This window comes from Zootoca vivipara, chromosome 14, assembly GCF_963506605.1.
Source record: "Zootoca vivipara chromosome 14, rZooViv1.1, whole genome shotgun sequence".
Classification (NCBI taxonomy): Eukaryota; Metazoa; Chordata; class Lepidosauria; order Squamata; family Lacertidae; genus Zootoca; species Zootoca vivipara.
In genome coordinates, this window is record NC_083289.1 from 9,736,780 (window position 1) to 9,808,657 (window position 71,878).

At 46.2% G+C, this 71,878-nt stretch overlaps 1 protein-coding gene and 1 long non-coding RNA gene across 2 annotated transcripts; both read left to right on the forward strand.

The window, feature by feature from the left end:
* The first annotated feature begins 16,218 nt into the window (after window positions 1-16,218).
* On the forward strand, window positions 16,219-45,332 carry TBC1D21 (TBC1 domain family member 21). The gene is made up of 11 exons (XM_035130485.1): window positions 16,219-16,266; window positions 16,351-16,458; window positions 22,238-22,341; window positions 23,843-23,937; window positions 29,053-29,163; window positions 29,774-29,874; window positions 32,664-32,760; window positions 34,133-34,230; window positions 41,847-41,963; window positions 43,311-43,400; window positions 45,165-45,332. The coding sequence occupies exons 1-11, from the start codon at window positions 16,219-16,221 to the stop codon at window positions 45,330-45,332; spliced, it is 1,137 nt and encodes a 378-aa protein (XP_034986376.1).
* A 13,857-nt stretch (window positions 45,333-59,189) lies between these two features.
* LOC132593164 (uncharacterized) lies at window positions 59,190-71,850 on the forward strand. The gene is made up of 3 exons (XR_009558533.1): window positions 59,190-59,312; window positions 65,575-65,627; window positions 71,027-71,850. It is a non-coding gene; the product is annotated as an uncharacterized LOC132593164 (long non-coding RNA).
* The last annotated feature ends 28 nt before the right edge of the window (window positions 71,851-71,878 follow it).

Here is a 71,878-nt window from a genome sequence, read left to right on the forward strand (position 1 = left end):
ATAAGATGCACCTGCCCATAAGTCGCACCTAGTTTTTAGAGGAGGAAAGCCCGGTTTGGGGGGGATCAGCTCACAGTTGTGCAGCTTCTTTTGCAAAGGGGGAAAGCCCTGTTTTTTTGAGGATCAGCTCCAAGTTGTGCAGCTTCTTTTACAAAGGGGGAAAGCCCCATTTTTTGAGGATCAGCTCAAAGTTGTTGACCTTACTTTGCAAAGGGAAAAAATCCTGTTTTTATGGGGTTCGACTCACAGTTCTGTAGCTTCTTTAGGAAAGGAAAGGGAGCCGTTTCTACAGTTTCCAGACAGATAATCTAATCAGCCAGTCACATGTCGCTGGGGAAACAAACAACCTCCATCTGCAGAACATTCAACAATGGAGGCCTGGGCAGGGGGGCAGGGCCGGAAAGGGAGCCAGCGATTGACCACACATTCGCTCCACAAGATGCACAGACATTTCCCCTTGCTTTTTAGGAGGAAAAAGTGCATCTTATGGAGCGAAAAATATGGTAGTTTTTCTTCGACGCACAGCAAAATGTAAATTTTCCCTCCATAATTTTTCCCAAGATGAACATTGAATATTGTGCCCAATGCCTTGCACCCATTTTATCATTACTGATTTGACTTAATCGTCCCTAGTATGCACACCGTACATTTAAAGCACATGGCATCCCCACCCAAGAACCACTGGAACTGTTGTTTGTTAAAGGTGCTGAGAATTGGGTGACTGTGATGGGGCAAACTACAGTTCCCATAATTCTTTGGAGGGAGCCATGTGCGTTAAATGTGTTTCAAGTGGATGTGACTTCAATGGGAATAATATTAATGTGATGAGTTTCAGCGATTTTGCTAGAACTGAATAAGACAGTTTGCCATATCTCTGCATCAGCTGTCATTATTATTTTTAAGAAACCCCTCATGAAAATTTGTTGGGATTTTAGTGCACATTCTCTCACCCAGTGGTCTCAGGGTTGCCTGGAACAGTGTCCTTCAGCCACCAAACGCCCAGGTACACAGGGGTGTATTCAAATTCCTCCTGAAAGTCATTAATAATAGAGACACATACCTTACCAGGGAGGGCATGCCAACAAGCAAGGGACCATCACCGAAAAGATCCCTTCATGAGTCAACGCCAACCAGGTACATCCATTAATCTCCATGGGTTTAATCTGAGTAGGACTAACACCGGCTACAATCTGAATGTCAGTGTTCGGCTTCAAAATACACATTGAGGGGAACCTGGCACTCTATTTACAATGCTGAACCAAAATCAGAGCATCGCTTGGGAAGAACATTGGGATCAAAATGGTCAAAACAGAAAGAAATCAGATTTGTGCGAAATCCTTCTGCGGACTTTTCTTTAGGACACTTTTTGCAGGGAGGCAGCAAATGAATTGCTTATCAGTTTTGCAGCAGCAAAGCTGTGCATTGATAGCAGTGGTTAGCTGCTCGGCCCTCAGTGCCTGGATAGAAGCGCACAAGTCCCTCCCCATTCCACTCGCCTCTCGCGGGCACTAAATAACCAAACAATTCTCTCAAGCATTTAAAAGTGGAAGGAGAAGAATTACGAGAGAACATTAAATTTTGTTAACTGGGGAACATTAAACTTTGATGGCTCCGTGTTCGTTCTGTGCAAACCTGTGGGCAGAGACTTCTTTGGCAATTTCCCATTAATGCATCTTCCAGAGTGTTGCCGGGTATGTAAACTTTAAATAGATGGCTCAGCGGCTGAGAAATGAGCCTTTCATAGATCTCTTTGATAGAGCAGTTTTTTTTGTTTTGTTTTTTAAGGATAAAAGGTTTTTGAAAATACAGGCAGGGAAAGGAATACTCACCCCCCCCCCATCCGTTCAAGATGGAAGAGGCTGTCAGAGAAGCTAAAAGAGTTATTATGAATATGCTGGATCCATGCGCTTGCAATAAGAAACTCACCAGCACCACCTCCCCTTTTACCTGGTGGCAATATTCTACTTGGTCCATGGCTTCATTGTTTTCATGGCATCTGGGCAGCTAGTTCCTTTGCAAGCTGTTTTCTTTGGTCAGACATTGAATCCTGCAAGACTGGGAGCTGGGAACACTGGAAGCTGCCTTATATTGGCCCATTTTGCTCGGTATTGACTGGGACCGATAGCAGCTCTTCAGGAATTCAGGCAGGGGATATTCCATACCCTACCTGATGTCAGGGAAGCACAATTTGCACCATCATATGTGATGCATGGGGACCCAGGTGGCGCTGTGGTTAAACCACTGAGCCTAGGCTTGCTGATCAGAAGGTCGGCGGTTCGAATCCCTGTGACGGGGTGAGCTCCCGTTGCTTGGTCCCAGCTCCTGCCAACCTAGCAGTTCGAAAGCACGTCAAAATGCAAGTAGATAAATAGGAACCGCTACAGCGGGAAGGTAAACGGCGTTTCCATGTGCTGCTCTGGTTTGCCAGAAGCGGCTTTGTCATGCTGGCCACATGACCTGGAAGCTATACGCCGGCTCCCTCGGCCAATAATGCGAGATGAGCGTGCAACCCCAGAGTCGGTCACGACTGGACCTAATGGTCAGGGGTCCCTTTACCTTTATGTGATGCATGTCCCCATATCTATTTCACTGCACCTGCATGTGGCATAATCACATTAGGAATTCATAGTCAATCGCAAGCCCCCATAAGTTTTATTAATATAGTATCTATGTTTTTTTTTTCTTGTCCCAACAGGTCTCTCCAAAGATGATCTGGAAAGCCTTAAATGAAGTGTTTTGGATTTAGTTGACAGCTGTCTACTCTGATTTTGTCAGGTGCTATTTATGAAGTCTAGCATACACAGAGGAATTATACCAGAAAGATATGGAGGTCTCGTACACCCCAGATAGTGTGGTTGCTGACCTTGAGCCAGACATCTTGGAGAGTGAAGTCAAATGGGCCTTAGAAAGCACTGCTAATAACAAGGCCAGTGGAAGTGATGATATTCCAGCTGAACTATTTAAAATTTTAAAAGATGATGCTGTTAAGGTGCTACACCCAATATGCCAGCAAGTTTGGAAAACTCAGCAATGGCCAGAGGATTGGAGAAGATCAGTCTACATCCCAATTCCAAAGAAGGGCAGTGCCAAAGAATGCTCCAACTACCGCACAATTGCGCTCATTTCACACGCTAGCAAGGTTATGCTTAAAATTCTACAAGGCAGGCTTAAGCAGTATGTGGACCGAGAACTCCCAGAAGTGCAAGCTGGATTTCGAAAAGGCAGAGGAACCAGAGACCAAATAGCAAACATGCGCTGGATTATGGAGAAAGCTAGAGAGTTCCAGAAAAACGTCTACTTCTGCTTCATTGACTATGCAAAAGCCTTTGACTGTGTCGACCACAACAAACTATGGCAAGTTCTTAAAGAAATGGGAGTGCCTGATCACCTCATCTGTCTCCTGAGAAATCTCTATGTGGGACAAGAAGCTACAGTCAGAACTGGATATGGAACAACTGAGTGGTTCAAAATTGGGAAAGGAGTACGACAAGGTTGTATATTGTCTCCCTGCTTATTTAACTTATATGCAGAATTCATCATGCGAAAGGCTGGACTAGATGAATCCCAAGCCGGAATTAAGATTGCCGGAAGAAATATCAACAACCTCAGATATGCAGATGACACAACCTTGATGGCAGAAAGCGAGGAGGAATTAAAGAACCTTTTAATGAGGGTGAAAGAGGAGAGCGCAAAATATGGTCTGAAGCTCAACATCAAAAAAACCAAGATCATGGCCACTGGTCCCATCACCTCCTGGCAAATAGAAGGGGAAGAAATGGAGGCAGTGAGAGATTTCACCTTCTTGGGCTCCTTGATTACTGCAGATGGTGACAGCAGTCACGAAATTAAAAGACGCCTGCTTCTTGGGAGAAAAGCAATGACAAACCTAGACAGCATCTTAAAAAGCAGAGACATCACCTTGCCGACAAAGGTCCGTATAGTTAAAGCTATGGTTTTCCCAGTAGCAATGTATGGAAGTGAGAGCTGGACCATAAAGAAGGCTGATCGCCGAAGAATTGATGCTTTTGAATTATGGTGCTGGAGGAGACTCTTGAGAGTCCCGTGGACTGCAAGAAGATCAAACCTATCCATTCTTAAGGAAATCAGCCCTGAGTGCTCCCTGGAAGGACAGATCGTGAAGCTGAGGCTCCAATACTTTGGCCACCTCATGAGAAGAGAAGAATCCTTGGAAAAGACCCTGATGTTGGGAAAGATTGAGGGCACTAGGAGAAGGGGACGACAGAGGACGAGATGGTTGGACAGTGTTCTCGAAGCTACGAACATGAGTTTGACCAAACTGCGGGAGGCAGTGCAAGACAGGAGTGCCTGGCGTGCTATGGTCCATGGGGTCACGAAGAGTCGGACACGACTAAACGACTAAACAACAACAAAGCATGCCACCAACCATCAAATAGTATCCATACCAGGCATCCCCAAACTCGGTCCTCCAAATTTTTTGGGACTACAGTTCCCATCATCCCTGACCTCCGGTCCTGTTAGCTAGGGATGATGGGAGTTGTAATCCCAAAACATCTGGAGGGCCGAGTCTGGGGGTGCCTGATCCATACCATTGCATGGATCAAACCTGAGCATTAAATGCTATTTCATGTCTGGTATCAAAGACAGGGAGGTGCTAATTGCCCTTCAAGTCATATATCAACTTAAACTGAAAACTCATTGTACATCTGATATTGAGCATTTGGGATATATTCACGTCAAATATTCGAATATTCAGAGAATTCCCAGTGACTATATGACATCAGTGTTCCTGGTGGAAAATTGAAGGGAGACCTTTGGGAGCAAATTGGGTGTTTAGTTTTAGAAAGAAGACTGAAGCCCGATTGGAAAGGGTAGAGCAGGTGTTTGGGGTGAAGATGGTGCCATATTCAATTCCTGGCATCTCCAGGTAGGACTGAAAACTCTAGAGTGCTTCTGTTAGTCAAATGAATAGAGTACTGAGCTAGATGGACAAATGATCCAACTCAATTAAAGGACACCTTCCAAAGAGCTAACACAATGATCTCCTTGATGTTTCCCCTTGCCTAAATCAGCAAGCATATTGCTATTTTCTCTTTCTTCATCATCACCCCCCCCCCCCCAATATTGTTTGCAACCCAATGAGCGAAGCGCCGGTGAAGCCTGTGGAGGTCTGGTAGCCTCTCCCATTTTGCTTTCTTGAAATGAACATTACTAGCAAAGTGCATTATTTTTCCATTAAAAATTCATTTTCTAGTGTATCACTTTCAGGGCAGCTAATTAACCAACAAGCAACACTGCCTTCTCCATTAACTGTCTCCAGAGTTTAAAGAGGTCCTCTGCTTCTGCTGTTTTTCTCTTTTCCTCTTCATTTCATACTCTTCCAATCCATTTGCAATTTCTTTCAGCTTCTATGGCAAGGAAAGACTCCATATCCACTACAGCTCCATATACCCTACTGAAGCTTCACTGGTGATGGCATCATAATCTAATCTGATGGATTTGGGGCCCATCAGATGCATCCATAAGCAGCAACCTCCTTTTAGGACTCCCTCAAATGACCCACTTATTATTTATTTCATTTATGAGCATTTATTGAGCAATTATCCTAATTTGCTTCCACAAAGTTTATGAACAAGTTACATTATATCCTGCCTTTATTGAGCATTCATTCTGCTTCATTGTGCACTCATCCAGATTTGCTTGCGAGGTATTTATGCATCTACCTGTATAAATACCTATCATTCCTTCCGTACTCCTCAATGTATTTCCCCATGGCTTCCCTAACCACAGTGTCAGGTGGCAGAGGATCCAATCCCCACAACAGGTTGCCAGGAACAGATAAGACAAGGAAAATCTGCTTTCTATTCAATATTCACAGAGAGACGCTTGGGAATGCAGCCTATTGGAATAATGGCATTGTCCTGAGTGAGTCTCCACCCTCCTGTCTATCCCACTTCCACATGCGTCATCGATACAGGTGCTGAAAAGTGCCCTCTGCCTTTGAGCTCTTTGCTCTCCTACTTTCAATGCTTGCCAGGTTCTGGGAGATGGAGGGTCTGGGGTGCTTTCCAAAGACACTGTGTCCATCAGCTGTTGCCCTCCTGGTGCTTCCTCCTCTTCCTCCTCCTCTCCCATTATTTCCCTGTATTTCCCTTTATCTGCCTCTGAGCTGTTATCTCCCTCAAACCCCAGTTGTAATTCTGAACTGTCTTCTTCTTCCCTGGAAGGGTCAGGCTGGGGAGGCGGTCTCCACCATTCCTCCTCTGCAGAAAGTTAGTAGTGCTTGGATGAGACAAGACTTCAATTGCACAAACCTAAATTTCCTGCTATGCACTTGAATCCCTTTTGCAAAGTATTAACTTACTTACCTTTGTGTCAGTATCCTCAATAGACGTGGCAACCAAAGGGCACACAAATAGGGACGTGTGGACCACAACTTACACACAACCTGTACTTATCCATGTTGCCATTGTTACCAGTTTCCAAAGGAAGCGAGTCACTATAGACCAGGGGTGTCAAACTCAAATTCATCGGGGGCCGCATCAGCAGTTTGGTCACCCTCAAAGGGCCGGTTGTATCTGTAGGACTATGTGTCCACTCTTTATTATCATAAATTATTGTCACTGCATTCAATTATTACTGTTTTTTGTAATAATGTAAGTAATAACTAGCTCTGAAAGCAGAAACATAGTCAGAATAATGGCAAGTAGATATTCAAATGTACAATTATTGTACAATTTATTGAAAAATGATTTTTGGTAACTGTACTGGGTGGTGGAGGCTCGCTAGGGTTTCATGCAGGACCTTTGCAGAGCTACTAGTACCTGGAGATGCTGGGGTCCTTCTGCATGCAGGACAGATGTTCTGCCAGTGAGCCACCACCCTTCACCAAAGGGACTGGCTGAGGTTGACTCACTGGAGCTGCTATCCTGGTTCCAAGGTTTAAGGGACAGAAGTATAAAGCAGCATCCTATGTTTCTGAGGAGAGGGAGGGGGAGGGGAGGGAGGAAGGAAGGAAGGAAGGAAGGAAGAAAAGAGGGAGTGGAAGGGAGAAAGGAAGGAAGGAAAGAGGGGAGAGAAAGAAGAGTAGGAAATAAGGAAGGGAATAAAGAAGGAAAGAAAAAGAAAGAGGGAGAGAGAAGGAAGGAAGTAGAGGGAAAGGAAGAATAAAAATGAGGGAATGGAAGAAAGATGGGAAGGACAGAAGGAAGAAAGGAAGGTAGAAAGAAAGAAAGAAAGAAAGAAAGAAAGAAAGAAAGAAAGAAAGAAAGAAAGAAAGAAAAGAGGGAGCAGGAGGGAGAGAGGAAGGAAGGAGGTGAGAGAAAGAAGAGTAGGAAAGAAGGAATAAAGAAGGAAAGAAAAAGAAAGAGGGAGAGAAGACAGAGATAAAGAAGGAAGGAAGGAGAGGGAAAGAAAGAATAAGAACGAGAGAGAGGAAGAAAGAAAGGGAAGGGGGGGCCGCCGCCTTGATTCAGCGCCAGAAAAGAGCGCGAAGGGACCCAGGGGCAAAAAGCATTTCCTGTGCAGCGTGAGGCAGCGGGTGTCCGTTTTAGGAGAAGTGCGTAAAGCCTCAGAGTTGCACGTTCGTGAGGCTGAGCTGCTGCTGAGCTCACGTTCATGAGGTTGAGCCACGGCAGGAGGAGGAGGAGGTGAGGCAAGAGGAGGAGGAGGAGGCGGCTTGCTGGGTCGGCGCCCAGCAACGCTGTGCGGAGAGTCCCGAGCCTCTGGGACGCAGCAGTGCTCTGTAGCACTTTGAATCCTCCTCCTCCTCCACGGGGTGCTGCTGGGTGCTTTGTCTGTGCTTCAGCAGCAGCAGCCGTTTCCAGGCGCCGAGCCGTGGCAGGAGGAGGAGGAGGATTCAAAGTGCTACAGAGCACTTCTGCGTCGCAGAGGCTCGGGACTCTCCGTGCGGCGCTGCTCCGGCCGCCTTTCTACACACACACACCCCGGCCCCAGCTGTTTGTCGGCACTTTGTCGGCGCGACGCTTCAGCAGCAAGGTCCCGCTGCTGGGTCCCGCTGGCTGGGGCGCTCGGCAGCCACATGACGAGGTCTGGCGGGCCGGATTTGGCCCCTGGGCCTTGTGTTTGACACCCGTGCTATAGACTATTCTATGATCCATAAGGACATAAGATGACTCTGCTGGATTAAGCCAATGGCCCATCTAGTGGCCACCAGATGCTTGTGGGAGGCATGTGATCAGAACCTGAGTGCAGTTGGCTGCTATTCTCAGCAACTGATATTTAGCGGCATACTGTCTCTCACACGTGCATATCTGCTGGAATATCTATTGATATCTACATCCAGGAGACTCTCAAGGATCCAGCAGCAAGGATCTCAGAGCAAAGACAGGATTCTATAATATACTCAGGTGGAAAGTGGCAAGAGGATTGTGGGCAAAATTGACAAAAGGCTGTGTGATTGTAGGGTGTGGAACCTCAATGTTTGCAGAAGTATGGAAACAATTTAGGAGAGAAAACCTAAAGGGCACTCCATTAAAATAAAAGAAAGCAGATTCACGAAGACTGAGCATTCTTGGCTGCCGTGCTGTGTGTGTGTTTGGGGGGAATGCTGTGTGTGTGTTTGGGACAGGAACCTTCTAACATTTTGTTACAGGGCCCACTTGTACAACTCTAAATGCCCAAGATACATACTCTCTGCATGTGAAAGAGCATCAGTCACCACCAACCAGGTAAAGCAAGCCAAGAAGAAGATGAAGATGAAGAAGAAGAAGAAGAAGAGGAGGAGGAGGAGGAGGAGGAGGAGGAGGAGGAGGAGGAGGAGGAGTTTGGATTTGATATCCCGCTTTATCACTACCCGAAGGAGTCTCAAAGCGGCTAACAATCTCCTTTCCCCTCCTCCCCCACAACAGACACCCTGTGAGGTGGGTGGGGCTGAGAGACTTCAGAGAAGTGTGACTAGCCCAAGGTCACCCAGCAGCTGCATGTGGAGGAGCGGAGACACGAACCCGGTTCCCCAGATTACGAGTCTACCGCTCTTAATCACTACACCACACTGGAGAAGGCTTTGCCCCTGGTGAAGACGGTAGGGTTGATGTTACATCAGCTAGTTTGTCTTAAGGACAATGACCCACCTCATCCCACCAGTAAGCCAGTTCTGCCCATTTTCTAGAGCAAAGATGGATAACCTGTGGCCCTCCAGGTGTTATTGGACTCCATTTCCCATCAGCCCCAGCCAACATAGTTTGTGTCCAGGGATGGTGAGAGCTGAAGTCAAGCAATATCAGGAGGCCACAGGTTTCCCAACCCCATTCTAGAAATATAGAAACATCTCTCACACTAAGCATCTCCAAATGCCCTTGCCCCTTGAGAGAACATCCATTCTGAAAATCCTTTCTTCATCCAGTGACCTCATGCCTCTGTGACCTCATGCTACTATGGTAACCATTTTCAGTTCTGCAGCGGAAAACAGTTGACTTCATCTCCATGAGTCTTCATTTGTTTGATGGAAAGACAAAGGAGAAGATCAAGGGAGCCTTTGGCTTCTCTAAGAAGTGTAAAGGGAATTCAGATCTGTTTGGTTTGGAGCGATATAAGACTATTTTTGTGGGACAATGCAGAAAGGGATTTCTGCAGAAAAGGTTGAAGGCCCAACGTCCTCTGAAGAAAATATTGTAGGACTCAGTGCTTCTATCTCAACTCTACTGGTGAGTTCCCCTCCATTAGCATAATGAGGACCAATTGGAAGAGCTGGTGAAGGGGAAATCATGATAAGGCATGATAACTGTCTTCAAATATCTGAAGGGGTGTCATGCAAAAAGATGGATCAAGCTGTGTTCTGTCGTGCTGCAGATGGAACCAAGGGGTGGGAATGGCAGGGAAGCATATTTTGGGTAAACATCAAGAGAAACTTCCCTGACCATTGGTCAGACATGCCCAGCAAGATGTTGTCTACCCATGATGTAAACCATAGTAAGCCGAATGAACCAGCAGTCCAGCTCAGTGCAAGTATATGTAATGGTGATGGTGCCAGCAAGGCCTTCCTGTTTGGCATTGGGGGGGGGAACCATTCTTTTTGGGTGCTCACCTGTTGGATTTGCATTGTCATCATGGGAAGCCTTGCAAATACCCAAGGCTATCAAGTTATCAGTAGGTATAAATGTAGCATTCTCTCCTAGCAGACTTTGGCCAGCTCTCAATTTCCCCGTCAATGATTTTTCGACCCGAAGAGATTCATGTGCCTCGAAAAACCCATAATTTCTTTTTCAATTCCATAGGCCACGGACCTTCTGTGATTCTGATGAGATTTACTTAAATGGCCCCCTCTACCTGATGGCATTGATTTTATTTCCTCAGTTCCTCTCATCAGGTTGTTTGTAACTAATTACACATTCAGTTTTGAAGCTCCTTTGTAACTAAACCTATGTACAAATATCCCAGCTCAGGTTTCCCAATTGGAAAATGTACCATTTGAGAAGGAAGTGAGAAGAGATATATATGCACACAATGTTTATATACTACTTGATTGTAATAAAACCTCAGAGCAGTCATATAAACATTTTGTTTGTTTGTTTGTTTGATATACCACCCTTTATCCAAACATCCCAGCGGAGTGTACAAAATTAAGATAATAATTTACATGGCATAATAAAAACATAATGCAACATAAAATAATAATACCGATAACAACAACAACAACAACAACAACAACAACAACAACAAGCCCTCCACTCCACATTTAACAAGCCATAGATTAAACAAGCCCCTTCATGGATCAATGCCTTGTCGTGGCGAAGGGGCTTGAATAACTCAGAGAAGCTATGAGCTATGCCATGCAGGGCCACCCAAGATGGACAGGTCATAGTGGAGAGTTTTGACTAAACGTGATCCACCTGGAGAAGGAACTGGCAAGCCACTCCAGTATCCCTGCCAAGAAAACTCCATGGACAAAGACAACAGGCATATAAAAGTTATGACGCTGGAAGATGAGCCCCTCAGGTCGGAAGGCGTCCAACATGCTACTGAGGAAGAGCGGAGGACAAGTACAAGTAGATTCAGAGCTGATGAAGCGGCTGAGCCAAAGCCGAAAGGACGCTCAGTTGCGGATATGCCTGGAAGCGAAAGGAAAGTCCGATGCTGTAAAGAAAAATATTGCATAGGAACCTGGAATGTAAGAACCATGAATAGAGGTAAGCTGGATGTGGTCAAAAATGAGATGACAAGAATAAATATCGACATCCTGGGCATCAGTGAACTAAAATGGAAGGGAATGGGTGAATTCAGTTCGGGTGACTATCATATCTACTACTGTGGGCAAGAATCCTGTAGAAGAAATGGAGTGGCCCTCATAGTCAACAAAAGAGTGGCAAAAGCTGTGATGGGATGCAATCTCAAAAATGACAGAATGATCTCGATACGAATCCAAGGCAGACCTTTTAACATCACAGTAATCCAAGTTTATGCACCAACTACCGGTGCTGAAGAAAGTGAAATTGACCAATTCTATGAAGACCTACAACACCTTCTAGAAATGACACCAAAGAAGGATGTTCTTCTCATTACAGGGGATTGGAATGCTAAAGTAGGGAATCAAGAGATAAAAGGAACAACTGGCAAGTTTGGCCTTGGAGTTCAAAATGAAGCAGGGCAAAGGCTAATAGAGTTCTGTCAAGAGAACAAGCTGGTCATCACAAATACTCTCTTCCAACAACACAAGAGACGACTCTACACATGGATATCACCAAATGGGCAGCATCGAAATCAGATTGATTATATTCTCTGCAGCCAAAGATGGAGAAGCTCTATACAGTCAGCAAAAACAAGACCTGGAGCTGACTGTAACTCAGATCATCAGCTTCTTATAGCAAAATTCCAGCTTAAACTGAAGAAAGTAGGAAAAACCACTGGGCCAGTAAGATACAATCTGAATCAAATCCCTTATGAATACACAGTGGAAGTGAGGAACAGGTTTAAGGATTTAGATTTGGTGGACAGAGTGCCTGAAGAACTATGGATGGAGGCTCGTAACATTATACAGGAGGCAGCAACGAAAACCATCCCAAGGAAAAGGAAATGCAAGAAAGCAAAATGGCTGTCCAACGAGGCCTTACAAATAGTGGAGGAGAGGAGGCAAGCAAAATGCAAGGGAGATAGGGAAAGATACAGGAAACTGAATGCAGATTTCCAAAAAACAGCAAGGAGAGACAAGAGGGTCTTCTTAAATGAGCAATGCAAAGAAATAGAGGAAAACAATAGAATGGGGAAAACCAGAGATCTGTTCAAGAAAATTGGAGATATGAAAGGAACATTTCGTACAAAGATTACCATAATCAAGGACAAAAGTGGTAAGGACCTAACAGAAGCAGAAGACATCAAGAAGAGGTGGCAAGAATACACAGAGGAATTATACCAGAAAGATATGGAGGTCTCGTACACCCCAGGTAGTGTGGTTGCTGACCTTGAGCCAGACATCTTGGAGAGTGAAGTCAAATGGGCCTTAGAAAGCACTGCTAATAACAAGGCCAGTGGAAGTGATGATATTCCAGCTGAACTATTTAAAATTTTAAAAGATGATGCTGTTAAGGTGCTACACCCAATATGCCAGCAAGTTTGGAAAACTCAGCAATGGCCAGAGGATTGGAGAAGTTCAGTCTACATCCCAATTCCAAAGAAGGGCAGTGCCAAAGAATGCTCCAACTACCGCACAATTGCCCTCATTTCACACGCTAGCAAGGTTATGCTTAAAATTCTACAAGGCAGGCTTAGGCAGTATGTGGACCGAGAACTCCCAGAAGTGCAAGCTGGATTTCGAAAGGGCAGAGGAACCAGAGACCAAATAGCAAACATGCGCTGGATTATGGAGAAAGCTAGAGAGTTCCAGAAAAACGTCTACTTCTGCTTCATTGACTATGCAAAAGCCTTTGACTGTGTCGACCACAGCAAACTATGGCAAGTTCTTAAAGAAATGGGAGTGCCTGATCACCTCATCTGTCTCCTGAGAAATCTCTATGTGGGACAAGAAGCTACAGTTAGAACTGGATATGGAACAACTGATTGGTTCAAAATTGGGAAAGGAGTACGACAAGGTTGTATATTGTCTCCCTGCTTATTTAACCTATATGCAGAATTTGTCATGCGAAAGGCTGGACTAGATGAATCCCAAGCAGGAATTAAGATTGCCGGAAGAAATATCAACAACCTCAGATATGCAGATGACACAACCTTGATGGCAGAAAGTGAGGAGGAATTAAAGAACCTTTTAATGAGGGTGAAAGAGGAGAGCGCAAAATATGGTCTGAAGCTCAACATCAAAAAAACCAAGATCATGGCCACTGGTCCCATCACCTCCTGGCAAATAGAAGGGGAAGAAATGGAGGCAGTGAGAGATTTTACTTTCTTGGGCTCCTTGATCACTGCAGATGGTGACAGCAGTCACGAAATTAAAAGACGCCTGCTTCTTGGGAGAAAAGCAATGACAAACCTAGACAGCATCTTAAAAAGCAGAGACATCACCTTGCCGACAAAGGTCCGTATAGTTAAAGCTATGGTTTTCCCAGTAGTGATGTATGGAAGTGAGAGCTGGACCATAAAGAAGGCTGATCGCCGAAGAATTGATGCTTTTGAATTATGGTGCTGGAGGAGACTCTTGAGAGTCCCATGGACTGCTAGAAGATCAAACCTATCCATTCTTAAGGAAATCAGCCCTGAGTGCTCCCTGGAAGGACAGATCGTGAAGCTGAGGCTCCAATACTTTGGCCACCTCATGAGAAGAGAAGAATCCTTGGAAAAGACCCTGATGTTGGGAAAGATTGAGGGCACTAGGAGAAGGGGACGACAGAGGACAAGATGGTTGGACAGTGTTCTCGAAGCTACGAACATGAGTTTGACCAAACTACGGGAGGCAGTGGAAGACAGGAGTGCCTGGCGTGCTATGGTCCATGGGGTCACGAAGAGTCGGACACGACTAAACGACTAAACAACAACAACAACAACAACAAAGATTAAACAACATGGGGAATAAAATATATTTGAGGCTATAATATGACTCCACAGCAAACTTTTTCTTTGACAGTTTTGCAGTACACTGTAGAAAATGACATGGCCCATTTGGAACACTGAAAGCTTTTGCAATACCAATAGATCGGTCAATGAATGGTGAGGATCACCCTGTGGAAGGATTTAAAGCAATGCTCAAGGCAAGAATGGTTTGTGTGGCCATATATGAATTCCCACAAAAAGTGGACACAAATTGGCATACAATTTGTTTTTTTGTGATTTTTATATGCATCTACACAAGTTATAGCTGAAGAAGTACAATAAGTCCCCTGTCAGGTTTTACAGCACTGTAGATTTTAAACCTGTTTTTCACCTACCCTAATTTGATACGTTTTTAATTTAACAGAAGCCATATGCCACATACTCAACAGAAAACTTCTAAGCAGTTTACAAAGAACAATTCAAATATTCATTTTTAAAAAAACTGATAAAAGCAAACGCTAAAAACAAATGGGCATAAATTTGTTAATTTAACAGATTCCTTCTGAAAGGGATATAAATACCAGGTAATGTCTTTTAATTGTGTTTATCTCAGTCTGTTAGAAACCATTAATTTATCATTTATTTATTTATTTATTTATTTATTTATTTATTTATTTATATTTGTGTTTTGATGCACTGAATCAATAATTTTTTAAAAAAATGCAATACAACACCTGCAAAACAAATAGAGAACTCTTTCACACAGATAACCGTCCTCTGTTAAGTAGGACACATGGCCACCCATGCAGCAGACCTTCTGATGCTTCACACTCTCGTAACATCCGTCTTCTCATACTAAGAATTTTTGTCCAAACCCTTCTTTCCATGGCATATAATTTGCTGTCTTCAGTGCCAGCACCTCCCAGCAACACCCTCAAGCAGTTGCTGGGGTCCACGGCCATGATTGGCTACATGTGGGACCATGAATTAACCCTGGGTGGTGAAATGCCATTTTAATTCTGCAGTGTCCGCAATGTAGCATTGCTCCAAGGCACTGTGAGAAATTGAAATGCTAGGAACAATGGGAAGCTGCCATTTTAATTTCCCACAATGACCCCTATTCCCCACACAGAGCTACCTCTGGCATTGCTCACCCACTCTGGGAACTGTAGCTCTGTGAGAAGACTCTCAGCAAGCTTAAACTGCAGGTCTCGGAATTTTTTGTTAGAAGCCGTGACTTTTTAAAGTGGCATCATAGCACTATAAGGGGGAGGTGAGCCTTTTTTTATTATCTTTTGATATACTGTATATATACAGTATTTGCAGTTTTACTGAGTAAACCTCCCTCGAAAGGCAATGATTTGAAACACGCAAGTGGGTTTGGAAAGAACCACTGCTGCTGTTTCCTCGGTGGAAGGAAGGCAAAAAAAATTGGATTGGAGTTTATTTTGTTCTTGCAGAAATACCAGTGTGTTGGGAGATGGTGCAAGACTGTGGAGGGGTATTCTGGACGGCTGCCCGGAGCTAATGGTTTCTTTTTGTCAGGGATCTGGAGTATTATGGTTTCTGCTGGCAGAAACCAAAAATGGAATTGCTGGAAGTGGACAATATCAGGGGGAAATATTTCACCAGAACTATGAAGACGAAAGTTTGAACAGACCAGTGGTTACAAACATAAATGAAAACCAAGTGAAGGATTAACATCGGAATAGTTTATTGACTAATTAATACTAATAAAGAAGGGACCCAGGTGGCGCTGTGGTTAAACCACTGAGCCTAGGGCTTGCCGATCAGAAGGTCGGCGGTTCGAATCCCTGTGACGGGGTGAGCTCCCGTTGCTTGGTCCCAGCTCCTGCCAACCTAGCAGTTCGAAAGCACGTCAAAATGCAAGTAGATAAATAGGAACCACTACAGCGGGAAGGTAAACGGCGTTTCCATGTGCTGCTCTGTTTTGCCAGAAGCGGCTTTGTCATGCTGGCCACATGACTTGGAAGCTATACGCCGGCTCCCTCGGTCAATAATGCGAGATGAGCGCACAACCCCAGAGTCGGTCACGACTGGACCTAATGGCCAGGGGTCCCTTTACCTTGTACCTTTACTAATAAAGAAATGCAATGTGACATTAGATGATTAGCATTCCACGAAATTCAGAGCATGGGAAGTCACCTAAATATATATAATTTGGCAATATATTTGGCTTTGTCTCTTTTTTATTGTATTGTAATTTGGAATGTTATAATGTGGTTTTTATTGGGTTATTAAATTGGAAAACTCAATAAAATGTTATTTTTTAAAAAAGAAAGAATGTGGCTGTACACACCTTCTCCCAATATCCGCATCCCTACCTGTTTGGTATCCACACCATGGGGTGGGATATCCTGAAGTCCTTTTACATTGCATCCTGGTGAACGGCAATCCCTTGACTTTGTTTTCCAGGGTATCAAGAAGTTGCCCATTGACAGTTCAGAATGGCAAAGTTATTTTGATGAGAGCGGCCAGTTACTCAAGTCAAGAGAGTTCATTTCAGCTAAAATCCTGGAAAGGGTGAGTGGTAGCTGGGAACCTTTGCTTGTAATGTGTGTATATATATACAGTGTTTTTTAATTGCACTGTGTGCTTAGTTGTGTTTCATTTCTCATTTTATTTGCACACCACTTGGAGAGCTTTTTTTTTAATCAAGTAAGTAGTTTGTAAATCTTCTAAATAAATAAAGATACAAGAAGGCAGTTTTGTATGCAGAATGGATACAGATTGGAGGTGATGAGGCAGTTTCCATTCTCATGCTTGTTGCTATCATTTTCCAATTTTTTACATGCAATATTAGATCTACCCTTTAAATGTTACCTCGCAATGCCGATGGCATGTCCTTTCTCTTGGAAGCTGCTGTTTTTACTCCAGGCCAATATGGGGCATCGGTTAGCATCGGTTACAGCTGCGAAGGTCTGGGTTGAAATCCCCACTCAGCAATGAAGCTCTCATTGGGTGACCTTGGGCCCATCACATTTTCTCAGCCAAACCTACCTCACAGGGCTGTTAGGAGGATAAAGGGAGGAACTATGTACACAGCGTTGAGTTTCTTGAAGGAAAGGTAGGGTTAAAAAATGTCACACTCCCCACTGCATCCAGCCAAACATCACCAAAAGTTTTTAATCATAGAGAGAAAGGAATAAAATTAATTCAATTCAGGGGAGGGTTCTGGAAGAGACCCAAGGGGACAAAATCTAGAGTGGCCACTTGTGTATCACTCAAGATGGGTGGGGTATTAATTAATTAATGAATTTTGATGGTGATGATAATAACAATAACAATAACAATAACAATAACAATAATAATAATAATACAAAAACAAACAATGATACATCCAAATAGTGGTATAATATCATGTGCATATCCAGCACAGGTTCATTTTCTTACAAATATGAAATAACTCCAAACAGACCTAAAATCAAAGGTCTGTCTCTCCGCACAGCCTCCATTAGCCTGGAGCTGTTTTTCTTCAGGAGAGACTTCATTAGCACACCCAGGGCCGTCTCAAGCAGGTCGGGCGCCCTGGCACTGAGGCGTGGAGATCGCTTCGGCACCCCCGCCCTTGCAGCGCGCAGCATGGCTTCCGCACGGCTTTGCCGCGCAGCGCCCCCCCTGCCGGCCCTGCACCCTGGTGCCCCGCGCCACCGGGACTATACCTAGAGCCGGGCCTGAGCACAGCTTTGTCTTCAGTGGCTTTCAGAGAAAGAAACACTCTTCAAAATGACAATTTGCAACTGAAGAACCGTCTCACATGATCTAAAGCAGTGTTTCCCAACCTTGTGCCTCCAGCTGTTTTCGGACTACAATTCCCATCATTCCTGACCACTGGTCTTGCTAGCTAGGGATGATGGGAGTTGTAGTCCCAAAACATCTGGAGGCACAAGGTTGGGAAACACTGATCTAAAGTTCAACACCATGTGAGAGGAGGTAGAGCAAATACATAACAGTTTATTAGTAACCCGTAAGGTTCCAAGAGAGCTCTTCTTAGACTCAGTGGAATTTTCCGTGTTAAACTTTCAGCAATACACATTCAAACACATCAAGAGTTATTTCCCATTTCAATGTCAATTAAACAATTATTCTTAACATTTAAGACTGGGCAAACGTGGAACACAGAGAACTGAAACTCTCAGATTTCTCCATCTCTACTTGTCGGACTGCTCAGTCAGCTCTCCGGTTACTCACCGTTGATGGGCAACCTCAAGGCCTATTCTACCCTCTCTTCTTCAGGTTCTTGATCTTTAAACCAGACTTGGACCAACCAACCAAGTTGTGCTCAGTAGACTCCCAAAGCATATGCAAATACCCCCTTAGTGAGCTACAGCCCTGCATTTGTTTATTTATTTATTTTGCAAACATACAGAATAATACTCAGAACGAAGGTAAAAAAATATAATGAAGCTGACATGGGAGAGTGGAGTGGTTTCCTGGGAGTATTGTTACATGATTCATCGCTTCAGATTTTTTTCTATAAGGCGGGGAAATAAGCCTTTTAGAGGCATCACTGGGGCAAGGACATGATGGCCTTGTTTCCACATCCCTGAATGGCCGAGTGGGACTAAGCTGTCTATGAGCATCTAATACATGTGAAAGATTTGTGACTTTCCTTCCGCTAGCTCATTTAGCACATCTCCGGAGCCAAGGTGAGGTTGCCATGGTAATCGGAAGCCCTGGCAGCTTCAGAAAAGGATTCTTCTCCAGGGGAGTTTCTTTTCATGGCAATGGAAGCGGTCTTGCCCGGCAGATAGGTTTGGGGTCAGAAGGATTTTCCATGCACTGGCATTCCAGCAGAACCTAGAGAGAACTGGAGAAATCCACCTTGGGGGATGATTATCATCCGTGTTGCACAGCTGCCAACCAATTAAACTTGGATTGAACAGCTACATTTTAAACCAACTAAATAACATGTGGGAGCTGCAACAAAATGTTGCAGTGTGGAGTGCTCCTTTTTTGGATTCCTGCCATTCCCTCCCATTTCCCCCCCACCACATTTTCTTCCCCATCCCAACAGTCAGTCAACATTTCTTGCCCACTGAGTATGTTCATTCACCATTAGACTTGGGTTTTGGGGGGAAGGGTTCCCCTCCCCTTATGTTCCCCCTGGCCCAGTAATGTTTCTTTCTACTTCAAAAAAAACACCTTTGGTTTCCTGAAGCCTGTAGAGATTCCCCTCTTGTTCATGGGTGATAGTGTTTTGCCTACATAATCTTTAGCACCCATAGTCTAAACTTTCGAAATATGAGAAATCATCATACAGATGCTCCACAAATGTTTTAAACAGCATGAGTCTTGTCCACAGGCACGCTGTGTAAACCATGAATGGTTCTTTCACATGTGGTGGACTTGTAAAAGGGTAAAGGAGTATTGGGAAATAATCCATAATGAATTGAAAAAAATGTTTTGAAGTACATTCCCCCCCCCAAAAAAAATAAACCAGAGCCCTTTTTGTGGGGATAATCCAGACAGAAATTCACAGGTGTCAAAAAAGATTATTTATGTATACTGTGGCCCGTGTTTTGTTAGCCCAAACATGGAAAACGAGCGAGGTCCCAACTAAAGAAGAATGGCAACTTAAGCTGACAGAATATGTGCAACTTGCAGACTTAACATACAGAATAAGAGAACAAGAAGAACATACATTTAGAGAAGATTAGAAAATGTTTATTGAATACATGGGGGAAATTGTGTACACCTGAAAAGGTTGGCAGTATTAAGATAAATTCAACAGTGTAAATAAGTTTTGGTGGATGTTATAATGGAATACTGAATGGTTTAGTTCAGGGGTCCCCAGACTTACACGGCTGCGGGCCGGAGGGCGGGGGAGTGCGCACCCGTGCGCATGCACGCACACACACTTACTGGCGCGGTGGCGCGCTTCCAGGTCGGAAAAATCGCCGAAAATCGTTTGTGCGCATGCGTATGGGCCTCCCCCCGACCCGGAAGTGCACCAGAAATGACCTCTTCTGGGTCGGGAGAGGCCCATACGCATGCACACAAACGATTTTCGGCGCTTTTTTCGATCTAGAAGTGCGCCGCCGCACTGTGTGCCGTGAGAGCGGGCGGCGGCAGCGGGCGGCGGGGGTCGTCGCGGGCCGGATTGGGAGGCCAATTGGGCTGCATCTGGCCTGCGGGCCGTAGTTTGGGGACCCCTGGTTTAGTTTTTGTAAAATATGCAGGGATTTATGATATGCAAAATGAAACATGGAAAGAGAAGAAGGGAAGCCATTGATATTTTAAGGATGGGCTTGCTGATCAGAAGGTCGGCGGTTCGAATCCCTGCAACGGGGTGAGCTCCCGTTGCTCGGTCCCAGCTCCTGCCCACCTAGCAGTTTGAAAGCACATCAATTTGCAAGAAGATAAATAGGGACCGCTCCAGCGGGAAGGTAAACGGTATTTCCATGCACTGCTCTGGTTCGCCAGAAGCAGCTTTGTCATGCTGGCCACATGACCCGGAGGCTGTCTGCGGACAAACACCAGCTCCCTCGGCCTATAGAGCGAGATGAGCGCCGCAACCCCAGAGTTGGACACGACTGGACCTGATGGTCAGGGGCCCCTTTACTTTTAAATGAGTGTTTTAAATTATGAAACAGAATATATATATATATATATATATATATATATATATATATATATACACACACACACACACACACACACACACACACACACACACACATACATATATATGGTTGTTGAACTCCTTCAGCTCCAGTCATCTCTGCCCATGCCCCCCTGGTTGTGGCTCATGGGGCTGAATTCCAACAGCATCTGGAGAACCATAGGTGTGGTCGAAACCTTTGCAATCCAATCCTCCTACACATTGTCTTGAAATAATTCACATTAAAGACAGTGAGGCCTTCTAAGATGTTGTTGGACTTCAGCTCCCATAAAGCCCAGCCAGCATAAGCCAATGGCCAGGAATGATGGGAGATCCAACAGTGTAATCTCCAACCAATCCATCTGCCAATTAATCTGATGAAAAGGCTGGACATTTTGCATCTCCCTATTACATCTTTGGCAAATTAGTTTCACCATCACGCAAGGGGTTTTTCAAGCAGTCTACATATTCTAAAGTTGTTTCTTCAGTCGGTGAGAAGTGCTTTCCCACCTTCATTGGAGGGAAGGAGACAGCCACAAAAGCCCAAATGAACCCAGGGAAACCTAGCACTTCTGAAGAGAGCTGTGAAAATGTTCTCTCTCCCCCCTCAAGAGCTCCACAGTCTGTCATAAATGTTAGTCTTTGCCTTGATAAATTTAGCCAATGCCATGACCTTGGCAGATCCCATTTGTCTCTCGTGTAATTTTATCGAAATTGCCAAGTTATTCCACATCTGCATCCTTTCCCCTTCTCATCTAAGCCACAGCATCTGTCTTTGGGACTTGGAGAGTGCTTATTCTCAACCTCTGAACTTGTTGCTTTTCTACCTGGAAAAGCAGTTTGATTGCCACTGATTGCTTACTCAAGTTTAATTATTCTCTAGCGCTTTTAATTTGGCTTTGGGTGAAGGTATTCTATTGGTTAGTCTCTGCTGGCATCAACACACAGCTAAGCTGTTGAGGGTATGGATGCAAGAATGCATCATTTCCCATTCCACCCTTTATTCAGCACATGCATCACTGTTTCCATTCCACTGCAGTTCACGTTTCACCAGTAACGATGTTATTTTTTCACCGTCTGCTATGCTGCAATTTACATGACATATAATTTACATTGTTATTTTATTATTCCAACTCATTCATGCCAGTGCAAAGGAAACACAATGCAAAGAGTGGGCAGGATGTAATCATTTGCAGACTGAACGCAGCAACAGTGAATACCCAATGTATTGGCTGGGTTGATTTATATTCCAAATATAGGACAAATAAATGAACATTGACAATTTTTCTCCTGTTTCTGTTTGCGTTGGAATTCTCTGACATTTCATCCCAGTGAAATAGGGGGATCCAGCTGTAGTCTCAGGCTATGAAACTGTTTCATCAGGGGGAATGCAAGCCCCTCCCAGGATAGGTCATCCACCTAATTTTTGTACACAGGAACTACCTCAACCACAGCACCTCTGTCTTATCAGGATTCAGCCTCTTACATAGCCTCTCAATTCTTGCCCAGATCATAGCTGCCAAGTTTTCCCTTTTCTCGCGAGGAAGCCTATTCAGCATAAGGGAAAAATCCCTTTAAAAAAGGGATAACTTGGCAGCTATGGCCCAGATTATAGACCCTTGGGGGGGGGTAGGGAGATGGAGTAAGCTACCTGACACACCTTTTTTGGCCTCACCCCTCCTTTTGTTGTTGTTGCAGGGTTTGGATCCCTCTGTGAGATCAGAAGCATGGAAGTTTCTCACAGGCTATTACTCCTGGAGGAGTTCCTGTGATGAGAGACTGACAGTTGACAGCATGAGGCGGTGTGTGGATAATGTCATTATACAGTTTAGTCACTAGATGGCACTAGACTTAGTTGTGGCTGGGTGGAGGCAGGAGCTTCCTGTGGCTGTCTCCCTGGAAGGAAACTATAAAGTTCTTGTATAGAGTCCTGTCTTAGATGACAGTAAGCACATGAAACAGGTCTGTTCTCCCACACCACAACCACACCCACACACAAATGCACACATACACACACAAACATGTAGCACAGATTGGTCCATTAGGGAAAATGGAGCACTGTTCCACCCTTCCCTCAGCCACGCCCACCAGCCTGCCTTCTTACCCACAGCCAATCAGGGTGTGGCTCTGCCTGTCCTTGGATCTGGCTCCACTTACCATTGGTCTCCCTGCCTTCTGCCCCACCAACCAATGGGCACCAGCCACTGCTGCACGTATGAGCACAGCTGCCAAGTCTCCCGTTTTTCATGGAACCCCCCCCCCCAGTATTTTAAACCGTTTTCCGCTGGCAGCCCGGATTGGGAAAAAATCCCATACATCCCACGGATTTCCTACCTGCCAGGGAGGCTCCACTTTGGGTCCTGGCACTGCCCGATTTCCAGTGCCCAGGCATGGGTAGCACGGCACCGGAAGTCGCTTCTACGCATGTCCGGACATGCATAGAAGTGACTTCCGTTGCCGCTCCACCCATGCCTGGGCACCGGAAATCAGGCAGAGCGGCACTGGAAGTTGCTTCTACACATGTCCGGACATGCATAGAAGCGACTTCCGGTGCTGTGCTACCCATGTACGGACACCGGAAATCGGGCGACGCCGGCACCAGAAGTTGCTTCTACGCATGTCCAGACATGCGTAGAAGCGACTTCCGGTGCCACACCGCTGCTGATCCTGCATTTATCAGCGGGAGACTTGGCAGCTATGCATATGTGCTTAGGGCAGTCCTCAAAAGAACTTTACATCAATCCAAAATATCACGTGAGCAATAAAATCAGAGAGCATGCTCAGTTAGAATCATAGAATTGTAGAATTGGGGGGGGGGAGGTTGGAAGGGGCCCTGCGATACAACTGCCTGCAATGCAGCAATCTCAACTACAGCATCCAGCTTGACTCCTTTCCTAAGGAGTGTTGCATTCAGTTTGACAGACCTTTGTACAGGGGAGGAATGGGTCTGCTTTAAAAAGTTTTACGGCACTGGGGGAAAGGGATGCACCTATGATACTCATCCAGCCTCCTGTTTTGCCCCTGCTGCTGCCTCTGCTCACAGGAGGCCAAAGATGTAGGTCTTGGGAAAACAGATGAAGGAACAAGCAAACCCAGTGGCAGCACTTAATTCACCAAAGCAGTGGCAGAAGTTCTAGCTGCAGGTCTGGCTGATAGTGGCAGCCTTTTTAATATCCCCATAAAGCCCCCACAACATCACTTCAATCTGGGCACTGTAGGAAATTCAAACAGAGGAGGGGTCCACCAGAGGGCACTGGCTTATATTCTGTTCTGTGCAGTGACTATTTCTTCCCTTCCTTGCAGGAAAAGTTACGAATCTTTGTGCAACATGTGTGAAAAGATCCAACCTCTGCTAGAGACGGAGCACAGGGATTTCATGGAGGTGCGAAACATCATCAGTGAGTAGTCAGGAGTGCAGTGATCAAAATGAAGGGAGCTTTCACAATAAACGGGGTCTGGTGGCTTAAATGCAATCAATGGGCAAAGGAAACTGACTTGATCCTAGGTTAAACCATTGCTCCATCTAGGCTGGGGGTAATGAACATAATGCCCTCCAACCCAGATGTTGTTGAACGCCAAATCCCATCAGCCTCAGCCTCAGGGATGATGGGAGTTGTGGGTAGCAACAGATGGCAGGCATCCTTTGCCTACCCCAGATCTAGCCCACTAGAAGGCAGCCCTGTTTAGGAAAGTTTTTAGTGTTTGAATGTTTCATCGTGTTTTTAATATTCTGTTGGGAGCTGCCAAGAGTGGCTGGGGAAACCCAGTCAGATGGGCGGGGTATAGATAATAAATTATTATTATTATTATTATTATTATTATTATTATTATTATTAGACTGGCAGCAACTCTTTGGCAGAGGTCTTTCTCATGACCTGCTATCTGAACCTTTCTAACTGGAGCTGCTGGAGACTGGCCCTTCCCCAGCCACATCCCTTTAGGTCTAGCATAAACATGTTTTCATTTACCCTTGTCTTTGTTTTAAAAGCTTTCTAAGAAAGGTCTGTTAAATTCGAAAGTATCTCTGGTCACCTCCAACCACCTAATCCTGGGGCAGCTGCCATGGGGCCATCTCGATGTTTGGCAGTGCAACTCACATTCCTAACCATTGGTCATGGTGACTGAGACTGACGGGTTTGGAGTCTAACAACATCTGGAGGGCTACAGGCTCACCACCACCACCACGATTGGTTGTCTCTGGCTTGAAAAGAGACCTCGTTTCTACAGGATTGCAGCCCTATTAGTAATGAAGAATTGTGTTACTGAATGGCCTGGTTATCCTTTTCACCATCAGCACACCACCGCTAAACTATGGAAAGAAGACAACCCTCTCCGTGTTCATGGTGAAGTCATCTTCATTGCAGATTCAGTGGTTTCCATCACCACAGGAACACACTTTGCCTTAGTTTGCATGGCTTAGTGCAAATGTGTGGTCTCCCAGTCGTGGCCAAGTTGCTGTTTCTCAGAGGTGCATTTTAAATAAAAGAAAACATTCTATTCGTGTAAAAACACCAGGCAAGCCCCACAAATAACCCAGAGATGCTTTTTTTAAAAAAAGGACACATTCTACTCATGTAAAAACATGCTGATTCAAGGACTGTCCGTGGGCCGGATTGAGAAGGTGATTGGGCCACTTCCGGCCCCCGGGCCTTAGGTTGCCTACCCCTGCTTTAGGGTGCGGAGAATGATTAGGAGATTCCCCATAGTCTTCTCACAAAACTACAGTTCTCAGCAGAGCTGTCAAGCATATCGGGCATCCTGGCGCCGTGGTGCGAAGATTGCTTTGGCACCCACACACACACACACCGTTTCCCACCGCGGCTGTCTTGCGGGCGCAGCCATGCGGCGCCCCCCCCCCCCTGGCAGCCCTGCGCCACCCAGCCTTGCCTTAGAGCCGGCCCTGGTTCTCAGAGTGGTTTGACAGTCAATCCCCTCTTCCCAGGGAACTGTAGCTCTGTAAGGGAAATAGGGGTCTCCTAACAACTCTCAGCACCCTTAACGAACTACAGCTCCCAGGATTTTTTTTGGGGGGGGGGGTAAGCCATGACTGTTTAAATTGCTTTGGTACTGATTTAAATGCATAGTGCAGATGGGGTCAGAGTTAGAAAATGATGTTCCCAAAGTCCAAGGCCACAAAAGCACCAAAGAGTATATTTTCTCACAAATGACACGAAGGCAGCACGTAAGTGATTATTATGATTATATTCAGATTCCCATGCAAACGTCTCCCAGTTGTATAACAAAAAAGAATATTAAACGATACGGCAGAATTAATGTTACAAATCAATGTAATGGTCATAAATCTGGCCAAGTGAGCCTAGAGAAAGATTTACAGCTTAGGTGGGACCCAGGCGGGACCTTCAGAAGTAATAGATATTCCATCTCAGCAAAGGATTTCTTAAGCAGGTCACATACCCAGGGAAATGTTCCCCTTTATTCCTGCCCTTCGTTCTCCCAGGAATTGGTCTAAAATGAAATCATTTCCCACTTTTATAGAAAAAGATAACGTGTTAGATAGCAGTTCCTCAACGATGCGCACTTCAAGGACACTCGGGGTTTCAAGACATCTCACCTTCACCATTAGATTTTTGAAATTTCCTGTCTTGTTTTAAATCACCTCATTGCTTTTTATTTTAGATCTCCCTTTTTACAACCAGTATCTTCACTTGACTATGAACTCTTTAACCTCTAGATGTGTGGATGAATTAGCATACATAAATGAGCGGTTTTCACTTCTCTTGCTCTTCTGAGAAAGACAGCAACTCTGTTGGTTGCTAACACAGCCATGCAGTAATGTGTTTTTTTAACCTAACTAACTAACTGGGAATCATGGTGAGGAAGGAGTAGAGAGTTGCAACCCGGCTGGAATGGATCTGGAATGAATCTGCAGCTTTTGCCTGTGTCTGTCTCTGGAAGTGGCTGATCAGCTTCAGCCGTAGCAGTAAGGGGGAAGGACTTCTGGTTGCAGTAGCCACAGATCCATTCCAGCCTTTTTCTTCTCCCTGCATCTATCTCTGTCTCATGGCTCTGTTTCTATCAGAGCTCTACTCAACACCTTTCATGGAGAGCAGTCTGTGGGGATCATAGAATCATAGAGTTGGAAGAGACCACAAGGGCCATCCAGTCCAACCCCCTGCCAAGCAGGAAACACCATCAAAGCATTCTTGACATATGCCTGTCAAGCCTCTGCTTTAAGACCTCCAAAGAAGGAGACTCCACCACACTCCTTGGCAGCAAATTCCACTGCCGAACAGCTCTTACTGTCAGGAAGTTCTTCCTAATGTTTAGGTGGAATCTTCTTTCTCCCTCCTCTATATGACATCCTTTTATATATTTGAACATGGCTATCATATCACCCCTTAACCTTCTCTTCTCCAGGCTAAGCAGTGCTGATATGTATAAGCTAAACAAGCTACAGCTTAAGGCCCCACTCTCGGGGGGGGGGGGGCAAAAAAATAAAGGAAAAAAACACAAGGATGTACATTTCCAAAACATAAGATAAAAAAAGAAATAAAATAAAACCTACATACAGCAACAGTGTTTTGTGTTGTGTAGGCTCCTGTGATGTACTGTAAGTAATGGGCCCCACCTGCTAGTCTGCTCCCTAAAATATCACTGGTTTGCTCATTTCTGTATATAGGGTGCCTACCTTCTGCATGTGCAAATGGCTTTAGATACCTATTAGGTCCATAAACTACCATATAGCATATATTCAACACAAAAAAGCAGTGACAATTTGTTCTTGACAAAGGACAGCTGGGCATATAAAGGGCCCCATTACCTTTCAGTAGCTTAAGGCCTCATCAAACCTAAATCCGGCCCTGGGGATGAGGGGCTGCTTTTGTGCTGCACAAGAAAGGAGGAGGAGGAGGAGCTAGTTTGTATTTTTCAAAGTAAAGTTTATTTGTTCATTTCAAAAGTTTTCGTTTCAGCTGAACGTGAGTAGGCACGCCACTTGACTAAGATCTCTGCATAATCGTGTAGAACTCCTGTGATTCTGCCTTTGATATTGAGTGGGTGGACCCAGCATAGCTGCCAAGTTTTCCCTTTTCTCACGAGGAAGCCTATTCAGCATAAGGGAATTTCCCTTAAAAAAGGGAGAACTTGGAGCTATGGGACCCAGAGTGGCCCGTGTCAGCAGAGGGAGCGGCAGAAGTGATGGCACTGCCATCGCTTCTGCCGCTCCTTCTCAGTGAAATGGTCCAGAGATGGGGGACCTCAGGCCAGATTCTCCCTGCAGTCCCCCCTGGGCTGCTGACCATAGCTGCCAAGTACCCCGTTTTCCCCGGGAAACCCCCGTTTTTACTTACCTTTTCCTGGCGGTCCCCCGTATCACTTCGTCTCCCGTTTTTCTCCGTTATTTTCTCCTGCCAGCGGCCATTCCCCCCTCCCCCTGATTTGCCCTTCTACGGGCACAAAAAATGGCCGCCGCCGGCTTTCAAAAGTCGCGTCTACGCATGTCCGGAAGTGCATAGACGCAACTTCCGGTGTTGGCGGCGGCCATTTTTGGTGCCCATAGATGGGCAGAGCAACACCGGAAGTTGCGTCTACGGACTTCCGGACATGCGTAGACATGACTTTTGAAGCCAGCGGTGGCCATTTTTGGTGCCCATAGAAGGGCAAAGCGACACCGGAAGTTGCGTCGACGCAACTTCTGGTGTCACGCGGCTGCCGGTCCCGGATTCTGCAATCCGGGACTTGGAAGGTAAGCTGCTGACTGAGACACAGATTGTGCAGTGGGCTAGATGCAGCTTAGGGAGTACAGATCGCGCACTTCTGAAGAAGAAATAGAAAAGGCCACATTTCTTAGATACTATCCATACTGGCTGAAGTGTGCATAGTGCCCAGATAATGTACAAAATGCAGTTGAGATGTGTCATCCCCCAAAGCCTGTTGGAGGTTATGCGTAATGGCCAGCCGAAGAACAAAATTCAGTCAATATATGCATATTACCCCTGGTTGGGGATTGTGCATAATGACTGGAGAATGTACTAAAATCTAGCCAACATATGGACATTTGGAGTGGGAGGTGTATGGAACCTACCCAGACCCATACCTCACTTGGGTGCATTGTCAATCTGGGAGTCTCCTGAGCAATTGCAACACCAGGGAGGGCACTCAAAAAATTGGGGGCGCTGAGAGAAACTTGCCCTACCCCACAAACTAAAAACAAAATATCCTGGGGCCATTACTGAAAAGCAGAGTAGGTGACATTCATCAAAAGATCCAAAGATTAAAAGGAGACAGTTGGACTGAATTAGGAGGAGAAAGAGGAGATACTAATGTGCAAATGAGATGTTTTAATGCATGCTGTGAGACCAATCGGCAAGTGAATGTATTGCCTGGCTCACTGGCATCTACTACAGCATAAATTCTAATGGTTGAGATGGAATCCAAGTCTTGGCTTGCAGCAAGCTGGCAATATCACTCAGAAGGGTTGCAGCACCTTTCTCTCCTTGTACTCTGGCTTGGTTTGTGGCAATAGCTCCGCGTGGCCATTTCTTTTTCCACAGAATCTGATGTCCAGAGGCTTTACATCAAAGATGCACAGGGCAACACACTTGTAGACAAGAGCCAGCTGGAAAAGATCCTTCTGCTGAACTATGTGTGCAATGTGAAAGCTGGTAAGTAGATGAACAGAAAATCCCATCATATCTGGCCTATGTAGAGGTTAATTCTGATGCTATTGCCAAGCCACGCTATTTTAGGTGTTGTTGTTGTTTTCCTCCCATTTTCCCCAGACCACATTTCTGGCATATACAGTTGTTGTTTAAATACAATTGCATTTCCTGCTTGTCTCATGGTAGACAGGCAAAGTGCTGTTGACTTTTTTTTAAGGCTACTGTACCCTTAGTTTAAAACTTCCTGGTTGACCTGGGCTAAGTCTGGCAGGACAGCTTACTCTGGTCTTAACCCCTTCATGCATTAGACTTAAGCATGTTGGTTATATGAGACTGGTTATCCCACACTTGTGGCATGGGAGTGATGTGGGCTCTCCTGGAAGGAAGTCTTCAGAATCAGAGGAGGCTGGTACTGCAGTGTCCTCTGGCCTGGAAGGACGATAAGAGGCACCACATCAGTGGTGCTTGAGTGTGGGTTGTAACTGGGGACAAGTTGTAACAGTGAATTCTCTGGTTAGAAAAATGTGGAACTAGAATAATTTTAGAACAAGAGTGATGGGCAGAAAGTTTCCTCTCTGTCTCCCCATCCCACACTCTTTCTGCTCTCTGGCAGAATATCAGCAAGGCTTCCATGAGATGCTCTTGCTTTTCCGCCTACTTGTGGAGAAGGAGCATGAGATCTACTGGCTCTTCCAGTTCTTCCTCCAAAAAACAGTAAGTTAGCTAGTTGATTGATTGATTGATTTGTACCTTGCCTTTGCAAGAAGAAGTGTCCAAAGCAGGTTGCAATATTTTTAACTAATCGAGAAATGTGCAAAAATCAGAATGGAGACAATAAAAGAACTCGCCAGCTCAGAACAAAACAAAATACAGTGGGGAGGCTAAAGACTCAAGCAGAATGCTAAATCCTTGCTGAAAAGTGGCAGAGTCCCGCAGTCTGTATGCTGTTGCGCAGAAGACCCTTCTCCTTGTTTCTCACCAACTGCACCACAGCTGGTAGGAGCACAAGAAGAGTGCTGCTGGATCTAGTCCAGGATTCTTTTGTAACCTTCTGGGAAGCCCACAAGCAGGGCCCAGGTGCAACAGGGCTTTCTCCACTTGTGATCCCCAGCAACTGGTATTCAGAGAGAGGGTTTCTACCAGGTACTGTTAGCCACTATGGGTCCACACAGTCTTCACAGTCAAAACATTTTAGAGCTGGTAGGGACTTTGGGATTTATACTCAACCCTCTGCTTAATGCATGGTCTGCAGTGCAGGATTCTACAGAATCCCCGAGAGATGACTATCCAGCCTCAGTTTAAATGTTTGCACCAATGGGCAGCCCCCATCCCCACTTAATGCAATCCATTCCCCTGGTAGAAAGCTCTTACTATTAGGAAGATTTGCTGAAAACGGCTTCCTAGCCAGTTCCACTCCTTAGTTCTAGTCCTGGAACAGCTGATAATAAGTCCATTCCATCTTCTACTGCATGCTGAAATATGAGAGGCACTCAGCCACAAAACAGACGTGACCGGCTGATAATTGTCTCAAAATTGCATAATTATTATATATAAACTAAACCAAAACTAAGACGTCAATATTTCCAAATTCAAATCAAGTCCCTTGCTCCCATAGAATACTGTAGGAAGTTCAAAGGTATGCAAGAGTTCATTCCAACGATAATGCTTGTAGTATTGCTAGTCCATGAAGTAAGAAAGTAATTATCAAAGGTGTACAGCACATGTTGTGGAGTCCGGCGAAAATTCTGTAATCCCGCCAATCCAACAAATGCAGTTGAAATTCTCACAAAGAGGCACATAATCCAGGCACAAGGTTATCCAGATTTTGGTCCTTGTTTCGCCAAATTAGCTTCATCAGTAAACAAGTATACTGTGTGTTGTAAAGAGATATAAGACAGTTTTTTGTAACCCATCTATACATTTTTACGTTCTTTTAACTAATATGAGAGGCCCCATCAGAATTGGCATTCCACCGGCTCTTGAATACACATGTTTACAAAAGCATTCTCCTGACCTCCTGATTTGAATTCCCGGGCTTTGATTGTGGTTTTTGCTGTTACACTGTTTTAATAGGCTTCTTTACTATGTATTTTAATTATAGTTGTTTTAATGTGTTGCTGTGTTGGTCTGCCGTCGAAACAAAATAAAAATAAAATAGAAAAATTCCTTCCAGTAGCACCTTAGAGACCAACTAAGTTTGACATTGGTATGAGCTTTCGTGTGCATGCACACTTCTTCAGATACCAAGTGTGCATGCACACGAAAGCTCATACCGATGACAAACTTAGTTAGTCTCTAAGGTGCTACTGGAAGGAATTTTTCTATTTTATTTATTTTAATTACAGGTAGCTGTATTTTTATAATTGGTTTGATACTCATTATTTGGCTGTGTGCTTTTATTGTTTGTGAACTGCCTCCGTATATCAATTCTAATAACAACAACAGCCACCCTTCAGATATTTGAAGACAGCATGCCACTGAATGCCAGTATGTTGATGAGCAGAAGGGGAGCAGGGGGGCAATTGTGCTTACACCCTACTTGTGTACCATACCTGCCAAGTTGCTGTCGGAGAAATAAAGGACCGGGCGGAAGTAGCAGACCAGAAGTAGTGCTGCTGCCATTTTGGAACTGGGCGGAGCATGCTCAGAAGTGACTATTGATGCTGCTTTGCCCAGTTCCAAAATGGCCGCCGTACCAGAAGTCGCACTGCAGCCATTTTGGAACTGGGCAGAGCAGCATCAAAAGTCGCTTCTGAGCATGCTCCGCCCAGTTCCAAAATGGCCGCCGCACCAGAATAAACCGGGGGAAAACAAAAAAAATCCATTTTTTTCAGCTAGGAACAGCTGGAAAAACGGGGATTTCCCGGGGAATATGGGAGACTTGGCAGCTATGTTGTGGACTTCCTGGAGGTATCCGCCCAGCCACTGTGTGAAACAGCAAGCTGGATCCTATTGATAGACATGTATTCTGATACAACAAGGCTCATGTGCTCTAGCTCATTTATATATTTGTTAAGCCATCTTGTGGGTCCTGGTGGATGGGAAGCTTGGGGTGGAAATATTTTTAAAGAGTGCATTTGCTTGATGTAGGAAGGTCTCTGAACTCCAAAGAAATGCTGGGGTTTTTCTTTATAAAACAAAATAAAAGACACGGGGCAGTGCACAGCTCCAATTACAATCTCTTGAAGCAATGATGCAAAGGACTTTCTGTTGAAGCAGAGGTGCAGCAGTGCCTGTTCTGCATTCTGTGCTGGGGAAGAGAAGCTAGCACATCCAGCATTTTGCTAGATATCCACAACAGGGACTCCTCCCATACAGGTCTGGGCAGAGTACAAATGTGTCCCTGAAACAACTATATATTTCGGTTTCCTGGGTGTCTTGGGGAGGACTTATTCCCATCACGTGGACTGACCTATGCAAGGTCAGGGCGCAGCCAGCCTGCGCCATCTGGCCTCATCATGCTCCTTTGAATATTTTCACAGCCCGGGATTCTTGTTTTCCAGGAGAATAGCTGCATTATGAACGTTGGGGTGGAGAAAAACCTGATCATGCTTAGAGCCTTGATTGCATTTATGGATCCAACCTTTGCAAAGCATTTGGGTAAGTTCTGCCACCTGCCCAGTTTCTTCAGATATCACGCTGCACCAACATGCCTGCAAACGTTTTGGGATTGCCAACCACTCTAGCAGGCCACAACATATGGGTAGTGAAAAGTATTGTTGGCTTTAAGGGTCAGAAGTTATACAGGCCAAGATATGTGTGCAAAGAGTCCCTATTCCTGATTTCAGGTTAAGAATGGACCTCCAGAATGAATTAAGTTCGTAACTAGAGGTACCACTGCATTCCACAAACCATTTCCATTCTTTTTTAACAAGTGTGTTATCTTGATTTCTTATTTTTCCAGTAAGTTTCGCCATTTCTGCATATTCCATAAGTTTTTGTATCTATTCTTCTTTCGCTGGATCTTCTTCTTCTTTCCATTTTGGGGCAGGTAACATTCTTGCCGCTGTAGTTGTGTACATGAATAAATTTCTAGGAACGCAGGTGGTGCTGTGGTCTAAACCACAGAGCCTAGGGCTTGCTGATCAGAAGGTCGGCGGTTCGAATCCCTGCGATGGGGTGAGCTCCTGTCGCTTACTCCCTGCTCCTGCCAACCTAGCAGTTTGAAAGCACGTCAAAGTGCAAGTAGATAAATAGGTACCGCTCCAGCGGGAAGGTAAATGGTGTTTTCGTGCGCTGCTCTAGTTCGCCAAAGCGGCTTAGTCATGCTGGCCAGCTCCCTCAGCCAATAAAGCGAGATGAGCGCCACAACCCCAGAGTCACTCATGACTGGACCTAATGGTCAGGGGTCCCTTTACCTTTACCTAACATTTTTGTCGCTCTAGTAGTGTACATGAATAAATTTCTATACAATTTGGGTAGTTCTGTCCTTATAATTCCCAAAAGGAAAGCTACAGACAGATGTGTTCATGGTAAGAGCAATTGGATAACAGAATAATTTGACTGAAAGGTTGAAGGTCTTCAAGCCAAGGCTGGACAGCCATCTGTTGAGAATACTGTAGCTCTGGATTTCCTGCATAGAGCAGGAAGCTTTAGATGACCGTACATGATTCTATGTTCCTACCTTCTGTCCTCAACACAGAAGGCAGCAGGGCAGGAAGTCTTGTACCTTACTGTTCCAAGATACCATCAGCATCATTGATTCACAAAACAACAATAGGAAGGCATTCCCAGGGGTAGCGGGCTCTGCTTTGCTATCAGTACTTAAGCAGATGGTGGCTGGCAGGGCATCCTATCAGGGATATTGTTGTCACATCCTGCACTGCACTGCACTGCAGATCCTATGTTGAGCAGTAAGTTGAACTAGATGAGCTCAAAGGTACCTCTTTGTTCTGTTAGGTCAATCAGCCCGTCCCTCTGGGTTGAGATAGGATTCATGGATTCTAAACTTCTGTTTCCTTAATATTTCTAGAAGAGAAAGGTCGGGTGGTGCAGTCCTTGTTCCCTTGGTTCTGCCTGTTCTTCCAGCGAGTTTTCAGGTCTTTTGATGATGTCTGGAGACTTTGGGAGGTGAGTGGTTTTTGCTATGTACATGGCTGGAAGTTTATGCTCCTGAAGAGATGCTGGATATAAAACACCCCTCAGTACCTGTTTGGGTGACTAAATGGACAAATCGTCTCGCCTGGTATAAGGCAGCTTCATCTGTGCATCTTAATGCATTGGCATATTTTGCTTGCTACCATGCTGGCTAACTGGATTTAGATTGCTTCCACATGTCATTCCTAAGAGCAACAGTGATAGAGAGGCAGTTCCTGAAGCAAATGCATAATTAAACGAGAATCTATATCGTGAGAGAGGGAGAGAGAGAGGGAAATTCTCAGCACAGTCCTGGAAACCTGCATTCAGATTCCAGTGAGCAAAATGTTGTCCGTGCAGCGGACGCCACAGTGGATTTTAAATGCAAAGTCTGTTTCACTACGGCTGGCAGTTCTCTCCGTTCTGTTGACTCTCTGGGCAAAAATTAGGGGGCTTGGCAGCCTTGCCAGACGAGAAGCAGCCTCTCCATGGTGCTGTGCCAGTTGCCTCCCTGATGCTGGCCAGTGATTCCTGCCAGCTACACAGCTGGTGCGCATTAGTGGTTACTCCACAGCTCCTCTTAAAGCCTTTTTCTCTTTTTGCCTTTTTAAGTCGAATCCCAAATGGAGGCTAGGACTGCTGCTGTAGCAGGATGTTCTGACCCCGCCAAACAGCATCCATTTGTTTAGCAGCCTCAGCCACCCCTCCTGTACCCAGGTGCCTTTCATTATTTCAATTAATATGTGCAGAGAATTTTCCCCTTGTGTTTGTCCTTCCTGCTGAGTCGGCTTCTGCACACCAGCCGTTTGCCGGTAATTATGTGGAAGGGAGGTGAAAGGGCAAAGCTCCGTCTGGGTTGGGAAAGGAAAGTTCTTCGCTATCTCCAAAGAAGCTCAATTAATCCGGGCCATTAGGATTTGCGTTGGTGTTATTGCTGTAGCAGGTCGGCCTCCTAGCCAGTTCCTCTAGGGGTCTTTGGGCTTCAAGCAGTTTATTGCAAATGTTGCTTATCCTTCCTAGGGTTGCCAGACCTCAAGAGTTTGACCTGATCTGCTAATGTTTCAGGGTTCTTCTATGGGTCTCTAGTGGAAGGAGTAAAATTTCAGGGTGAAGGGTCACAATCAAAGGGAGAAGTTCATTTCCTTATGGCTTAAGAGGTTTCTTTTTTTCTTTTGTAACCCCCTCTCTCAAACGTCTGTCAGTCTCTATCACCAAGAAACCATGCAAAGGAAGGACTGTGGACCAGTGATGGGGCATTTGTTTTGTCAGTGTTTGAAAAGGAAAAGGTTCTGACCTCCTTTGCCTGGTCCTCAGACCCTGGTTGGTACAAAGAGTCCTTGAGAAAGAGTACTTTGCAGAATGCTGCTTTTATTCTTAAAAGTCTTCTTCTCCAACCATGATCGACAGCTTTATACATATCAAATGCAACCCGCTTTCTACCATCCGACCAACCCACCACACACACACAATCAATGACCACTCTATATATACATTCATTGTACAGTGGTACCTCTACTTATGAATAACTCTACTTACGAATGTTTCTACTTATGAATGGAGCTCCGTCTGCCATCTTGGATGTGGTTTAGATAGGATTTTTTCTACTTATGAATTTTTAGATAGGGTTGCTTTGACTTACGAATTTTTTCTCCCAATGCATTCCTATGGGATTCGACTCACAAATTTTTTCGACTTACAAATGTGCGTTCGGAATGCATTAAATTCGTAAGTAGAGGTACCGTACCACTGTATATATACGATTCATTGTAGGCCCCTGACTCATGCTGACTCAGTTCCTTTTGTATCAAAGAAACAGTGGCTAATTTTTAGCCGTAACATGATTTGCATGTAGAAGATCTCTCTGCCAATCAGTGCAGACAAATACTGAGCTTCCTACGTGCCTTAAGTCAAGCTTGTTCCTTTGCCCATGTCATAGTCTTTACCTGGGTTGCAAGGGGGTGCGAGGCACCCAGGCGCCGAATTTTGGGGGGCACCCGCCACTGAAGTCGCTTAAGCTCTTAACTATCTACCTGTTATGAAATAATAAATAATGTTGATCAAGCTAGAGAAACAAAATATGGTACATATATACCTAAGTATTACCGAAATGTATACCTACTGTTTCACTAAAGGACTTTCAACTTTGTGCGCTCATTTACCAAAGAGGTGCCATGCTTGTCATTCACAACAGTGGCGCTTGTCAGACTCAGTGAACGGCACTTGTCATTCACAACAAGAGATAAGGCGTAAGCGTGGTGTCTGACATAAGCATAATAAAAGTTGATTTGGGGGCTAAACTAAATATGGGGGTGCTGGGCAGATCTTTGCACCCCGGTGGTGCATATGCTAAAGACAGGGCTGGTCATAGTTGGGTTACAGGCAGAAGTCTGGGATGAGCCAGGAGCCTTGAATTAATCACCATGGAACCAGCCAGTAATCAGGGTTGAAGGACTCACTGGAAAGCGGAGGAGCAAGCCAGAATCAAACATCCACCAAAGAAACAGGGACACACCAGAGCACAAGAAGACATTCCTGCTCACAGAAAGCTCATCTGGAACAGGAGTCCTTTTATACTGTCTCCTGCCCAAAATGATCCAATGACTGGCCTGAATGGGCAGAGTCAATCCAGAGCATGAAAAATCCACTGAGAAGCTACCACCTGCAGTCCAGTAGTTCACCACACCAATCCAGATGTTCCTGAGAGTGTCACTAGGCTCCACCCCTCCCCTAAAAGCTTCCACCCCTTCTGCACCAGCTGAGACCATCTGGCCCCTGAGCCATGGGAGACCTAAGTACAGGCTTCCTCAAACTCTGCCCTCCAGATGTTTTTGAGACCACAATCCCCATCATCCCTGACTACTGGTCCTGCTAGCTAGGGATCATGGGAGTTGTAGGCCACAAACATCTGGAGGGCCGAGTTTCAGGAAGCCTGTCTTAGTAGCAACCTTATCCCTGCCCGCTTTCCTCCACCAAATAATTCCACATTCGTTTTCCCTGAACTGGTTTAGCTTACTTCTGTCTTGCTTAATAAATAAACAAAGGTCACCTTCTCTGTTGTACTGGCTATGTGGCAGAATTGGATTTAGCTAAGCTCTATTTAAAAATATGCATGCGGAAAAAAACTTTTCAGTCCAGATCAGTCTGTGCTTCCACAGGAAATCTGAGTTTTTCTGTTCATAAAGGGCTTTGCTTCATTTCCTTAAGGCTGCAGTGACTCAGTATCCTAATCTTGGGCAGGGCATGCAGTGGGAAAGGAAAATATGGGGAAGGGAAAGCACCTGAACAGTAAGTTATCTGGTTTCCTCCAAATCTTGAAGGTGGGCCTCATTGTGACAGGATAAACCCACAATGGTCACATCCACACCTAGGATCCCCATCTTCCAATTTTGTCCCTGCATTTTAGAGTTCTGGAATTGCCTGCCTTTGCTTCCAAAGTAGATTCAGTGCATTGAGAATTCTCCATTTTTCTTGGCTTATAAACTCTCAAACGTTGCACGTGCCACACACCAAATGCACATTCTGCTACAACTTTCAGTGACTCTGTTGCATTCACATCTTCCTCCCCCCCCCCAATCGTTAATTCACACACAAGCCTAGAAAAAAGGTGGAACAAAAAAGCCTTCTTAATAACAACAACAATAATAAATAAGCTGCCCTCCACCCTAAGGTCCCAGGGTAGATTACAACAATTAAAACATAAAATTAAAAGCAGTTTAAAACATATTGCATCCTAGAAATAAGGTGAGTTCTTAAAATATACACCCCACATGGCAAACGTGTGGGTAAAGAGTTGCACCTTCCGCATCTAATTCTGTGTTGCAATAACTAATGATGATTCTTTTGGTGTGATGTTTTACTAATGCACAAGACCAAAGCACCGGCACAAAAACATTCTTGATGTGCAACCACACCAAGAGAGCCATTTTGCAGTGTTTTCTCAATGCACCTGTGCACAGCGGAGGGGTCTAAGAGATGCAAATTCTCTGAAGGAATGGAAAGCTGTGAATGAATTCTGAAATTGTTGCTTGCCGTTTTCCTAGTTAAACCAGAATCTGGGATGAGTGGCACACAGAGCAAAACAAATCAGGAGAAAAACAAAGGAAGTCACAGAGGAAATTGACTCATTTCTAAGGCTCTAGGTGCCTTGTGGTTTCTTCTGGCACCCAGCTATGTGTCAGACTAGACACTTCCTTGAATGGTGTGCTGAACTGCTCCTTCTATACAGATCCTGATAAGTCAGGGATAAGATTCTTTGCAGTGTGATCTTCTGGTGTTGCAAAGCAGGCATCTTCTATAATAGCTGGGCATCGCAGTGTGGCTCATATCACCTTGTTTTCATCCTTTCTCCTTCAGACATAGTGTATGTCTTACACAAAACAACACTTGGGTGCACACATTGCTGTCAGCCTAAAATGACTGATGGGGAAGAGAAAGTAGAATAAATGCTAAGCAGAGATTTCAAGCAGTTCAACCTTCTCCCTCTCCCTGCCCCCCACCCCCATGACATCCACTGATTCTAGTGAGGTACGCTGGAAGAATTCAGTTTCTGTGCATTCCGGTGCAAATTGATCTGATCTGCAGCAGCTCCCAGACCAATGTGCCGAGTGAGATGGAATAATCCTCCAGATCTTACACTTCTCTGAATGTTTCAATACAGTTTTCAGCTCAAAATGTAGCAAAGGGTGCCCAAAATTGCAGAAATGTGTTAAAATATGTACAGTGATGGAGAATGCGAATTTTAAGAAAAACTTTTGTCCAGAACTTTTTTAAAATAAGAAAAAAAAACAACCACAACCAGCAAGTGGCAAATATTTGTTGTTGTTTTTTAAAAAAATTATTTATTTTTCAGATCAAAAATTTATACAAGGGGAAAAAAATTTAAATGCATAAAAATATGAATACATAAATCATAAATACATAAATTATAAGACATAAATCATAATGTAAAAGAAACCATATAAATGATTATAAGGATAAAATAAATTCATATAAGAAATCATATATATAAGGAAAATAAAATTAAGCAAAACAAACCAATAATTTTTCTTAATACATTTCTGATATCCCGCCAAGTGGCAAATATTTGGGTTGCAGGGAGCATTTTAGGAGCCACATATTCAGAAAAGGGCAATCGAAATAATCCAGGGAATGAAGTGACTCCCCTACGAGAAGAGGTTAAAGCATCTGGGGCATTTGATATTAGAGAACAGGCGAGGAAAAGGTGACATGATAAATTTATAAAATTATGAATGGCATTGAGAAAGTGTATAGAGAAAGGATTTCTCCCTCTCTCCCAACACTAGAACTTGTAGGCATCTAACGAACCTGAATGACGAAAGATTCAGGACAGAGAAAAGAAAGGACTTCTTTACACAGTTAAACTCTAGAACTTGCTCCCACAGGAGGCAGTGAGGCCGCCAACTTGGATGGCTTGAAAAGAGGATTGGACAAATTCATGGAGGATCAGGCCAATCAATGCCTACTAGCCATAATGGATACGGGTGGGACTGTGGTCTAATTCACTGATGTGGCTCCTTACATGGGTCTCCCGCTCCTCATTTAATCCCTGCAAAAACCCTGTCGGTGTCAGGAGCCGGCCAGCAGTAAATGACAGAGTTAAGTGAAGCTAACTCTTCATTAGAAAAATCAGGATTGGCACAGGAGTGCCAGGCCTAATGAGCACACCAACTCTCCCTGGTAGGTCTTATCCCTATGAGGCAGTTGTGGAGGCTGGAGGTCCCTGCCTTCACACAGCTGCCTAAGTGCCCTCCTCTCCCAAGGTTTCTGCAAGCAATCTGAGACTGCGCCAGCATGCCTGTCCTCATGCCTCTGCGGGTTCTGGGAGACCAGCGAGGAGAAGAGGCTGTTGTAGCAGCAGGAGACACCTGTGCCTCTTCACCAGCCAGACTTTCTGCCTCTTGGACTCCTTCCTCTCTTGCTTCTGATTCTGGACTTCTCTCTGCCACAGACTCTCCTTGCTCACAAAACCCTATTTACCTCTTTAGCTTTGTTGCTGTGGTCTAAACCACTGAGTCTCTTGGGCTTGCTGATCAGAAGGTCGGTGGTTCGAATCCCCAGGAGAGGGTGAGCTCCCGTTGCTCTGCCCCAGCTCCTGCCAACCTAGCAGTTCAAAAGCACACCAGTGCAAGTAGATAAATAAGTACCGCTGCAGCGGGACAGTAAACGGCGTTTCCATGTGATCTGGTTTCCGTCATGGGGGTTCCGTTGTCCCAGTAGCGGTTTAGTCCTGCTGGCCACATGACCCGGAAAGCTGTTTGTGGATAAACGCTGGCTCCCTCAGCCTGAAAGCATGATGAGCACCCCAACCCCATCGTCGCCTTTGACTGGGCTTAACCATTCAGGGGTCCTTTACATTTTTTCTTCTTTTTTTAAAACCTTTCTCCCTTAGCTGCCAAGTATCTCGTTTTTTGCGGGAAACCCCCGGCTTTTAATCCGTTTCTCCCAAATGGAGAAAAATCCCGGAAAACCCCCCGGATTTCCTACCTGCTAGGGAGCCTCCATTTTGGGTGCCGCTCTTCCCATGTGTGGGCACCGGAAATCGGGCAGAGCAGCACCGGAAGTCACTTCTACGCATGCCCGATCGCCATCTTGGTGGTGGCCGCATGGCAGCGGCCGTCATGAAGACAGCCGCCGCCATGTGGCGGTCACCAAGATGGCCCCGCCATGCAGCCACCACCAAGATGGCCGCCGGGCATGCGTAGAAGCGACTTCCGGTGCCGCTCTGCCCGATTTCCGGTGCCCGCACATGGGAAGAGCGGCCCCAGAGTTTGCTTCTACGCAACTTCCGGTGCCGCACCGCTGCTGATCCCGCATTTTTCAGCAGGAGACTTGGCAGGTATGCCTTTCTCCTGGTGATATCTGGAGCCTTTCTTGGAAGAACATGTAGGGTGTGCATGTGTTTGCCCTGGCTCCAGGGTCAGAGGCCTTTCTGAATGCCAGTTGCTGGAGACCCCAGCAAGGCAGAGTGCTCTTGTTCCCAGGTTCTGCGTGGGTTTCCCACAGGCATCTGGTTGGTCCCCTGTGAGAACAGGATGCTGGACTAGATGGGCCATTGACCTGATCCTGCAGGCTCTCCATATGTCCTTATTGGGGTGGGGGGAACAAGTTCCATCTATAACAGAATGGGAGCCAGGAATTTGGCACAGGATTCTATGGTATAATGTATCCCATTATATGAAAATATAGGAATGAATGTTAAATAAGTGCAACGATTTGTTAAAGCTAATTTTTAAATGTCATAATAAATACACAAACACAGGACAAGATGTTATATAACAACAAAATGTGCTGAAGATAATATTCAAAATGTTTGCTTCACACAAGAACAATAGATCATGCATAAGCAACATTTGTTACAACACCCTCCAGAATATTTATAATGCTGGTATTTTACTTTTCTTTTAACTTTTTTTGGGGGAAAAATCTTCTCTGTCCATACAAAATTAGAGTTCAGATTTTGTAATGGAAAAAAAATATCACAGATGAATGCAGAGATGGAACAGATGTATGAATGAGCACACATATAACTGGCACAGGCTGGGAATAAACTGAACCGTTCACCCCTAATTCTTGTGTTGGTCTCCTCCAAGGTGTTTCTGACTGGGCTGCCTTGCAGAAACTTTCAAGTGATTGTAGCCTACACAATGTTGCAGACAGTGAGAGATCAGATCCTCAGAGAAGACATGAATGGAGACGACATTTTAGTGGTGAGTCAGACTATCAGAACACCTAAAAGTTACATGAGATGCAATTTAAGCACCAGGACTATAATCCAGGGTACCCTGGAATTCCCACATATGCAAGCTACCTACAAAAATCTTGGTGAATATTGTATGCTGCATTGATATTTTACGTGGCATACACATACTCAAACAAACAAACAAATAGTGAAGTTGTAGGGTTGGAAGGAAAGCAACGGAGCATACCTAGGGAACTTCTAGATTTTTGCTGCTGCCAGCCACAAAGATTATAATGCATCCATACGAGCTAACCATATTCAGCAACCATGCTATAAACAAGGGGTAGGAAACCTGTAACCCTCTGGATATTGTTGACCTCTAACACCCATCAGCCCCAGACAGCCTGGTCAATGGTTAAGGATGATGGGAAATGTTGCCCAGCTACATCTTGAGGGCCACAGATTCTTGATCTCTGCTGTTGCCAATTGGTTACTCTCCTGATAAAGGTCACCTTCAAGATCATCTTCAAGTTCATTCTCTTACATGTGCTTTTTTACTCTTTAGGCTCTTTGGTTCAAGCCCTACGTTGGGCAAAAAAGATTCCTGCATTGCGGGGGGGGGGTGTGTGAACTAGATGGTCCCTTTCAACTCTACAATTTTATTATTCTGTGAAGATTGTAATAGTTGGGGGAAATTAACAGATCACATTCCAGTGTGTGTGTGTGTGTGTGTGTGTGTTTAAATGTTTTATTAATATTCTTAAATATGCTTTATACATCAGCCCAGCAGATTGTAACAGCAGATTGTAACCCAGCAGATTGTAACATTTCCCTGGGGGGAAATGCCAAAGATTATTTAGACGAACTTGAATTGAACTGTGAACTGAATGTGAATGGACTAGTTCATTTTGTGAAGGGATGAGCACGAACAAGTATTAGTTCCTTTTTAGACATTTTGAAAACTAGTCCCTAAAATAATAGCTTTCTAAGCTCCGAGTTTAATTCAGATATAACAATCTATGAGTGCACAGTCTGGGCACACAAGTTGAGTAGTACAAATCAACAAGTCTAGCCCTTTTATGCAAACACATGGACCTGTGTTTGGTGTAATGTGTGAACAAGACTCAATGACAGCAAGGAAGAGTAATAGCAGAGTCGGGAGGCTCCAGGGATTGACGGTGCCATCCTGCAGGATGTTTCCCACTGGTGCTGGAGCTGACCGACTTTTGTCTGATCACTCAACATTCTTCTTACATTCTAATATTTTCATATCAGAGACTACAATACATTTGCAAGCAAACAGAAATAGCAATATAATCTGTGAAACAGCAAGCCTAGGTGACTGATAAGCTGTCACTTTTCTTCTCTGTTACAGCTGTGCAATAATATCGTAGATCTGGATGCCAATGAATTGATCTCCAAATCCTGTAACACGTATGAGGTTCTCCTGAAATATAAAGATAAGGTAAGGGGGGGGGGAACTGAACTCTCCTTCCAATATAATATTTCTGGGTTCAGGGAAGGATTCGATACACAGGCTTATGCTTTTTCTTTTTTAAAAAAAAAAAAAGGCTGTCCTCACAATAACAAACAAAGGCAGCTCAAACTCAAACGCAACTAGACTTTGTTACTAATCGGGCAAAAGCCTGAGAAATGTCACTGTGGGGGGTACAGCTGGTGCAAATACCCCTGTTTGCCTTTGTAGAGGTCATTTGTTCCCTGCCACTCCAGGCAGTTTCCCTAGTTAAAAAACGGTGGCGAGAGGTGACCAATGAAATATTCTCTTTCTTATATAGATTGCTGATATGTCCTCCATTTGTCTTCAGGTTCCAAAGGAGTTCAAGGAGTTCTTTGGCCAGTCACCATAATAAAGGTGCCATGTTATAAAAATCCAAAGAGTCATGTGGCCTGAGTGGTGTTAGTGACACAGAACGGAAATCAACTGGGGGCAGATGTCCTCTCTCTGCTCCTGTTGACGTGAGTCACAGCAAGAAAGGTAGCCTAACTGCATGCATACCTGCCAAGTCTCCCACAGAAAAATATGGGAATAGCAGCAGCGACACCGGAAGTTGCATAGGAAGTTGTCCGGCGGCCATCTTAGGGGTGGCCATATGGCCACCTCCAAGATGGCCACCACCATGTGGCCACTCCTAAGATGGTCGCCAGGCATGCGTAGAAGCTATTTCCGGCGCCAGCGGTGGCCATTTTTTGGTGCCCATAGATGGGCAAACCGACACCAGAAAAATGGCTGCCGGCAGGAGCGGATTTAAGAGAGATTTACGGGAGAGGAGCTCAAACGGGAGACCGCCGGGAAATGGTAAGGAAAAACGGGGGGTTTCCCGGGGAATACGGGGTACTTGGCAGCTATGACTGCATGTGCTGTTGTCTTAGCACCAAATGGAGCATCAAGCTAGTTGAAGCCAGACCAGATCCACAGATGGAGAGAAAGATTCCATCCTTAAGAGGATACCGTGTTCATAAAGATGATTGAACCTGTGATGTGGCTGGCTCCCCTACTGAACATAAGGAACAGGCAGAGTTCAGAGTAACTCTGCATGCAGAAGGCCCCAGCCAGATTCAATCCCTTCCTTCTCCGGGTAGGATGGCTGACAGTCACAGTGGATAACACTAAGGTGGCTGCTCCGAGGGTCTGATAGGGCAGCTTCCTCTGTTCCTATGCACCACTTTATTTAAGATTCTGTTTCACATTTCCCCATGGTCGGGACTACCTGGAAATATGTTAACAGCCCTCCTTTTGAGAAAGGGATCAGGTGGTGGCAATGAGCCATCTCTGCCTGAGCCCCCAGAGAGCTGTTCCTGTCAATGTAGACCAGGGATGAGGAAACTGTGACTGCCCAGATGTCACTGGACTCCAAGTCCCATCAGCCTCAGCCAGCGTGGTTTATCGTCTGAGATGAAGGGAGGTGGAAACCATTAATGCTTGGAGGGCTACAGGTTGGTTCCACACCTCCAGTGCTGGGCCAATGGGTCAAATGGTGCAGCGTGGCAAAAAGTGGCTTCCCAATTCAAGCTGCTTCCGTCCTCTGGGCAAAAACTTCAGCACTTCTTTTGAGACTTTCCAGCTCTCAAGTAGCATGAAACGCCAACCGACTCCATAACATGCACTTTCACTTGAACGGAGATGGGGAGATGGAAGCAGGTCCTTGCCGAGTAAATGTTTCCATTGGCCTCCTCACCCCCAGTCCGCTCTTTTCTTCTGCCCTGCTAGCCTCTCCTCGAGCTGGAAGTGCAGGCATCGGTTTCCGTGGGCGCCTGGCTACTTAAAAGCCAAATAAACAAACACGAAAGGAAGAAAATTGCAAACGAAGTGGAGCGAGGCTGCCCGCCGAACTGTGACATGTTGAAAGTGACCTTGACAGACTTGGTAGAACCTTGATTTGACACTTATCAAATGCGACAGAGGGAGACGCAGTGGGAGGGAAGGGAGGGGCAGCTTCTCAACATTCCCCCCAGGACTTGCTCAGCTCTAGAGCTAGACTTGCTCAGCTCTAGAGCTGGACAGCAAATGGAGGAGGCAGGCACACAGGCCAGTCTTCTGCACTACAGTGAGATACACTGAATTCCTAAATAAATTATAACAATTGCTTCTAAATTTGTAGCTTTACATATGAATTAACTTGTGCAAATTTTATGCAAATCTCTTTCCTCTTTGGTGGTGTCCCCCCCCCTTTATTCCCTGTTTTTAGTGATGTGTCAGCAGCTAAGGTACTCCTGCTGATGTCTATTTTTGTGCAAAGCGCATGTTTTGCATGTAGAGGATACACCCAGTTTAATCCTTGGCTTATTCGGTTAACAGATCTCAGTTGGAGTCAGGAGTAGGTCAATAAAAAAAACACCAGTGTCAGTGAAGTTAACACTTTATTCAAATAAATCAAAACAGCACAGGCCTAGTGAGCACAGCAACTCTTCCCAGTAGGTCTTGCCTACTAATGAAGCACTTGCGAGGACGGGAGGTCCTGGCCCTCCAAAACGCTCTCAACCCAGTTCCTTCCCCAGCAGCCTAAGGCTCTACAGGGGAGGGATGCAAAGCAGACTCTGGCCAGGGGGCCATTTTGGCAGGTGGGTTGGGCCACTGTGACACTATGTGACCCAGGCTTATTTTTTATGTACAGTAGCTGAAGATCCTTTGTATTGCCAGCAGCAATTCCAGCTTACAGCAAGGGATGTTGGGGGATTCTAAAGAAAACGGAGTGGAAATTGACAGTGTCCCCTTATTTGCCCCTTCTCCAGAACAGAATTCAATGTAGCAAATCCAATTAGTATTTCTTGTTGCTGCTGCTTTCAATTGGCAAATGATACTTCCCCCCCCAAAAAAAAATGCATCATTTTCCCTTTGCACTGAAATGCCAGAGGTCGAAGGAGGTGATCACAATGTAACTTACATAATTTATGTAATTAATTACGTATGTAAAAGGTAAAGGGGCCCCTGACCATCAGGTCCAGTCCTGTCCGACTCTGGGGTTGCGGCGCTCATCTTGCTCTATAGGCCGAGGGAGCCGGCGTTTGTCCGCAGACAGCTTCCGGGTCATGTGGCCAGCAAGACAAAGCTGCTTCTGGCGAACCAGAGCAGCGCACGGAAACGCCGTTTACCTTCCCGCCAGAGCGGTGCCTATTTATCTACTTGCACTTTGATGTGCTTTCGAACTGCTAGGTGGGCAGGAGCTGGGACCGAGCAACGGGAGCTCACCCCGTTGCAGGGATTCGAACCGCCGACCTTCTGATCAGCAAGCCCTAGACTCTGTGGTTTAACCCACAGCGCCACCTGGGTCCCTAATTACATATGCAAGTTACTGTAATTTTGCCACCACAGACAGTGAGACAAATAATGTTGTTCTTGGCAGAGGACAGACTGCAGCCTTCTTACATCCCAACTTACCCTAAGCAGGCTTCAATGAGGAACTCTGTGGGCTTGAAATAACAGCCAATCAACACTGGCATTTCCCACCAGGCATCGGCTGCGCTATGGAGTACCCAATAGGGAGCACCGATCCCAAGGAGGTTGCTAGAAGTGTTGACCAGCTGGCTATAAAAGTGCAGGGCAGCCCTATCATTAGGCAGAATAAAGGAACTATCTCAGGTGACATTTAAAAAATTCCTTTCGGTAGCACCTTAGAGACCAACTAAGTTCGTTGTTGGCATGAGCTTTCGTGTGCATGCACACACTTCTTCAGGTGACAGGTGTCAAGTAGCAATGGCGCATTGGACAACAGACCTGTGTGCCCCAGCTACATTAAGCCAGATCCCCTCAAGAAGACACAGCACTGTGGCTGGCGTCAAAAAGTAAGATTCAACTGACATTCTGGTCAACTGTAAGTGGAAGGTGAGGGAAGCAGTTCCATCTTGTCTTTAGTCTCAGATAGAAAATTGCCTTGGGCCAGTCCTGGAACCAGCAATGAAGAGAGGGAACCCCTTCATAATTAAAATGACTTTTTGAGACATGTAGGCAGGTGTTCTGAATCCTATATCCTGATGCATCGTACATGAAAGACCACCTCTATGAACAAACAGCTGGCGGCTGCGCCATTGCCTATTAGTGAAGCTGTTCATCTTACGTGATTCTGCAAGCATGGAATTCCATGTGGAATCGAGTATCTGGTACAGAATTTTAATTGGTGAGATTCTTAACTTTACTGCTTGTTTATCCATTTGTTTTGTTGAAAAATGTTTCCTCGTAGTTGTGGAGGGATGTTTGAACATGTGCTGGGGGATGCTCTTCAAAGGGAGATGCTGTACTGAGCAGAGCTAATTTATCTTTCTTCATGATCTCCAGCCATATTTTCTGACCCTTGTGTGAATTCAGCACGTCTATTGCTTCTCCAGATGCTCCAGTGCTCCTTATGTACACATACAAGCATCTCAGCTGAGATCCTGCGTTCATTGTGCACCTGGGATGGGGAGCCTGTAGCCTGTCAGATGTTCTTGGACTCCAGATGTTCTTGGACTCCAGCTCCCATCATCCTTGACAATTAGCTCTGCTTGCTGGGGCTGATGGAATTCGGAGCCCAACAATAATTGGAGAGGCGCCATATTGCCTACCATTGTTCTATGTGGTACATTCCAGGCAGCCCCAGGATCCTTCACACATTTGACCCCACCACCACGGAAAAAAGGTAAAGGTAAAGGACCCCTGACAGTTAAGTCCAGCTGTGAACGACTCTGGCACTGCAGCGCTCATCTCACTTTACTGGCTGAGGGAGTCAACGTTTGTCCGCAACAGTTTTTTCGGGTCGTGGCTAAGCCGCTTCTGTCGAAACCAGAGCAGCGCATGGAAACGGCGTTTACCTTCCCGCTGGAGTGGTACGTATTTATCTACTTGCAATTTGATGTGCTTTCGAACTACTAGGTTGGCAGGAGCTGGGACCGAGCAACGGGAGCTCACTCTGTCACTCCTTCCGACCTTCCGTCGCTCCGACCGCTGACCTTCCGATTGGCAAGCCCTACGCTTAGTGGTTTAGACCACAGCGCCACCCGCGTCCCATTTGACTCAACCCCTATGCTGTTGAGCAACTTATGAATATAGTAGTCCCAATGAGGCACCAAAAGAGGGGGGTAGGGGAGGAGATGAGTAGCCATTACAAGCTGCCTTGTGTACCCAAGCTGAAAATAAGTGCATAAGTGAAATAAGCCCATCCAAAGAGCTGGACTGGGCTGCTATTTCTGTTCCTGCAATCCTTAAGACCCTTCTTTAAAGGGAGGAGGGAGGAAAAGCTTCCACTTCTCTCCATTGATTAACACTGTGTTTTTTAAAAGGGTTGTGTGTGGTTTCGTTCCCCTTTGCTGACTGCTGTTATTTTAATTTGCCATTCAGCAGTTTTAAGAGTTTTCTGTTTTAATGGATGCTTTTAAAAATTTCCAGGAAAAAAAGTGTTTGCGCGTCACTTTGAGTACTCTTAAGCAAGCTGGGAAAGTGGTCCAAGATTTTATCTAAATAAATAAAATACTGCACCCAGAGTAATCCCCAGCTCTGAATAGTGTCATGAGTCCCACATTGCATCTTGCAAAGGCAGAGTCTACCAGATAATTCACCTCTGCTCTTACCTTCCATTCAACACATCCATTGCTACTTCTTGTTCTCCTTCCAGGGAGTCAAAGCCTTCCTTAGGGTGGCCATTTACCCATCAGCAAAAGTCTGTATGATTTGCATACAATTTACAAATACTAATTTGTATGTATAAATTTCTTCTTGTTAAATCTATATCCCTCCCTTCCTCCCAAAGGATCCCATATACTGTATGTGCATGGATATATAATGAGAAACACATAGCTGCCAAGTCTCCCGTATTCCCCGGGAAACCCCCGTTTTTCCAGCTGTTCCCAGCCGAAAAAACAGGGTTTTTTTTTGTTTTTCCCCGGTTTATTCTGGCATGACGGCCATTTTGGAACTGGGCGGAGCATGCTCAGAAGCGACTTTTGATGCTGCTCTGCCCAGTTCCAAAATGGCTGCAGCGCAACTTCTGGTACGGCGGCCATTTTGGAACAGGGCAGAGCAGCATCAAAAGTCGCTTCTGAGCATGCTCCGCCCAGTTCCAAAATGGCAGCACTACTTCCGGTCCAGTCCCTTATTTCTCAAGCAGGGACTTGGCAGGTATGGAAACAGTCACTATGATTTTAATAGAAACACAATCCATCTCATGTGAGGGAAGACTGCATGACCAGGTGACCTCTTTGCCTGCTCAGTTCAGACTCCCTGTCAATGAGCAACTTCAGGGCCCCTCCTGCACTCTCTTCTGAGTTCTTTTCCTTTAAGCCAGACTTGGATCAGCCAGCCCTTCAAATAGAAGACTCCTTTACATGGAAGACTGTCCTCTTCATAGAATCATGGGATTGCAGAGTTGTAAATAAAGCTTCAAGGGTCATCTAGTTCAACCCTCTGCAATACAGGAATCAGACCTAAAGAATTCCTGTATTTATAAACCCCCAGTGAAGGTGGGCCCACCACCTTCCAAAGTAGCCTGTTAACTGTCAAGCAGCTCTCAGTGTCAGAAAGTTCTTCCTAATGTTTAGCTGAAATCTCCTTTTTGCAACTTGAATCCATTGCTTTGGTTCCTGCCTGCTGGAGCAGCAGAAAACAAGCTTGCTCCATCTTTCATGTGACAGCCCTCCAGATGCTTGAAGATGGCTATCATATCACTTCTCAGTCTTCCCTTCTCCAGGCTAAATATTCCCTCCATAAAACACATAGCCACCTTAGGCCTTCCTTTTGACACACCCATTCCTACCAATTCTATTGCAGATATTAATATTGTGCAGCTTGAAACAATAGGATGAATAAAAACTGACTGATCTTCGAATAAAAATTGTCCAGACCCAAAATATGGTTTCAAAGCTTTGCTAACAGAACTTTCTTCAAACAGACTTAAAACAATAAATGATACATCCAAATCATTGCATAAAATCATATGCATGTCCAAGAACAGACTCAGCCATGGGCGTACCCAGCATGGGGCAAGGGGGGCAGCTGCCCCCACCTAGAAGCAGGGCAGCTGGAGAGAACAGGCAGGGACGCTGCCTGCTGTGCTCCACCTCAGCCTGCTTGGCTGAAGCGAAATGGCAGTGCCGTGGCGCATTGTGGGGCAGCACTTTCTGTGCTGTGCTCACTGTGACTTGAAAGAGTGTGGGCTGAAGTTAGCCCAGGTCCAGGTCCAGGTTTGCTTCAACAGAGGCAGCTTCGCTGCTGCTGCCTCGTTTTAGTCACCGCTGCCATTAAAGGAGCAGGAGAGGCAGGAGTGCAAGTGCAGGTGGCTCCGTGTGCTGCCTTGCAAATGGCCCCCTTTCCTCTGGGGGTCGTGGACGTTGACCATTCCTCCTGGGGGATCCTGGCCACGCCATTGCCAGCTAGCCAATCGGGTGGCTGGGGGCATGGCTGGGGGCGTGGCTGGTGTGCCCCCCCAGCTTTGATCCTGGGTACGCCCATGGACTCAGCTTCTTACAAATATGAAATAACTCCAAACAGACCTGAAATCAAAGGTGAGTCTCTCTCCACAGCCTCCATTACAGCCTGGAGCTGTTTTCTCTTTGGGAGAGACATTAGCACACCTTTATTCTACAATAACTGAAGAACAAAGACTCCCTCAAAATGGCGATTTGCAACTGAATACAATACTCATGCGATCTCAAGTTAAACACCACGTGACAGAGCAGAGCAGAGATATATTGTAACAGTTAATCATCAACCCATTAAGTGCTCAGAGAGCTCTCTAGCTCAGTGGAATTTCTCCAATGTTCCCTTTAACAATACTCATGCAGACCCATTTTTTTCCATTTCAATGTACAGCAATTATACTTAACAGACCCTTCAATATGTTTCCTGCCAGGAGCAGCTTCTCATTGTATACATTAATAGTGTATCCTGTGCATACCTGCCAAGTCTCCCTCTGAAAAATGCGGAATCAGCAGTGGCGCGGCCCCGGAAGTTGTGTAGAAGCAACCTCCGGGGCCACTCTGCCCTATTTCTGGTGCCCACACATGGGCAGAGCAGCACCCAAAATGGAGGCTCCCTGGCAGGTAGGAAATCCGGGGGATTTCTGGGATTTTTCTCCATTCGGGAGAACAGTGGGAAACAGATTAAAATCCGGGGCTTTCCGGCGAAAAATGGGATACTTGGCAGCTAAGACTGTATGGAGAGGCCTGCCCTTTGGATGCTCTCAAGAAATGCACAACACTTTATCTTGGCACAATCAGAATAGAGAGAAGGAACCTGTTTGGTAGAAGGTCAGACCACATTGTCAGACCATTGAGGAGAGAAACACCACAACAAAATCCAGAGGGCACCATCTTGGCTTCCCCTTGTCTACTCAGAATGGCAGTGGCTTCCCAGGGTCTCTTGCCTTCCCCATCTCTTGCTATCGGAAATCATCTCAGGGAAATCCTTGCAGTGCGGCAGGCAGAGCAGAAAAACTGCCGATATCATATTCAGAGCCACTAATAAGCTATGAAGGTGTCCAGTGAACATTAATATAGAGTTACATCTTCCTTTTTCCAGCCAGTGGCTTTTATTATTCCAGACATTCTGCTGATGCCAGACTATTTGTTTTGCAATGGAAGCTCCCTGGGTGGGAATCAGGGGAGTCTCTGCTAATACAGGCTGACACATTTCATCTAGAAGGCAATACAAGTTGAGCAGGAGAAAGAGGCAGGAACAGGAAACTCCCCCAGGACAGAGGATCCATCACATTCAACTCCAGGGTTGGGCAAAAGACCTTGGATGGCCATACCATATACTCCAGGGAGAGTATCTTTGTTTCCTCTTCTACCTTTGGCAAATTCGTGTTCCCATTATTTTGGCCCTTCATGCATCACAGGGCTTTTTGAGGGGGTTGCTGTGCGAGTTACAAAATGTGTCTTTGGATGGGGTTATGAGCAGGTTTGTGGCTAAGCACCTCCAATTCAGTGAGGAGTCCAGGAGTTCAGTCTCTCCACAGCAAGCTCCATTCTGACGTGGACTGATCTGGGCCTCAGACAAAATTGAGGGGGCCATATAAAGTCCCTAATTAAAGATGCAGCCGTCAACATTGTTTCCTTCTCCTCCCCCTCCTGACCACATGCTTAATTAGGGTTTTCATTAAATTAGGCAGCGCACCACTGAATACCAGTTTCTGGGGTGCAAAACTAGGAGTAGCTTTTGTCTCCATGCTCTGTTTATGACTGGGGTTGGGGGACCACAAACCTGGAGGCCAAATACAGTCCTCCAAGCCTCTCCATCAGACCCTCGACACTCTCCCCCAAGAGGATAAAAAGGATAAAGAGGATATAAAGGACCCCTGGACGGTTAAGTCCAGTCAAAGGTGATTATGGGGTTGCAGCACTCATCTTGCTTTCAGGCTGAGGGAGCTGGCATTTGTCCACAGACAGCTTTCCAGGTCATGTGGCCAGCAGGACTAAACCACTTCTGGTGCAATGGAACAACGTGATGGAAACCAGAGCTCACGGAAATGCTGTTTACCTTCCCGTCTCAGCAGTACCTATTTATCTACTTGCACTGACACGCTTTCGAACTGCTAGGTTGGCAGGAGCTGGGACCGTGCAACAGGAGCTCACCCCATCGCAGGGATTCGAACCAATGACATTCTGATCAGCAAGTCCAAGACGCTCAGTAGTTTAGACCACAGTGTCACCCATGTGCTCCCCCAAGAACACACCCCGGGTAGACCCTCTTTTCCCAAGCCATTCTTTGCACCCTCCTCAAGTGATTTAGCCTGGTTTGGTTGTATCCTTGAACTCTGATAATGCCTCTTGCTTGGGTGGAGGCCAGAGAGGGCCAGGTGAGTCTGTGCAGAAACCAGGTGACTGTACAAAGGTAACGTCTGCATGTGTTATACCTCACACTTTTGCCTCTGGCTCCACCCACCAGGTGCTTGTTGCAATAAGAGAATGCAGCCCTCGGGCTCAAAAGAGTTTCCCACAGGATGCTGGTTGCCATTGGTAGGTCTTTCATCTCATAAGACCAGGTATGGGGAAACTTTGGCCCTCCAGATTTTGCTGAACTGCAACTCCCATCAGCCTTAGCAAGCATGGCCAATGACCAGGGGTGACAGGAGTTGCAGTTCGCCAACACCGGGAGGGCTGCAGATTTGCCATACCTGCATTAGTCAGTGCTCTTCAATGCTAGTCCTACTCAGAGTAGACCAATAGAAATGCATGAGCCAAAGATAGTCGTGTTCATCAACTTCAATGGGTTAAATTCAGGTAGGTCTAGCAGTGGCTGCCACCCCTTCTGTTGACAGTGAATGTTTCCTGCCACTTTTCTTTATTATTTTAGCCACTAATACTTTGTATGCACATTCCTGAATATTTTTGTGTGAGAGAGAAAGATCTTGTCTGCCTCTCCCTTGATTGTTTGCTGCCTCGAATGATTAGGAAAGGTAGCAGTATAAATAGCTAAAGAAAGTAAATGTAAATATTTTTAAAGCGGTGGTGGCTTGTTCACAGCAGTTTTCCGTTCAGGAAATCCCAGGCAAACAGACTGTCCCCGAACCAAAAAAGCACTTGAAATCTCTGTGCAGCCCAACCCTTTGTTTCTGTAATTAAAACCTGCTTCTCCAGCTGTTTGGCATCCATGGGAGAAAGATTTTAATGAATGTAACTCTTTAAGATCTCAACAGGGGGTTCCTTGTCTCTCTCCTCCCCTTGCTCTCCCCACAACACACACAACACACACACACAACTGTGGGATTGACAAGAGGGATATATCAAAGTGAATTTTTGAAGGAGTCCAATCCTGACAAGGAAAAACAGCTTTGCAAGGAAGGTGAAGCAGATCCACCCGTGACTCTCTATTGGTCCCTCCAAGAGACAAATGAATAGATTTGGATTTCTGCACAAACACACACACACACACACACACACACACACACACACACCAGTCTCACCTCTGGCCACCTCCATCCCAGCATTCCTCAGATGCTCATTAATTGTTGCAAAGCATCCAGGACCGCTTTACTAATGGGCTCACCCTAACAAAAACCATTCTCCCCTGGCCCCTGAGCATCACAATGCCATCACTCCCATCTCTTGCCCTTCTAGCAAAAGACCATGCACAGCCACTGGGAATGAGGAAACAACTTAGGTGACCACCTTGTTTCCAGACTCAAAAGATTGCAGGGCAATTAAAGGCACAGAAGTCCTGTCCACTATTGAGTCTGGCAACCCTAGGCACCAGTCATGCAAGGATTTCAAGCGTGCTTACTCCAAACACACACTTTGGACTCAAAGGAATCTAATATTGCTACTTTGTGCAATAGAGGGTTTTCTGCAGGACTGGTGACTTTTCGAGCTGCAGCAATAGTTTCTCAGGCTTCACATACCCTGCAGGTGTCCTGGAAAAAATAGGACATCCCGTTTTTTCTCACAAAAGAACAACAGTCATTTTTTATGCCATGATCTCATGAGATTTCACACCATGATTTCCCACCCAAAAAGGACTTTTTCTGGGGGCGGAATCTCTACAGGGCTGCCTTGAGATGTCTTCTAAAGGTAGTATAGTTACTTATCTCCTTGGCTCAGGGAAAAAAGCAAGAAAGCTATCACAATGTGGCATTCAGCAGTGCTATTTTTCTAGAAAAAGAGGTGCCAGGACCCACTATAAACACCTCCCTTGTTCTTTTTGAAAACCCACCTGGGAGGTGCCAGAACTGAGTTCCTGTGAACTCAGCGGGAAAACCTGAATGAAGCCCTGGCATTTAGCACCAACAAATCAGTACCAGATGCCAGCAGGGAAGCTGTGGGCTGCTTTGGTAGTGCAATATTGCAAATAATAAACTGTCAGGGCTGTCAGAATCTCCCCAGACAAGTAGGTCCATGAATCTCCCCTTCCATCTTCCCAACAACCCAGCGAGGTAGGCCAGGCCAAAAGATTGGGACAGCTACATCTGCCCCTAGATCTGGCACTCTTAGTTACCACACCATCGTAGATCTCTTCCCAGTCTCCCTTGCTGGAACCCCCAAGGGGTTCCTTAACTTTCTGTGCTTGGCACCAATATGGTTTTCACTTTGTGTTTTATGGCCCTTTTATACTTATCCCCTTATTCTTCTGGCTGGTCTCCTGCATCTTGGAGAGCAGGCCCTGGTTCTGATTTTGAAGAATCACCCAAACAGAGAAAAAATAAATTAAAATAACCCTTGTGACAGATCAATTATATGCGTGCTATAACTACACTGCCACAGCTCTGTCTTTTATATATCATAGTTTTATCACCCTGCAATATATTATAAGATGTACTTATAACAAGATGTGTTGTGTACATAATAGATCTGTCACATGGTTGATTGATTACTTTTCCCTGTTGGGGCGATTACTCAATATCAGGACCATTTCTTTCTTTCTGTCTTCTTTTGCAGCACTGAGAATCGCCTTTTTCCTTCTCAATGGCTTCTCTTTCGTGAGTTATGCAAATATTCAAGAGGTGAAGTTTAACTGTACAGGTGGCCTAACTAACTTGGATAAGTGTGGCAATTTCTGACCCTCCAAGTGTCCCTATTTTCCAGGGACAGTCCCACATTTACAGAAGCTGTCCTAGTTTCTGATTTGATCCCAGAATATCTTGCTTTTCCTCAAACAGTAAAGGGACCCCTGACCGTTAAGTCCAGTTGCAGATGACTCTGGGGTTGCGGTGCTCACATCACGTTTTTGGCCGAGGGGCCGGCGTACAGCTTCCGGGTCATGTGGTCAGCATGACTAAGCCGCTTCTGGCAAACCAGAGCAGCACATGGAAACGCCGTTTACCTTCCCGCTGTTGCGGTTCCTATTTATCTACTTGCACTTGACGTGCTTTCGAACTGCTAGGTTGGCAGGAGCTGGGACCGAACAACGGGCGCTCTCCCTGTCGCAGGGATTTGAACCGCCGACCTTCTGATCGGCAAGCCCTAGGCTCTGTGGTTTAGACCACAGCGCCACCCGCATCCCTTGCTTTTCCTTAGGACGTCCCTATTTTCATCAGAGAAATGTTGGCGGGTATGGAGTTGTGCTCAGAAAGGAGTTGCAAAACGGATCCACACCCAATGGTGGGTGGTGCCCAGTCATTAGGTATGGTGAATCCCTCCCCCATCGGTGACCCCCCCCCAACCTGCCACCGCAACTGGCAGAGAAGCAGCTTCAGCATCGGCACAGATTTCACCAAAATTGCACACGATCTTGCCAGAATTCGGCATTGATATTGGTGGTGGCAGGGCAGGTGGCAGGCGCGCCATCTAGGGGAAGGCCAAGGGGCTGACGCACCCCAAAATTTTCAAGGAGGGGTCAGGCCCCCTCAGTATTCCAGAACTTGTGGCAGGCCCCACTAGGCCAACCCGCAGCCACAGCCGGCCCTGTCGGGCTCTTCTGTGGCTGCAACGGGCCCCAGGGAGCCCAACAGTAGGTGGCACCAGAGCTACTGATAGGTGGAGCCCACTAATTCTTGTGTTGTCCCCATCGTCCTCCCCATGGCTGCCAATTCTCCTGTTTTCCCTGGGAAATCCCCGTTTTCCAGCTGTTCCTAGCTGAAAAAATGGATTTTTTTGTTTTTCCCCGGTTTATTCTGGCGCGGCGGCCATTTTGGAACTGGGCGGAGCATGCTCAAAAGCAACTTTTGATGCTGCTCTGCCCAGTTCCAAAATGGCTGCAGTGCTAGTCACTTCTGAGAATGCTCCGCCCAGTTCCAAAATGGTGGCAGTGCTACTTCCGGGCTGCTATTTCCGGCCCGGTCCCTTATTTCTCTGACAGCAACTTGGCAGGTATGGTCCTCCCTAATCCTGAGCTCTATAATGACAATATGGAGACTATGGAAGAGGAAGCTGACTGCTTGCGCCACCTACTGGGCCTTGTTCTTTTCCCAATGTGCAGCAAAACAGACATGGAGTGAAGCCTTCGGCAATGGGTGATTATGGACGAGGCAATGGACATCATGATCCATGGGAGAAAAAGAGGCATGTTATGTGCAGATTCATATTTTCATTTAAAAGGGACGTGGGCAGTGACGGAGCTTCGTGTTCTGGCACCGGGGGGTGGAGGGCAGGCGGGGGTGGGGCTGGTGCGCATGGGGGGCGGGGGCATGACGTCCAGCACAGACGAGGGGCAGCCGCGATGGCACCCCACGAGGATTGCGCTGCCGGGGGGCGGTGCACTCCCCCCCCCGCTCCTCTTCCTCCGCCAGTGGGCGTGGGTAGCGCTGTGGTCTAAACCACTGAGCCTCTTGGGCTTGCTGATCGGAAGGTCTGCGATTCAAATCCCCATGACGGGGTGAGCTTGTGTTGCTCTGCCCCAGCTCCTGCAGTTCGAAAGCACGCCAGTGCAAGTAGATAAATAGGTACGGCTGCGGCAGGAAGATAAATGTCATTTCCGTGCACTCTGGTTTTCATCACGGTGTCCCATTGTGCCGGAAGTGGTTTAGTCCTGCTGGCCACATGACCCGGAAAGCTGTCTGTGGACAAACACCAGCTCCCTCGGCCTGAAAGCAAGATGAGCGCCACAACCCCATAGTCACCTTTGACTGGATTTAGCCATCCAGGGGTCCTTTACCTTTACCTCTTTTTTTTACCTTATTTTCATCTGTGAAGCAACAGAGAAGGTCAGGCAGTTGTGGCGCAACTTCACACAACGGAAGAAGTAACTATCACAAAGGACAGGTTGGGCTTTAAATGGCTGCCCATCGCTGCTCTTTCGGAACAACGAATAGCTGTGACAAGGGAGAAAATCCTCTTTTTCCCACCTCCACCACCTCCTCCCAGCAAACAGCAACACAATGACCTGCTAGGATCAGGGAGGATTTATTGTACTTGCAGTTTTTGTCTGTGTTAATTGTATCTGGCCTGGCAGCATTGGAGGGAAATGGCCCTGATTTATTTATTTTTTTAGACTGTGGGAAGGGGCGGGTGCAATCTCACCCTTTGTGATTGAGAAATGAACTGTGTGACAGCTGTGGATTTATTTTGCAGGTGAATGAGGGATTGTTCCAAAAAGAATTTGCTCATATTAATTATGTTCAATCCCCGCTGAGATTTTTTAACAAGATTATTCTGTCTGAGCAGCGCTGCTATGCTTTTTTTAAAATAAAAAAAAAGAGGAGAGAGAAAAGAGAAATTCTGCTGTGTTAGATGTTTTCTTTTTAAAAAAAATCAATGGATGGCAATGGTTTTCCTCCCAGCTCTCCTAACTTGTAAGCAGAATTGAGCAGTGTGTAACAACTGCATGAAAGTTGAAATATGAACAGGTGTGAGACTGTCGAAGGGGGGAAATATATTGTTGTCGCCTGAAATCCGAACATTGCAAATTCATGCAGGGGCAGAAGAAAGGTTTAGAAATGTGTCCGGATGTCAGGGACCGGCCTAAGGAGGAATGGTGGGGACTGCCCCCCCCTTCCTCCTGAACCTTCCCAAGCAGAGGACAGTATAGGTTTACAACAGTGGTTTGCAGAAGGTCATAGTTCAGAGGCTGCGGAGGGGAGAATCTGGGAAATATTGGGAGAGCAGCAGGAAGAAGAAGAACCAGGGGAGAGGCAGCTGACAGACTCAGTGTCTTTAGAAAACATTCCTGACCCCCCCCCTTCCCAGGATCCGGCGGGCATTGAGAGTAGGAGAACAGAAAGCTCAGAGGGACAAAGCACAGATCAGCCGAAGCAGGGATGGTGTACAAAAGGAGAGATGGATGGCATGTGACTTTACTCGGAGTAACGCCATTATCTGAGAGACTGCTTCCTACATCTATCTCTGTGAATACTGAATAAAATACCTTGGTAAGAGTTTCTTGGTTTTTTCCATTACTGGCAGCCTGCCGTGAGGGAGGGGGATCAGATTCCCTGAAGCCTGACACCAGCCGTACACTATTTGGTTGCAAAGCTTTGCCAGAATTGACTGCAGTCTCCATCATCCTACAGCAACAACAATTGTGAGTAGTAAAGCCAGAGTGGTATAGTGGACTCTGGGTCAAATCCACGCACAGCCTTGAAGCCCACAGGATGATCTTGGGCTCTCTCTCTCTCTCTCTCTCTCTCTCTCTCTCTCTCTCTCTCTCTCTCTCTCTCTCTCTCTCTCCCTCCCTCCCTCCCTCCCTCCCTCCCTCCCTCCCTCCCTCCCTCCCCCTTCCCCTCTCCTTCTTTGCCTAACTCACCTCACAGGGTTCTTGGTGCTATGGTTGCATACAAGAGCTATAAGGAAATAGCACTCTCCTGTTGTTCAGCAACATTCACACCATGCATTTGAAGGGCTATGATACCACTTCAAGGAGTTGTGGCTTCCCCCAAGGAACCCTGGGAGCTGTAGTCCGTTAAGGGTGTTGATAGTTCTTGGGAGACTCCTATTCCCCTTACAGGGCTACAATTCCCAGAGTTCCCTGGGAAGAGGGGTTGATTGTTAAACCACCCGGGGAATTGTAGCTCTGTGAGCAGAGTGTCCTAACAATTCTCAGCACCCTTAACAAACTACATCTCCCAGAATTCTTTGGGCAAATCCAAGACTCCTTAAGATGGCATGATAGGACTTTAAATGTATGGTGTAAATGTGGCCTTTGGCTGAAGGTCTCAGGAGCAGCAGTTCTGCTTCCACTGTAAACTCCACTTTTACTGATAGGTAAAACCCAGGTGGCGCTGTGGGTTAAACCACTGAGCCTAGGGCTTGCTGATCAGAAGGTCGGCGGTTCGAATCCCTCTGACGGGGTGAGCTCCCGTTGCTTGGTCCCAGCTCCTGCCAACCTAGCAGTTCGAAAGCACGTCAAAATGCAAGTAGATAAATAGGAACCGCTACAGTGGGAAGGTAAACAGCGTTTCCATGTGCTGCTCTGGTTTGCCAGAAGCGGCTTTGTCATGCTGGCCACATGACCTGGAAGCTATACGCCGGCTCCCTCGGCCAATAATGCGAGATGAGCGCGCAACCCCAGAGTCGGTCACGACTGGACCTAATGGTCAGGGGTCCCTTTACGTTTAAAGGTAAAAAGGTAAGACCAGTCAAATTTGACTATGGGGTGTGGTGCTCATCTCACTTCAGGCTGAGGGAGCCGGCATTTGTCCACAGACAGCTTTCCAGGTCATGTGGCCATCAGGACTAAACCTGATAGGTAAGAACCAGCTCCGGCAATCTTTTGTTCTGACTGAGCAATAGAGACTCTGCAATAGAGTCCTCGGACTCAGAGGATGGCAGCACAACATCCTCAGATACAAAGGACACAGAAAACATGAGCTCATCCTGCCGACTTGCCTCTGGGACTGACTCTGATTGCAATTCCCCTTCAAAGAGCCTTTGATCTAATCTCCTGAACAAGGAAAATCCAGTCCCAGCTGGGAAGATAAAATTGAGGAGAGGGAGAATCTTAGAGGCTGCCTTGACTTCCCTGGAGAAAATGTCATATATTTATATTTATTAAGAAGCAAACTCAAATCTCTGAATGTCATTCCTTATGGTAGCCTAAATGACACCACCCACTCACAAGAGGAAGGTAATATCATAATCAGAAACACCAAAATAAAAATAAAAATGGAGAATCCTCTACGGCAGGGGTGGGCCAACTCCCAAGAGACTGTGATCTGCTCACAGAGTTAAAAACTGGCAGTGATCTACCCCCTTTTGGGGGGTCCAGGTCAAAGTTGTTGAGCTGGGAGGAGGTAAAATGTTGCGCTTTTTTTAGGGGAGCCACAGTTGTTCAGCTACTTTGGAGGGAGCCAATGATCAACCAGTGATCTACCGCAGATGTCCGGTGATCTACCGGTAGATCACGATCTACCTGTTGGACATGCCTGCTCTACGGGACCTCCAAAAACATTTCAAAGAGGACTGAGTCTATTGTTGATGTTATTTTAATTCTTATGAAACCCTTCCAGTGAAACCTGCAAGTAGAAAAAGAAAGCGCCAAGACTTTGGCTCCATTCAGACGAGCTGTTTATTGAGCCCTCGTTCCAATTTGTTTGCAGGGAGGTTAGACGACATCAGCTTTTGGCTGAGCATTCATTCTGATTTGTTTGCAGGGAAGGGCAGTAGCTCAGTGATGGAGCAACTGCTTTGCACGCATAAGGTCCCAGGTTCAATCCCCGGTATCTCCAGGTAGGACTGGGGATGTCTTCTCTCTGAAACCCTGGAGAATTGCTGACAGTTGTAGACAATTGAGCTAGATGGACCAACCATCTGACTCAGTAGAAAGCAGCTTCCCATGTGCCTATAAAGTTAGGCACCTTTGCATCAAGGAAGTGTTATCCCCTTCACTTTCCATATTGCAAAATGTCCATTTGGGTGGGGGAGAGGAAATGAGCTTGTTGTAGAAGAGCTCCAAGTCACCTTTAATTGCACAACCTGAATTTGCTGGTGTGTGATTGAATCTGTCCCAGAATTAGTGATCACCTGGAAGCACCCTTTGGTCCAGTTGACATGTTACATCCAAATCATGATCTGGCCAACTAGAACAGGCAATGTTCCCTCCCTGATGTGCTCTCCCTGGTTCACAGTAACCATAGCTTGCCATGCTTTGCAAATCAGATGAAGCACGATTTGCCCCCAAACCCAAAGAAGAAGCCATGACTTAAAGCCCAGCTCCGTTGAGATGTTGCTGAAGTTAGTTGTTCCCAGGCTCTGATTCCAACGGTCTGGGAATGACCCCCCCCCCTGAGTTCGGCTCTTTCTTTCCACCTGCTTATCTGCTTGCCATTCCTCTAACACAGCCTGTGCTCTTTGGAGCTGATGGGAGTTGTAGTCCAAAACATCTGGAGGTGGATTAGCCCTGCTTTAGCAACTGCCAGCTGTGGGACAGAAAGGAGGAAGCAGTTTGGAGGAGGGAGGAAAGATGCTGCGGAAATAACCCAAGCTCTTTCCTGACTTTGAGGGGGAATTAATGGGTTATTTGGGGCTAATCCATTTCAAGCGAGAAGAGTTCATCAAAAACACCCATGTTTCTCTTACTTCAGTTCAGCCAAGGTGATTTTAAAAAAAAAACACTACGTAGAGTCCCTTTTTGTTCTCTGCCTCCCCGCAACCATCTTGTAAGATCCCAGCTATTCGTGTCATTCTAATGCTGCAAATCTGCCTGGTGTTCGGGCAGCTTCATTGCCGACTGATAAGATACAAAGTGCTTTGCAGAATGGTTAATGAGGCGCGTTCCATCAAGGCCCTTCGTCTGGATGCCATCAGAGTAAATCAAGACCATTGCAGGCAATTAAGCGGCAGAACACGTCGCAAATGCAGCCAGAGTGTGGGCAGCGGTAGGAATGCACACGGCCTTCCCTGCCTGCCTTGTTGAAGGCGACTGGCAGCTGCTTTTGCAAAAGGTTTTCTGGCTGCCAGCAGCAAGGGCTCGAAGGTGTGGGGAACAGAGCAACAGGGAAAGATGGGCATGCATGCACGCACACACACACACACATCCTGCGCAATTGGCTCTGCGGTGATACCTTATGCTGTTCTGCATGGATTTCAGTGGGGCAGTTGTATAACTTTAGACTCGGCTCTTATTTGCTCTTACCTTTAGATCAGGGGTGGGGAACCTATGCCCCTCCACAGGTCATTGGACTCCAGCTCCCATCAGCCCCCACCAGTATAGGCCAGCAGACCCCCCCTAGGTAAAGGTAAAGGGACCCCTGACCATTAGGTCCAGTCGTGACCGACTCTGGGGTTGCGCGCTCATCTCGCATTATTGGCCGAGGGAGACGGCGTACAGCTTCCAGGTCATGTGGCCAGCATGACTGTGAGGGACAGGGGATACCGGGAGGTCCCTCCCATCTTGAGCTCCAGCCCATCCCCGAGCGCTGGGGAAAGCAGGGAGAGTTCCGCCTCAAGTGGAGAAGCAGGAAGTGGTGTCCGAGGCTCAGGCAAGGTAGCGGAGCCACTGCCCAAGGTGGGACAGGAAGGGGGTAGCAAGGGGGGAAGGCCGATCTGCGCAAGAAACGTCGTGGGAAGAGGCTGGGTCTCCCCAAGCTTTTATGCTGGATGAAAACGCGCCAACCTCCATTCGGAGGTACTGAGGAAGACTGACAAGATGTGCCACTCTCTGTAAATAGCACTGCCTTTAGCACTGTAAATACACAGCACCAATAAAAGGATAAAATGCAGAGCTGTGTGGAGTCGTTACTCTGAAGTAGCCCACCCAGGCCACTGTGACAATGACAAAGCCGCTTCTGGCAAACCAGAGCAGCACATGGAAACGCCGTTTACCTTCCCGCTGTAGCGGTTCCTATTTATCTACTTGCATTTTGACGTGCTTTCGAACTGCTTTCGAAGGTTGGCAGGAGCTGGGACCGAGCAACGGGAGCTCACCCCGTCACAGGGATTCGAACCGCTGACCTGATCAGCAAGCCCTAGGCTCAGTGGTTTAACCCACAGTGCCACCTGGGTCCCCAGCAGACCCCCCTAAGTGTCCCTATTTCTAGGGACAGTCCTGGGTTTACAGGAGCCGCCCCAGTTTCTGATTTGATGTTGGAGGGTATAGAGCAGGCATAGGCAAACTCGGCCCTCCAGACATTTTGGGGCTACAACTCCCATCATCCCTGACCACTGGTCCTGTTATCTAGGGATGATGGGAGTTGTAGTCCCAAAACATCTGGAGGGCCGAGTTTGCCTATGCCTGGTATACATAGCTGCCAAGTTATCCCTTTTTTAAAGGGATTTTCCCTTATGCTGAATAGGCTTCCTCGCGAGAAAAGGGAAAACTTGGCAGCTATGCTGGTATAGAGTTATCCAACCCCCAAGCCAAGGAGATAAGCAACTGTCAACCTGTTTTGTTAGGTTTTAATATATGTTGGAAGCTGCCCAGAGTGGCTGGGGGAACCCAGTCAGGTGGGTGGGGTATAAATAGGATGATGGTGATGATAATGGTGGTGGTGGTGATGATGATGATTGTCAGGGGACTGTTGCGGCTACTCCCGAGTAAAGACACTCCAGTCTTGGAGCCCTCCCTCCATACCACTCCCTCCTGACCCGCTGCTGACGCTACCTCTGGGCGAAGTGCTCGTCAGGATGACTGGGGGGGGGCTCCCTGTAAGGAGTCCCCCTGACAATGAGGATTTAGGATGTCCCTATTTTCATCAAAGAAATGTTGAAGGGTATGGGTCAGAGATTATGCAGCTGAACAACCTGTGGGGGACCGCAAGCCCCCCACCCCTGCTTTAGGGGGTCATGCTTCCAACTCTCCAGTTCTGTGATTCTATGATAAGGGTAGACAAAATTCAAAGAAAAGGTTCTTCAGGCTGAGCAGAGGAAGAGCTCACGGTCTAAATCCTGCCAGAATTTTTTTTTATGGGGCTGCTATCACCTATACTATAGCTAAACTTCAAAGCAACGCTAGTGAGGATCTCTCCTCTCTCTCTCTCTCTCTCTCTCTCTCTCTCTCCCTCCCTCCCTCCAACGGGGAGAGATGCCTTCTTTTTCTTTCTGACACTTTAAAAACGACTGCAAAACATTGCACCTGAAAGACTATCACTTCAAGTTCAAGGAGGGATCAAGTGTGGATGAGCAAATTTTGCCTCTAAGTTATTTTCAGAATCGTATGATCAGAGAAAATCTGAAGTTGGCCTTTGCAAGCTTTTGGTTATTCTGGATCGAGTGAACCAGACTTTGGGCTCAGTCCTGCTGCATTCAGATCAATGAGCGTTTTTGCCGGCAACTTCAAAGAGTGGGGAACATTTGAAGAAAAAGTGCCTTGGCATGAGAAGCACACCGAGGGATGTCAAACTCTGCATCTAATTCATTTTTTAAAAGAAATGTAGCTCCATGGTTGGAGCTTTCCGGGATATGGGTTCCTCAGGGTGATTTCAGGAAAGTCTCTTAGAAGGTGGATGCCCATGTAATAAAAGTAACCTGGGAGATGGTGGCAAACGTACTAATTGTCAAAAATGGTTTAGTTTCATTTATTCAAACGCTCTTAATCACACAACACATCAGCACATGTTCTGCTGGAATATAATTGTCATTATATTGGTGGTCTTTGCCGCCAAAGGGTTGTGTCTCTAAGGTTTTTATACGTTCTACCAGTTCTGGTTGGTGCCCGTGTGGAACTGGCAAGGTAGAAACAGGGAGATCAATAGTAGGTGGAGGCAGAGCCAATGGCAGGTAGAGCCTACTAAGGGTAGATCTACACTCGTGGTTTATAGTATTAAGGAAGGGTTAAGGAATGAATTTCACAATGTAATGTATTGCTAATAATGTGCTATTAATAATGTGTTATTAATATGTGCCAACAGAGGGCGCTGCAGAGCAACCAGCTACCAGCAATAGGGAAACTGTGTTGCCAAAGGTAAGGAACGTTTTTAATTTACCAGTATGCCCTGTGATGTTTTAGAAATAATTTAATTTAATTTAATTTAATTTTTATACTGTCCCTTACCCAGAGGTCTCAGGGTGGTTCACAGAACAAGATCAACATATAAAACCACAATATAATCAAAATAAAAACAACAACCCAATAACACACACACACCCCAAAAAAGAGCTGCATTTTAAAAGGGCATAGGATCATAGCTGCCAAGTTTTCGCTTTTCTCACGAGGAAGTCTATTCAGCATAAGGGAAAATCCCTGTAAAAAAGGGATAACTTGGCAGCTATGCATAGGATGTCAATCAGATCAACCAAAGGCCTGGCTAAAAAGGAATGTTTTTGCCTGGCGCCTGAAGGTGCCAGGCAAACGTCTCTGGGGAGAGCATTCCGCAGACAGGGCACCTTTGCAGAGAAGGCCCCATTTTCGTGTTGCCACCCTCCGGACCTCTCTGAGGAAGGGCCTCAGAAGATGATCTCAGGGTCCCGGTAGGTTCATGTGGAAAGAGGCGGTCCTTGAGGTATTGCAGTCCTGAGCCATTTAAGGCTTTATAGGTCAAAACCAGCCCTTTGAATTGGTCCCACAAACTAATTGGTAGCCAGTGCAGTCAGATCAGAATTGGTGTAATATGTGGTGTAAAAAGGTAAAGGGACCCCTAACCATTAGGTCCAGTCGTGACCGACTCTGGGGTTGTGGCGCTCATCTTGCATTATTGGCCGAGGGAGCAGGCGTACAGCTTCCAGGTCATGTGGCCAGCATGACAAAGCCGCTTCTGGCGAACCAGAGCAGCACACGGAAACTCTGTTTACCTTCCCGCTTGCAGCGGTACCTATTTATCTACTTGCACTTTGAGGTGCTTTCGAACTGCTAGGTTGGCAGGAGCTGGGACCGAGCAACAGGAGCTCACCCTGTCGCAGAGATTCGAACTGCCAACCTTCTGATCAGCAAGCCCTAGGCTCTGTGGTTTAACCCACAGCGCCACCTGCGTCCCAATATATGGTGTGATATCATTCCAATAATGTTTAAAAGGTCAGTGTAGATCCAGCCTAAGCCTCGTTTTGTCCACATCTTCTTCCCTGCTGAGTTCTCCAAAGGCAATGATGAGACTAAAGAGGAAACTGACATCCAGTGCCACCCCCGTTAGCTGACAGCAGACTGAGATTGGTGGGTTATTGCCCCATTTGTCCTAAGAGACCAGCCTCCATTGCTCTCTGCTCAGGATTACAGACTAATCCTCTGGGATTGAAAGGACCAGGTGACAAAAGGACATCATATGAGGGTGTCTCTATGCAAATTGGCACAACCTTCCTGAAATGCATAGCTGCCAAGTACCCCGTTTTCCACGGGAAACTCCCGTTTTACTTACCTTTTCCTGGTGGTCCCCCGTATCACTTCGTCTCCTGTTTTTCTCCGTTATTTTCTCCTGCCGGCGGCCATTTTTTTCTTTCCGATTTGCCCTTCTATGGGCACCAAAAATGGCCGCCACCGGCTTCAAAAGTCGCATCTACGCATGTCCGGAAGTGCATAGACGCGACTTCCGGTGTTGGCGGCAGCCATTTTTGGTGCCCATAGATGGGCGGAGCGACACCAGAAGTTGCGTCGACGCACTTCCTGACATGCGTACAAGCGACTTTCGAAGCCGGTGGCAGCCATTTTTGGTGCCCATAGAAGGGCAAAGCGACACCGGAAGTTACGTCGACGCAACTTCCGGTGTCACACGGCTGCCAGTCCCGGATTCTGCAGTCCGGGACTTGGAAGGTAAGGAAATGTGACAGTTCCAAGGAATGTTGACAATAAACAAAATTCCTGTTTATTGCCACCAGTAACCCAGTTCCCCACCCCCTTTGGCAACCTTGCAGAGCTCATGTTCCAAGTATTCAATCATCCAGTCAATGAATGCTTCTCTGCCATGATGGAATTGATTGCATTAAAAAAAATAGCAATATTGTAAAGATTAACATAATAAGCATGAATACACAAGCACTGCCACAAAACGCTCGGACTCATTAGGTGTGTGAAGTCTGCTTAATATGACACTGATGAAAGCCCTTCTCTGATTGCCCCTGGAAATGGGAATTTGGTGGGTGGCCACTTAAGAAAGGATAAAGATTTGCATTATGTGCCCATTTATATCCAGTGCATTAGGGTGAATGGAGCATTGCGTCACCAACCTCAGTCAGTTCTTAGCCAACCTGCATCTGCCTGCCTGCCTGCCCTGGCTGGCATCTTCTTCTTCCTCCTCCTCCTCCTCCTCCTCCTCCTCCTCCTCCTCCTCCTCCTGAGCAGGGGTGCCAACTTGAATAAAATGTTGTGGGGGCCCAGGTAAGCCCCACCCTGCACAATCAATCACATGATGCAGTGCCCACCCGCCATTTGAATCTGAATGCCCAACAACTTTGTGGGAGTCCGGCCTCCTCAAATATTTCACTATGGGGGCCGAAGCCCCCACTGCCCATAGGAGTTGGCTCCTGTGCTCCTGAGTCACAGTCTTCCTCTGATAGAACTCAGCAGGGAAAAGGAAGATGGGGACAATACAAGGCTTAGGTGGAATCTAGACACATATTAAAAAACTGCTTTGAAAATGCTATTTAAAAAGTGATTTAACAAATAACATTGAATTTTCCATAAGGCTCACCATAGCCATCTAGTGTCACATTGTAAAAAGGTAAAGGTAAGGGGACCCCTGACCATTAAGCCCAGTCACGGACGACTCTGGGGTTGCGGCACTCATCTTGCTTTACTGGCTGAGGGAGCCGGCGTTTGTCCACAGACAGCTTCCAGGTCATGTGGCCAGCATGACTAAGCTGCTTCTGGTGAACCAGAGCAGTGCACGGAAACACCGTTTACCTTCCCGCCAGAGCGGTACCTATTTACCTATTTGCACTTTGATGTACTTTCAAACTGCTAGGTTGGCAGGAGCTGGGAGCTCACCCCGTTGCAGGGATTCAAACCGACGACCTTCTGATCAGCAAGCCCTAAGCTCTGTGGTTTAGCGCCACCCGCGTCCCAGTGTCACATTGTAGATTGAACTTAAAACACAAAACTGCTTAGAGGGACAAGTGGTGTTCAACTACTCGAGATTGAGCAATAACAGGTCTGTGATACTCTTAGATGTCCGGGGCTGCATGCGCACTACACTGACTGGCTCAGCGTGTGTGTACCCTACGCCGACAGGTGCGGGTAACCCGTTGAAGCCCATTCATGATGGGGATCAGGGATTGCAATTTTCCCCCATGAACGAGTAAGCGTTGATTAAAACACACATGTTTTATGTGCAGGCGTATAGCTGAGTCCTCAGTTGGCTCTGACTTTTCCTTGGCTCTGTCTCCACCTTCTGTTTGGGCCTCCCTGCCTTCTGCTCTACCAGTTCCAATGCGTACCAGCTGCCACTGGTATAGACACAAATTTAGAAGCAGAATTGCAGTGCATTCCCCTTTAATCAGAAATGCAATGCAACTCGCCACAGTGGAGAAGATCATGGACAATGGAGGCGAGAGTCTGCTCAAAACTCATGTCCAGGTGGTCCCGGGGCAATTTCAAGCACCACTTCCTCTTTCTTTGAACAATTCTGGCAAAAAGGTGTGCATTAGGCAAAACTGCAAGCAATAATTTGTATATCAGGAGAACGTTGCACTAAAATGCCAGTTAATTTTAAGGAGTATTTTTGATGATGATGATGATGATGATGATGATGATGATGATGATGATGATGATGAATTTGCTAACCTGATGTTGAAATGCAGAAAACTGAACTTAAGACGGGGCAGGGTAATGAGAAGCTGAAATGGTCAAATAGGTCAATGGAGGGCCCTTTGCTGAGGGCCCTCTCACATCTTGAACCAGACATGAAGGGGATATGCCTATTTCGGACCCAAATGCTTTGCTTCAGCCTGAAACCTAGCTTGCTTCTCGAATCCACCTTGAAAATTGAAAACCCAGCAGAAGGAGAAGCCCCCAGAAAGGTACCGGAAGATTACGAAGGAGCAAAAGAAGTGCTAGGAAGAGAAGCTTTGCCTTCCCTTGCGAAATAACAGTTTGATATTAAAATATTCATTGGATTTAAATCAGAATTGGAAATGAGGGCAGTGGATTTTTCTGAACTAGGGAACAGCTGGGAGAAGGAGCGGAAAGTGCAGGGGGGGGGGGGAAACGGCGGAAGATTGGCCTGCTCTTGCAAGTTTCATCTGCACGCAGGACAGATCATTCTGGTGTTTCTGTTTCTCTCTTTGTTTCTTTCTTCTTTGGTAGAAGAGTTTGGATTTGATATCCCGCTTTATCACTACCCGAAGGAGTCTCAAAGCGGCTAACAATCTCCTTTCCCCTCCTCCCCCACAACAGACACCCTGTGAGGTGGGTGGGGCTGAGAGACTTCAAAGAAGTATGACTAGCCCAAGGTCACCCAGCAGCTGCATGTGGAGGAGCGGAGACGCGAACCCGGTTCCCCAGATTACGAGTCTACCGCTCTTAACCACTACACCACACACACAGAAGGCTACCTACCATCCAAACTTCCTCTATGCCAGGCACACACATAGACCAGATAAGAAAAGGGATGTGTCATAGCTAAAAGGAAGCCACTACACAACCTGTGAAGCGGACAACAATCCTTGGCCCCGTCTGCACTATGCATTTAAAGCAGGATTGTACTACTTTAAACAGTCATGAAAGAATCCTGAGAGCTGTAGTTTGATCAGGAGGCTGAGAGGTGTTAGCAGGGGCGACCGAAGCCATCGTGACACCAAGGGCGGGCCTTGCTACGTAGGGCGCATGTGCGGCGTTGCTACGTACGACGCATGCTCCGTACGTACCAACACCGTACATGCGCTGTACATAGCGGTATTCCGCAGGCAGTGGGATCCTCTGTTCGCAGCTGCAGCCGCGAATGGAGGATCCTCCACATGTGAATGTGGTGGGGCAATGGCTTCTTGCGCTGCTGTGACGGGGCGAGCCCCTGCGGGGTGCCTTCTTGTCACACATACCCCCAGACATGGCACCTGGGGTGCACTGCCCTCCCCCCATTGCAACGCCACTGGGTGTTAGGAGACTCCCAGTGTCCCCTCACACAGAGGTGCCATTCCCAGAGTTCCCTGGGAAGAGGGATTGCTTCTTAAACCACTCTGGGAGAGGAACAGAGGTCTCCTAACAACTCTCAGCCCAAAGGGTCACTAAACAAGGCAGAACAAAATCGGTGTCCTCCGTTTCTTAACTGCTTAAATGGAAAGTTGTCCAGGTTGGAAAATGTAGGTCAATTTTCCAAATGTGGATTTCGAGCTAATGGATTCTGTGCATACCTGGAGGAAAGCATTGTCTCAGCAAAACAGGGGAGGGGGGGTAAAGTTTATTAGTAATAGCAGTGATGATTTCATCTCTTTTCTAATTAGAAAACAACAGATCTCCGACGTGAGAAAGAGGAAGCGCAAGTCTTCCATTAATCTTGCAAATGCGGGTGGTGAGTCAGACGACGCTGCTTCTTTAATGAAAGGTCATTGTGTTACCATTGGAGCTGATTTTAATGACTTGGCCTTGGGGTGGCTGTACAGTAGGCAAAGCTGGAGCAGTTTGTTTTTTAAAAAAAATAAAATCTTTCATTTATAAAACGTCCAGGCCAGAACAATTGACATGGTGACTTGGGTATCATTAGAGTGAGCTGTTGGAGACACTGGCAATTAAAAGCTGCGTATTAGACTAAGACTATTGCTGTGCTCATGTTCTCTGCTTGCGCAAACATGTGCCTGGGTGCTTTTGCTCGATTCACAGGGTCTTTGTGCAACTTCATGGTGAATGTGCATGATGTGCTCCCACAATTACTGTCTCATCTCAGATTTACTTGAGGAGAGACCATCATGGCTCAGATTTTGAACATGCAAATGGCCCCACGGTTCATTTCTTGGCCTCTCCAGACTGATCTCCGGTCAACGTAAATCAAGGGTTGGAAACTTGTGTCCCTCCAGATGTTGTTGACTCCAACTCCCATCAGCCCCAGTCACAAAGGCCAATGGCCAAGGATGATGGAAGTTGTAGTCCAACAACATCTGGAGGACCTTAGGTTCTCCATCGCTAGAGTCAGTGGTGGTTGGTGCCCCTTGAGACTCCTTGGACAGAAGACAGGGAGGCCCAATAATAGGGAGATTCAACTGACTCCAGTTTTGACCCCATCATCCTCCCCGTGGAGGATGTCATCCTCTGGACTCATTGTAAATAAGAAAGTGGGTGGGTGGGCTGAGGTGGGTGGG

Excerpts from the sequence above, each read along its gene's own strand:
- TBC1D21 (XM_035130485.1), top strand. The coding sequence starts at position 16,219 with ATGTGGCTGTACACACCTTCTCCCAATATCCGCATCCCTACCTGTTTG. Across the intron at positions 29,875-32,663 it reads AGTTCTTCCTCCAAAAAACA|GAGAATAGCTGCATTATGAA; the intron begins GTAAGTTAGCTA and ends CTTGTTTTCCAG. Across the intron at positions 34,231-41,846 it reads ATGTCTGGAGACTTTGGGAG|GTGTTTCTGACTGGGCTGCC; the intron begins GTGAGTGGTTTT and ends GTCTCCTCCAAG.